Source organism: Quercus lobata, chromosome 10 (assembly GCF_001633185.2).
Source record: "Quercus lobata isolate SW786 chromosome 10, ValleyOak3.0 Primary Assembly, whole genome shotgun sequence".
Classification (NCBI taxonomy): domain Eukaryota; kingdom Viridiplantae; phylum Streptophyta; class Magnoliopsida; order Fagales; family Fagaceae; genus Quercus; species Quercus lobata.
In genome coordinates this window covers 59,804,389-59,872,758 of record NC_044913.1, presented here as the reverse complement: position 1 = coordinate 59,872,758, position 68,370 = coordinate 59,804,389, and the positions used below count along the sequence as shown (strand labels likewise).

The 68,370-nt window shown below is 38.1% G+C and overlaps 5 protein-coding genes across 9 annotated transcripts; all 5 read left to right on the top strand.

Moving 5' to 3' along the window:
• Positions 1-18,192: 18,192 nt before the first annotated feature.
• Positions 18,193-18,972, top strand: LOC115965118. Its single transcript, XM_031084311.1, has one exon. It carries the CDS (start codon positions 18,193-18,195, stop codon positions 18,970-18,972), a length of 780 nt encoding a protein of 259 aa, XP_030940171.1.
• A 10,606-nt stretch (positions 18,973-29,578) lies between these two features.
• On the top strand, positions 29,579-35,021 carry LOC115963049 (2-alkenal reductase (NADP(+)-dependent)-like). Its single transcript, XM_031081936.1, has 5 exons — positions 29,579-30,009; positions 30,991-31,168; positions 32,145-32,311; positions 33,541-33,623; positions 34,441-35,021. Exons 1-5 carry the CDS (start codon positions 29,758-29,760, stop codon positions 34,817-34,819), a joined length of 1,059 nt encoding a protein of 352 aa, XP_030937796.1. The 5' UTR covers positions 29,579-29,757; the 3' UTR covers positions 34,820-35,021.
• Positions 35,022-38,479: 3,458 nt separating this feature from the next.
• LOC115963047 (2-alkenal reductase (NADP(+)-dependent)-like) lies at positions 38,480-46,611 on the top strand. 3 transcript variants are annotated; one of them, XM_031081932.1, is made up of 6 exons: positions 38,480-38,669; positions 41,857-41,991; positions 42,910-43,087; positions 44,121-44,287; positions 45,097-45,179; positions 46,027-46,611. In XM_031081932.1, the coding sequence occupies exons 1-6, from the start codon at positions 38,547-38,549 to the stop codon at positions 46,403-46,405; spliced, it is 1,065 nt and encodes a 354-aa protein (XP_030937792.1). In that variant the 5' UTR covers positions 38,480-38,546; the 3' UTR covers positions 46,406-46,611. The 3 variants fall into 3 exon arrangements, with proteins under 3 accessions (XP_030937792.1, XP_030937789.1, XP_030937790.1); XM_031081929.1 differs by lacking the exon at positions 38,480-38,669 and having other exon boundaries at positions 41,591-41,991; XM_031081930.1 differs by lacking the exon at positions 38,480-38,669 and having other exon boundaries at positions 41,904-41,991; positions 42,869-43,087.
• A 4,439-nt stretch (positions 46,612-51,050) lies between these two features.
• LOC115963050 (2-alkenal reductase (NADP(+)-dependent)-like) lies at positions 51,051-56,051 on the top strand. Its single transcript, XM_031081937.1, has 5 exons — positions 51,051-51,389; positions 52,438-52,615; positions 53,641-53,807; positions 54,668-54,750; positions 55,532-56,051. The coding sequence occupies exons 1-5, from the start codon at positions 51,138-51,140 to the stop codon at positions 55,908-55,910; spliced, it is 1,059 nt and encodes a 352-aa protein (XP_030937797.1). The 5' UTR covers positions 51,051-51,137; the 3' UTR covers positions 55,911-56,051.
• Positions 56,052-60,028: 3,977 nt separating this feature from the next.
• LOC115963048 (2-alkenal reductase (NADP(+)-dependent)-like) lies at positions 60,029-65,429 on the top strand. 3 transcript variants are annotated; one of them, XM_031081934.1, is made up of 6 exons: positions 60,029-60,372; positions 61,807-61,984; positions 62,975-63,141; positions 64,026-64,108; positions 64,194-64,231; positions 64,821-65,429. In XM_031081934.1, the coding sequence occupies exons 1-6, from the start codon at positions 60,121-60,123 to the stop codon at positions 64,895-64,897; spliced, it is 795 nt and encodes a 264-aa protein (XP_030937794.1). In that variant the 5' UTR covers positions 60,029-60,120; the 3' UTR covers positions 64,898-65,429. The 3 variants fall into 3 exon arrangements, with proteins under 3 accessions (XP_030937794.1, XP_030937795.1, XP_030937793.1); XM_031081935.1 differs by having other exon boundaries at positions 64,194-64,256; positions 64,821-64,982; XM_031081933.1 differs by lacking the exon at positions 64,194-64,231 and having other exon boundaries at positions 60,030-60,372; positions 64,821-65,388.
• Positions 65,430-68,370: the final 2,941 nt, after the last annotated feature.

The following is a 68,370-nucleotide window of genomic DNA, read 5'->3' as shown; positions in this document are numbered from 1 at the left end:
GGATTTTGTGAAGAGGTTCTCGGAACACAGCATGGACTGCCTGAGCCCCAGTAGATCCGGACTGCTCTACATAGTCCCTTCTCGGCCTGTTACTGTTGCTAAATCGTTCCGACCTGAAGTCCCTCCTCTCCTGAGGGACGACCTTCGCCTTACCCTTCCCCATCTGCTGGTCCTCCTCGACCCTTTTGTACTTGTCAATTCGGTCCATGAGTTGGCGCACGCTGGTGACTGGCTTTCCAGTGAGGGACTTTCTTAAGCCGTGTTCGGTTGGCAAGCCCCTTTTGAACGTACTGATGGCGATGTCATCATATTTCCCTTCGACCTCGTTATACATTTCCCAGTATCTATCCGAGTAGGCCTTCAGCGTCTCTCCTTCCTGCATGGACAAGGATAGGAGGGAATCGAGGGGCCGAGGGACTCTAGTGCTGGTGATGAAACGGGAACCGAAAGCCTGTGTCAGCTGTTTAAAGGAATCTATGGAATTCGGCTGGAGGGAATCGAACCATCTCATCGCCATGGGTCCCAAGCTAGATGGGAATATCCTACACATTAACGCCTCATCCCTGGTGTGGACGGCCATCCTCTGATTAAATTGGCTCACATGCTCCACTGGGTCGGTCCGACCATTGTATATAGCAAACGTTGGTTGATGGAACCGCCGAGGAAGCGCTGCCCTCTCTATCCTACGGGTAAACGGCGACTGGGAGATGCGATCCAGGGCCTTACTCATGGCATCGTTGGCCAGGCCTTGGTAAGATGGGCTCTTGTGGCTGCGTTTACGAGGTCTCTCTTCCTCGTAGGAAAAGGTCTCGCTCGGGGGGGTTCTTGATCTTCGCCGATATTCATTATCCTCGTCACTGCTAGAGCCCGAAGAGGGTAAAGGACGTTTCTGCTGTGCTCGGCGCAGCTTTTTCTTCAAGTCATCAATCTCTTTTCGTAAAGCCTTTCGATCGTTTTTCTCATGGGATGCATGATCCTTCCCCTTTGAACGGCTTTTACTCGTATAAGAGGGGTTCACGCTTCCCTCTCGTTGGTTATCTTGGTCGTTCCCTCGTTCGACATTCAAAAAATTGTCCTGCCGTTGAGAATCTGCACGTCCGGTTTGGCGCGGGCCTGATCCTTCCATTTCTTACTGTTCACTTGTCGAGACACAAATTCTCCCCACAGACGGCGCCAATTGTAAGGGCGGATTTTGGGGCCCAGGCCCAGTGAGCAGGCGATTCTGGCCCAAAAGACCCTCAACAATGAATTTGTAGAGAGTGGGTCGAAGAACTAGGTCAAGACAGAGTGCACGTAATTGTTAGTAAGCCATGCAACCATCTAAACGTGGGAACGTTTTATTAAGCCTCCTGGGATAACAGTTCATGGAACAACAACTTGGGCTTTTCTTACAGAACTTCTCTCTTTTTCTCTCTCTCCTTTCCTTACTTTTTGCTCTCCAGTTTCCGATCCCTTGATCATGGGGGTTTTCTTCTCTTATATAGCATCCTTCGAATGATAATTGCCCTACACTTGTTGATCATTTGGGCCTTTACTTGAGTGCCTGTCCCATAGGACATCATCCTCCTTTTCTGTGAGTTGCACTGGCCAAGATAATACTGTTCTCATGTCCTCTCCACATTAATGCGGCTGGAAAAGTAGCTTCCTTGCATTTAATGCGGCAGTTGTGGTTGCCCCCCTGTGCGTCCAGCATTTTCCTTCGATTTGGGACGATTTCCCACTATGTGAAGGGTGTGCGTTGGACTCCCATTTGATGCGTCCGAGGAGACATTCCTCCTCGGACGCCTCTTAAACAGGCCCGGCCCGGCCCAACAGGGTTGGGCTGGAAGTCCTTTGGCCATGTCCTCACTTCCTGTCATGGTTGGGCCCCACATGGGTGCCAAGGCCCACTGTTGACTGATGAACTTTACCCCCACAATATACTTTATGATCTATAATCTTATATTTTATGCATAATTTTAAACTACAAAAATTAGCAATTTAAATAATTTATTGATAACATAACTATTAATCTTTAATTTTCTAGAAATTTTGCAAGTATAGAGGATAAAAGAAGAAGATGTAATCTAATGGTAGAATTCTCAAAATTCACCTCTAATAAAAAGATATTGAGTAAGGTTGCAACCTTAGATTACAACTAATTTTATAGCTAAACTTTATCATTTTAAGTATACTATTCACTTGTCAAAACATTTATTTATTGTTTTTTTTATTAGAGAAATGCTACGTCTACAATATTTTCATAACATAGGTACTAAGTTGTTATTGGTTCTAATTGAATCCATAGTTTTCAGAACTAGACCGGACCGAGAGGTAGGACCGTGAAAATCGGAAACCGAGATGAAAATCGGTTTTTTAAGCATAAAGAACCGGATTTTTTGTTAATTCTGTGAACCGCTAAAATCAGGGTTGGACCGCACGAACCGGTGAGAACCGTGAGGTCCAACCCCTTAGAAATTTAAAAAAAAAAAAACAACTTAACACAATTTTGTTCTAGTTAATTAAATTATCCATCTCTTACAAGGAATAAAAAAAATTATAATTAAAATCCTTCAAACATATTCAACTTTACTTCAAAAATTAATCATAAATTTTAATTTTTTCATGGTTATTATTTTATTTTATTAACTTTCTTATTTAATTATTAAATATATGCTTGAAAATCATTAAATTTCCCTCACATATATAGATATATTGTCAATTTTGCTAGTTTTATAAATTTAATATCTATTGTAAGGACTCAATTTGTAACGACCCAAAATGATACTGGGTTCGTACGTAAAAAAGGCCCAAACAATATCATTTGTAGAGCGTGGGTTTGAAAGGTTAGGCCTTGGTCACCGGACGGGGGTTAGTTGTCTTGTTCGTACAGAATTAGGCCGTGTTCGCTCGAGGAGTCTTTCTCCTTGAGGCGGTCTGGGAGGCTCTGGTTCTTGGCCTTTTTTCCCAGTCCCCTCCTTTGGCGCATTAACCTTCACATTATATAGCTCTTCTTGGTTGATCCTAACCCTCCACTTGTTGATCAGATAGGTGCCTACTTAAGTACCCATCCCATCAGCTGCCTCCCCTTGCTTTTTGTTAGTTGCGATGACCGAAGTCACCCTGTTCAGGCGTCTTTTCTCATTAATATGGTTAGGACGTTTGCGTGCGCATTTAAGATGGAGGGGACATATTTACCTTGAATCGGTTCCACACCATACCCTCACGTGGGTCCCATTCTACTCGCCTTTTCTTCAGGGGGCTTTTTGGGGGCAGCCTTCAACGAGATGTTGCTCTTCCCTTTGCAATCTTGGAATGCCGAGGACAGGGTCATCCTCGGCTGTGCCCCCGGCACTTCGGCCTTTCCCTATTCGTCCTCGGCAAATACCTTCCTCGACACGCACCATGGGCCCTAGTAGAGCGTGGGCCGGACCATAAGTCCTCTGGCCCCACATCTATATTTAGGCTTTAATTAATTATTAAATTAATTATGACGTCATCACAGTTCGACCTCGGTTCGACTTCAAAAACCTTGAACCTCTCCCTTTTACGGTTTAATGAACGGTCCGGGTCTGAAAACCTTAATTGAATCCACAACTTAAATTAGTTTTTTTGCCTACCCATAACAATTAATAACAACTTACCACTTAAAATTTAAATATTGCAAAAAGTTTTTTTACGTGTCATTTTTCTTTCATTATGTATAGTGCAGGTATGCCTGGCAAGGTGGTCGATACCGTATTGGTACCGGCCGATATGTACCGTATCGGTACATATACTGGTGTACGGCACCGAGATCCCAGGCCCATACAGGCCATGGGCCCAGGCCCATACCGGCCTTGGGCACAGGCCCAGCAGAAAGGCCCAGTTACCCTGCGCCCTTCTTGAAACTTCCTTAATGTACAAATAAGTTTTGGGTATTGAATTCCAAGAGGTGATCGGTTAATCGTCACCGGGCAAGTATATGAGCCGTGCCCGGGAAAATGTGATATGCACGAGGAATTGAGTTGCCGAACATAATCGGTCAAGATGGAACCAAGTTCCAAGACCATAAATGCTGCACCGCCCTCTCACCTAAACATCCACTTTAACCAAATAATATTGGACCTTCAGTAGCACTAACGATGACTGTAATCATAATCTTCTCACTAACCTTAGCTATAAATAGAAGAAAGTTGGGAGAAGAAGGAGTTCAGAAAAATTGAAAGAAAACAGCCAAGTGAGAGAGTATCAACTGAGTGTTGCTTTGAGTCTCTATGCTGAGAACGACCCATAGTAGGAAATCCTCAAGTCCACTACAAATAAATTGTGAGCCCAAGTGATTTAAGGTCCAGAAGTCTTATACTTGGTTCCTACAATTGGTGCCCACCGTGGGGCTCTCCTACGAAGCTGTGGTTCGACTGAGACTCAAACGAGGGGAATGTCTGAGGAGCGTTCAGGAGAGCGTGCACCGAGCGGCTCCGTAGGATCTTCTCGGGGATCAACGTGGAGGGAGAGAAGGCAGAAACGGCGGGAAGATAGGGAGCACCCAAGAGGGGAGGAAAGGTCCGGATTGGGAGAAGGATCGGCCCAGACACACCGGACGGTTTCAGGCGTCTCGGCGCATCGGCAGTATGATGATAGAGACCGAGAGTTGGAGTGGTTGCGCAGACTGGTAATGGATTTAGAGCTGGAAGCAAGGGGTCGGCGACATGAAAGGAATCGCAACCCCCAACAAAGGAGAAATCAGGGCGAGGGCTCCAGCCGATCTGGTACGCAACGATCCCGAGACCGATCACGCTCCCAAGAGTCATACCGGCAACCACGGGAACCACGTCATCGGCGGAACCGCTCACGGTCACACGGTTACGATGACCAAGGATCAGAATCGCCTGAGGAACGACTGCACCACAATGCCGCCATGGACGCCATGAGCCGAGCTTTGCGGATGGCGGCCCGGTCTCCATTCTCCGATGAAATTGAACGGGCCCCAATGCCGAGCAGATTCACGCGACCGCCATTCAATTCGTATGAGGGGAGGACAGACCCCGTGGAGCATGTTAGCCATTACATCCATATGATGTCTTTGCATGCACACAATGATGCATTGATGTGTAAGGTATTCCCCTCTAGTCTCGGCTCTACTGCACTGAGATGGTTCAATGGGTTACGGAAAGGTTCTATACACAGCTTTGCCGAGCTGATTCAAGAGTTCGGCAGTAGGTTCGTGACCTGCAGCCGAGTGCAACAGCCAGTTGACGCACTGCTTTCCATGAAAATGAGGGTCGGGGAAACCCTTCGGAGTTATGCCAGCCGATACTGGGAACTCTACAACGAGATTGGTGGAGGAAACGAGAAAATTGCAGCAAGCACCTTCAGGATGGGGCTCCCTGAAAATTCTGAATTACAGGAGTCGCTGACGAGAAGACCCCCCGAGGATATGAGGCAACTGATGAGACGCATAGAGGAGTACAAACGCCTGGAGGATGACCGGCTGCAGAGCAGGGTGAAAGCTCCTTTAGTGGGGAGATCTCGGCAAAGCATTTTGCCGACGAAACCGAAAAGAGACTTCAGAATGCAGGAACCAGAGGTGCAAATCGAAGGGGTTAATGTGGCGTTTAAAGAGCCCGTGCACAAAATCTTGGAACGGATCAAGAACGAGCCATTCTTCAGGTGGCCAAACAAAATGGGGGGCGACCCATCTCGGAGGAACCAAAACCTATACTGCACCTATCACAGAGATAAGGGGCACACCACCGAGCAGTGTCGGGTATTGAAAGATCATCTCGGACAGCTGGTGAAGGCAGGGTACCTGAAAGAGTTTGTAGCAGATTCCATTGACCGAGAAGTCGGGCAGGGCGCCCAACAGAAAAGGAACCCCCTTCCACCACCCCTGGGGGTAATCGAAGTCATCCATGCCGCACCAAGAAGAACAGCAGCGGCAAAAAGGGTATTGACAGGGGCTTGCGCGGGGGAAGAATCATCCAAGAAGAAAAAGAAAGTTGGACGGCTAGCCATCTCGTTCGGAGAAGACGATTTGGAAGGAACGGTCCAACCTCACGACGATGCTTTGGTGGTGACAGCCCGGATAGGCGGATTCCTGGTGAAGAGGGTGATGATTGATCAAGGGAGCGGGGCTGACGTCATGTACCCGGACCTATTTGAAGGGCTCGGGTTAAAGACCCAGGATTTGGCGAAGTATGACACGCCCTTGGTCTCGTTTGACGGGAGAGTTGTAATTCCCGAGGGGCAAATCTCTCTCCCAGTGGACATGGAAGGCAAGGGAGTCATAGTTACATTCATAGTAGTCCGATCATTCGCACCGTACACCGCAATCCTGGGGAGGCCGTGGATTCACGCCATGGAGGCTGTTCCGTCCACCCTCCACGTGAAAGTAAAATTTCCTACTGAGTATAGAGTTGCCGAGGTAAGGGGGAACCAACGAGTGGCGAGGCAGTGCCTTGTCGCCGCGGTCAGATGGGAAAAGGAACAGCTCGGTCAAGCCGAGCATGCCGAGAAAGAGACTTCATAGCAATTACAGAAACCCCAGGGGGAAACTGGGGCGGACGTTGCCGATGAGGTGTTGAAGGTAAGAATTCTTCCAGATGCTGACAGATATTTCCAGATAGGTACAAGCATGAATGACCGGGAAAGGGTAGAGATGTTGTTGTTGCTTTTACAGAACGTAGATGTTTTCGCTTGGAACCCGTATGAAGTGCTCGGTGTAGATCCCGAGTTCATTGTCCACAAACTCAACGTGGACCCATTATTCCCCCCGAAGAAGCAGAAACCGAGAAGAGCGTCAAAAGAACACGTCGATGCAGTAAACCTGGAGGTCCAGCGGCTGAAGGAGGCCGGAGTCATCAAGGAGATATTCTTCCCGAAATGGTTGGCAAACACTGTCGTAGTGAAGAAGAAGAACGGCAAATGGAGAGTTTGTGTGGACTTCACAGACTTAAACAAGGCATGTCCCAAGGACCCATTCCCAATGCCCAAGATTGATCAGCTAGTAGATGCAACATATGGGCACCCGAGGATGAGCTTCCTAGATGCCTTCCAAGGCTACCACCAGATTGCCTTGGCGCCCGAGGACCGAGAAAAGACAACATTTATTTCCCCGAATGCAAACTATCACTACGAGGTCATGCCGTTCAGATTGAAGAACGCCGAAGCCACGTATCAGCGAATGATGACGAGAATGTTCCGAGAAAAAATTGGATGCACGGTTGAAGTTTATATTGACGACATGGTGGTAAAAAGCAGAATTGAGTCACAGCACACCGAAAACCTCCGGGGAGTATTCGAGATACTACGGCGGCACAAATTACGCCTAAATGCCGAGAAGTGCACTTTCGGAGTGGGGGCTGGTCAGTTCCTGGGATATCTAATCTCTACTCGGGGAATAGAAGCTAACCCCGACCAAATAGAGGCCGTGAACCGCCTCAAACCACCAAGCAATCCTAAAGAGGTGCAAGTGCTCACTAGAATGTTGGCCGCCCTGAACCGATTTATCTCCAAGTTTGCCGATCGCTGCCGACCGTTTTATCAGCTTCTGAAAAAGTGGAAGGGATTTCGATGGGATGAGAGATGTGATGAGGCTTTTCGAGAGCTAAAGGAATACTTGGCAAAGGCACCGAGGTTGACGGCCCCGGAGCCTGGGGAGGATTTGTTTATGTACCTCGCAGTCACCGAACATGCCGTAAGTGCTGTGTTGCTAAGGGACCAGGGAGTATAAATGCTAGTGTATTACGTAAGCAAAACCTTAGTAGATGCCGAGACAAGGTACCTGCCCCTTGAGAAGTTAGTTTTAGCCCTGGTGCATGCCACGAGGAAGTTGCCACATTACTTCCAGGCACACACGGTGTTTGTCCTCACCGAGTATCCATTGCAGTCACTGTTAAAGAGATCTGACTTCACAGGACGGATTGCCAAATGAGGTACTCGGTTGGGATCGTTTGACATAAGATACCGACCTAGAAGCTCGGTGAAGGGACAGGTTCTCGCTGATTTCATCGCAGAATTCACACTCAAGGACGAAGGCAAGGTAATCTGTAATGCAGAAATTCGCCCGTGGAGGGTATTTGTGGACGGCGCATCGAATGCTATGGGGGCCGGGGCTGGTATTGTCGTAATCACCCCTGAGGGTATACGACTGGAACACTCCTTCAAATTGGGATTCAAAGCCTCAAACAATGAAGCCGAGTATGAGGCCCTACTGGCCGGGTTGAGGGCCGTATTGCATCTGGGCGCAAAGGATGTAGAGATTTACTCGGACTCTCGGCTGGTTGTTTATCAGATCACTGGGGACTTCGAGGCTCGGGACCCTCAAATGAAAGCTTATCTAAGTACGGCAAAGCAGATTATCGGTCAGTTTGGAACGGTAAAGATATCCCAGGTAGCCCGGTCACAAAACAAGCACGCTGACTCCCTTGCCACGTTAGCCTCATCGGCCACCGAGGACACGCCGCGGCTTGTCACGACAGAACTTATAAGGGAGCCAAGCATCTATGTGAAGAGTGTTCCCGACCAGGCCGGAGTAGAGGTTGCGCAGGTAGCAGTGGCTGGTCCATGTTGGATGAACCCGATCATAGACTTCCTTGCCGAAGATAAAGTTCCAGAGGATGAAGCCGAGGCCAACAAGATTCGCCGGACGGCTCCCCGGAACTGGTTGTCTTCGGACCGAAAATTGTACCGAAGGTCTTTCGCAGGCCCTTACCTCTTGTGCCTACATCCCGAAAAAGTCAAAGAGCTTCTGACCGAGCTGCACGAGGGAGTGTGTGGCGGACATGCTAGGGGATGGTCTTTAGCACACAGAGCGATGACCCAGGGGTTTTGGTGGCCACAGATGCAGAAGGATGCCGCTGAATACGTTCGGAGCTGCGAACAGTGTCAAAAGCACGCCCCAATGATCCATCAGCCTGCAGGACGTCTAAATCCTGTCAGCAGCCCGTGGCCGTTCGCACAGTGAGGGCTTGACATCCTCGGGCCATTCCCTCGAGCAACGGGGAACCGTCGTTTTGTGTTGGTGGCTGTAGATTACTTCACAAAGTGGGCTGAAGCTGAAGCCTTGGCTAATATCCGGGATACTGACGTGAAAAAGTTTGTATAGAAAAACATAGTTACAAGGTTTGGGGTGCCAAATTACTAGTAACAGACAATGGGCTACAATTCGACAGCAACGCTTTTCGGACCTTCTGCAGCGAGCTCGGCATTAGGAACAAGTATTCAACCCCGGCTTACCCACAAAGCAACGGCCAAGCTGAAGCAGTAAACAAGACTATTTTGAACGGGCTCAAGAGAAGGTTGGATGGGGCGAAAGGAAGATGGGCAGAAGAGTTACCCAGCATATTGTGGGCTTATCGCACGACCCCCAGGAGATCCACGGGGGAAACCCCGTTTTCTCTGACATACGGAGCAGAGGCAGTGATACCAACCGAGGTGAGCTTATGCAGTGCACGGGTCGCCGGGTTTGACCCCATCCAGAACGCCGATCTGATGATGGAGCATTTGGATTGGTTAGAAGAATGCAGTGAGGCCGCGACCATATGGCTCGCCGAGTATCAGCAGAAGCTGGCCCAAAGATACAACCGAAATGTAAAGGGGAGGGAATTCAGTGCCGGGGAACTAGTGTTAAGGAAGGTAGTGGGGAACATGCGAGACATGGCTGCAAGGAAGCTTGCTCAAACCTGGGAGGGGCCATATAGAGTCACAGCCATCGCGGGTGCAGGGGCCTACTACTTGGAAGACCTTGACGAGAGGCCGCTCCCCCGACCATGGAACGCCAACAACTTGAAGAAATTCTACGCATGATCATCCGTGTAAGCCAGAACTTGTATTTCATTGAAATTAAGAGCATGGTGAACTTTTTTGTATATGCTGTTTTTGACTCCGTAACCGCACACCAAGAGAATTGCAAATAAAGTTCTAAGGACAGAAACTTGACCCTCGGCTCGATCAAAATCGCCGAGCAGGTGGAAACCTTACAAATAAATCTCTAAGGACAGAAACCTGACTCTCGGCTCGATCAAAATCGCCGAGCAGGTGGAAACCTTACTAATAAATCTTTAAGGACAGAAACCTGACCCTCGGCTCGATCAAAATCGCCGAGCAGGTGAAAACCTTACAAGTAAATGCCCTAAGGACGAAAACCCGATTCTCGGTTAAACTAAAATCACCGAACAGGTTTAAATCTTATAATTAAATGCTCTAAGGACGAAAACATGATTCTCGGTTAAACTAAAATCACCAAGCATGATGAAAACCTAACCCTTTACAAATGCTAAGTCCATTAGCGCTCTCGAATTCCCCAAAGCACCGCACAACAGGTTTTGGGGGTATCATTCCATTAAGCAGCCAGAGCGCTGGCATGATTCAAGCAAAACATACAAATAGATATAAATTCGTTCAACAGATTGAAACGGAAAAAGAAAACGGTCTATCAATTAAACAAATAAAGGCAATTATTCAGTCACCACATCCCGGTGACGTAGGCAAATAAAACCAACAAATTAAAAATAAGATAATAAATAAAAGTAAAATCTGCTGGGAGGTTGGGTCGGCGGGGTCACTTCCTGCTAGACGGTCAGAGGGAAAGGCGGGTCTTCACCAAGAAGCTCCTGCACAGTCGGGATGCTGGTGGCTTCCATTTCCTCGGGCTCGGCATGAGCATCAATTTGTTCAACCAGCTCCCTCATACTGGCCATCTCCTCCTCGTCAATAGCAATCGGGGCTTCCTGGGCGGCAGGTACAGGGCTCGGATATGGAATTTGGCCGGGGTCTCTCAGATGCGAATCTTCGGGAGCTCCCATTGCTTGGAGAGCGGCAAACCACCCGGCCTCAAAACCCATATTTTGAGCCCGAGCCACCACCGGCTCTGCAGAATTTTTGGTATCAGCGAAACCTACGTCGTACCACTTTTGCTCCGCGGCCGCCAAGGCTGCCCTGAGGTTAGCTATCTCCTCGGCGTTGGCAGTGTTAAGGCTGATGGCTTCAGCTAACTTGACCTCCGTCTCATTCTGTTTTTCCAGGAGGTCCGCACACCTTTTTTCGGCCAATGCCCGGTTCTTCTCCGCGGCAGCAGCCTTTTTCTCGGCCGACTCAGCAGCTTTCAGTTTTTCCTTCGCCGTTTTAGCTGCCGACTCCCGCGCTCCCTTTTCGCGCTCGACCTCCTCAGCGAGATCCCGTGTCCGGCTGGCTACTATATGAGCCAGTTGGGCAGCCTAGCAAGCACGAAAATTAATAAAGAAGCAGAAATGAAAGTATGGAAAGAAAGCAAATAAACAAAGTAATTACCGCAATGGCGTGCCACTCTAACCGGCGCCCCACAGACTCCTCGGATCCCTCCTCAAAGGCATGCACGTCCTCGTGAAGAAGAAGACCTTCAGCCAAAGTTTGGGCAATACGGCCGCCCTCGCCCTTCTCCCACATCCGAACACAGGCGGTTGAGGGCAATGGCTTGCCGTCCAACAGGAACTTTGGCTTCCACGCTGGAGCTACCTGAGAGGAGGAGGCGACCCCCGTGCCAGCTTCGGTTGGCGGCTCACGGATAACGATTCCTCCTATTGGTCGGGGAGGAGTCTGAACAGCGGCATCTACCGGGCCCGTGGAAGGTTGATCGGTAACTTTCTGTTTCTTACGGGCCCGTCCGGCCTGCGAAAAGGGTGGAGGCTGAGGCACTGGACCTCGACCCTGAGAGGGTGGGGGCTGATTGGGTTGCCGGGCACCGGGCACGAACCGGTCTATAGTCATGACCTTCCTTGATACCATCCTTCCACGAGGTTGGATAGCTTCAGCTAGCAAGGCAGCCGCTTCTATCACTTGTTGTTGAGGCTCGGCGGCTGGATTCTCGGGATTGGGCTGCTTTTGGACTTGGTCTTCTTGATGTATGGCTTCGTGGGCTATCTCTCTGAGGCGCCGAGATACCCGTTCCGCGGACTCGTCTCGCAGAGGAGCTAGCTCGTCCGAGCAAGTGAACCGCCGACCAAATTCCCTTGCCTCCCCGGTTGTAAGTGTCGGCGGCAAAAAGTTTACGTACCGGACGTCTATATATGATAGCAGGGGGCTGTCAACTAATAGTGCCTGCTTGAAAGGCTGCCAGGTAGAATAAACCGGCTCCACTCCGAGGATCAAATGCGAGGCCCGGAGTTGTCCGTCCCAATGCACATATATCTCGGAACGGAGGATGAAGTTTAAATCCTTGGCGTGGACGGCTCTGAGATCCTGAACAAACACTTTGCCGTCTGCAAAAGAGCAAGTAATGCATTAGTCTCTAACAATAAAAATTTACTTCAATAAGAAGAAAAGAAGAAGTGGAGGAAAGCAATTATATCAAGGGGATGGAACGAACCCACTTCACGCCGTGAAAGGGGGCAAAGGACGTCCCCGACAAACTAGTTGCCGCGCATCCTAACGAACTCCCCGGCGGAGTTCCTGTTCGAATCAGGTAGGCATGATATCAGCCGTACCCGAGTATCTCTTGTCTTTAGGTAATAGTTAGCGGTTTTGTTCCCACAGAGGCTATACATTTGGTTAATGTCATGGTGGCCTAACTGTAAGTTAAAGGTGTGGTTCAACTTACTGACACAGCTAACTACCCGGTAAAAGTTGGGGGGAAGCTGGTCAGGACACAGCCCGTAGTAAGTGAGTGTGTTTATCAAGAGGGGATCCACGGGAAACCTGACCCCACCTTCTAAAATTGACATCAAAGGAAAAAAGGCTGTACCCCGCCCTCGGTGGAGTTCAATATCACTCTCATGGCAGTAAGCCACATCCACGTCATCGGGAACATTAAATTTACTCCTAAAGGTGGCCAAAGCAGCCGAGGATTCTAGAAGGTAAGAGTAACCCATCTATAACGCCTAAAACTACAAAAGGGAACTTAAAGAAATAAAGCTGAAGGAACAGGAAGGGGAAGAAAGACTTACTTTGGGTTCTAAGGACAAAAAGAACACTGGGCAAACGAGTAAGCGCACAGAAATGTGGTCGGCAGAGAGTAAGCACAAAATATCAGAGGCGAAGGAAAAATGAAATGATGTTCAGAGGGGGACTATTTATAGAGCCAAAAAGAAATGGGGGAAGAAGAAACGCTTAATCAAGCAATAAATGGGCACGATTTATGAGCGGCCCAGCGAATGCCAAACGTAACCAATTCGTGCGCCGCTTCGGTTCATGAACCGTCAGGCAATAATGGCGACTGCGCCTGGCGCCGCGAAACGGCGCATCTTTTGAGATGAATATTAATGAGAAGTCATAGTCATGAGTCCCAGGCTATAAGATTCCCGAGGTCAAAAGGCCCAGACAGCTCCTTGATTCTTCTCGGCAACCGAGTATGAATCAAGGGGGGCTATTGTACGACACCAAGATCCCAGGCCCATACAGGCCATGGGCCCAGGCCCATACCGGCCTTGGGCACAAGCCCAACAGAAAGGCCCAGTTACCCTGCGCCCTTCTTGAAACTTCCTTAATGTACAAATAAGTTTTGGGTATTGAATTCCAAGAGGTGATCGGTTAATCGTCACCGGGCAAGTATATGAGCCGTGCCCGGGAAAATGTGATATGCACGGGGAATTGAGTTGCCGAACATAATCGGTCAAGATGGAACCAAGTTCCAAGACCATAAATGATGCACCGCCCTCTCACCTAAACATCCACTTTAACCAGATAATATTGGACTTTCAGTAGCACTAACGGTGACTGTAATCATAATCTCCCCACTAACCTTAGCTATAAATAGAAGAAAGTTGGGAGAAGAAGGGGTTCAGAAAAATTGAGAGAAAACAGCCAAGTGAGAGAGTATCAACTGAGTGTTGCTTTGAGTCTCTATGCCGAGAACGACCCATAGTAGGAAATCCTCAAGCCCACTACAAATAAATTGTGAGCCCAAGTGATTTAAGGCCTAGAAGTCTTATACTTGGTTCCTACAACTGGTATCCAAATGCCAACATTTTGTATCGATTTAAATACTGGCGGTACCAGCCAAACTAGCCGATTTCGGGCATTACCAGCCGGTACAGAAAAAACTTTTTTTTTTTTTTTTGTAGTTTTTGAATTTTTTTAAGGGCAAAATGATAACTTATTTGCATTAACTTATTAATATTATTTATTTTCTTAGTATGCAATGAACAATTAAGCTTTCTATTTTTTATATTGTTTTTTTCTTTTTTAATTGATGCTAAAGTCTAAAACCTTGAATAATTTGTTCTAAATAGAGGTAATGTTTTATGTTAAACTTTTATATTTATTATAATATATATATATATATATATATTTATTTATAAATATAAAAAATAACGGTAAACCCAAAACGTTACACCGATATTGACTAGTACTGAAATATATCGTTCTACTGGTCAAACCGGTACAACTTCCGATTCCTAATTCATTTGGTCAGCTTGCTGGGAAGTTAACAAAAGTACTAGGAATTTTTCCATCAAGTCTACATAAAACTAGTGAAGCATTGCAATATAATTAATTTTTTATAGTCAATAAACTAGGAATCTTTCCTAAAAAATTCGCCATATCGCGGCCAAAAAGAGAGAGAACAAAATAACAAGAAAAGTTGGCATGTGCAGATTGGAGACTTTTGTTTAAGTCATATCTAACACAAAACTGGTTGTTATGCATTATTATTATTATTATTATTAATAATTTGAACATTGTTTTGCTATTGATCGTTTGTACGCTTGCAAAATGCCATTATAAGTAAGATCAATTTTTTAAATATATGTAGACACCCAATTTTACAACTTGCATTTAACCATCCGGTAGATCTTTAGATTTGTGATACAAAACAGATCTTGATGCTCTAACGATCATAATGGTATGTCATGGGTTTTGATCGGGCCACCTGATCAAAAGTTATTATACAAACAACTTTCAATGATCATGGCTCGCCTGTACAATGGGTCTAATCACATCATATTCTAAACACTTAATTTTGATTGGTTTTCACAAGAATTAATTTGAATTTAATTAAGTGTGATTTTTGATTGGATTTCATTTTTTTAAAAAGAAATAATAAAAAATGTTTTTCTTTATGGCATCTTATCTGCTCTGTTTTTTTTTAAAAAAAATTTCTGGAGATATGGTCCATGAAAAATTCAAAAAAAGAGAAAAATGCTCAAAAAACGTCATTATCTTCAGCAGTAACTTGAATCGCATTTTTGGTCAGAAAAACGTTGAAATTTGGATTTCTCTATTTCTATAAAAGTTGTATAGAATTAAATTTCCTTTCAAAAAACATCAATCCCGAATCAATTGGAATTTTGAGCAGCAAGTTATGGCCAAAATACGAAACAGGTGCAGAAGATAACACAAATTCAGCATTATCTTCAATTTTCTCTCAAAATTTCAAATGAGTTCAACATCAAATCTGTTCAAGCCTATCTAATAGACTTATCCTTTCCCTTTGCTTCAGAAGAAAGATTTTTGAAAAATAAATTGGGTAAAGAAACAGATACAGCCTATGAAAAAATTCAAAAATGCTCAAAAGACGTTACTATTTTCAGCAGCAATTTGAAACACATTTTTGGCATGGATAACGTTGAAATTTGGCTTTCTCTATTTCTGAAAAAGTTGTATATAATTGAATTTCCTTTCAAAAAACACCCATCTTGAATCAATTGGAATTTTGAACGGAAAATTAGAGCCAAAATGTGAAGCAGGTGCAGCATCATTTCAAAATTTCAATGGGGATCAACACCAAATCCGTCCCCAGCTCATTTAAACAGGTTATCTCCTCCCTTAGCTTCAGAAGAAAGCTAATAGCTTAGCTTTAAAGCTAAGCCATCCCTTCCCCTATAAATAGAGAAGACCTCTTCTATTTTCTGGACCCCGGAATTCCCTCTAGAGAGCTAGTGAGAAAGCAGAAAAGAAAAGCTGTTGAGCAACCATTGTTCTTACTTTGGTTGTAGTTTAGTACTTCCTTGCTTTCTCCTTAGCGCTTTAAGTGATCACTTCCCCCTTTTAATTTATGCTGGTAAGTAGTTAATTTTTTTTTTACTCTTTATACATGCTAGAATAAATGCTTACAAATCATTATTCACTTCTTTTATGCTATGCTTGGATGAACATGCCTATATGTTTTATTGGTTTTCTCTTACATGCTTAGATGAACACTTCTAGGCTAATACACAATTTTCTTTTGAATGTTTAGATGAGCACTTCTAGGCTAAAACACAACTTTCTCTTTAATACTTAGATGAACATGTCTAGGTAGTTGTTTTACTTTTTTAAATGCTTGAACAAACATGTTAAAGTATTTTGATTTTGTCTAGATAAACATGTCTAGGGTTTTTCCTTTACTTCTCTTCATAATTGCTTGGATGATCAAATATGCTTAAAGGTTTTATTTTTTATTTGTTTCTCTTTGCAATTATGTTGATGACAAATAACATGACAATTTTGTTTTTCCTTCACATGCTTAGATGAACATGTCTAGGCTAGGAATTCTTTATTTATATTGATCTCTTGGATGAACATGCCATTACCTTCATTTTTTTACATTAAAATTGTTATCTAACAAGTTTTTTTGTTTTTTTTTTGTTTTTTTGTTTCTCTTTATGTCAAATTCCCCTAACACATATTTATTTACAATTCCTGCAAATTACATGTTTATATGACATATTCTTTGTATTTGTTTGACATGACATGACATTGGCCACCTTAACCTAGGAGACCGGTTTTACCGGGCGAGATGGGTGCTTAATCCCTTCCCATCTCGTAAATTAGCCTCCGAACCAAGATCAAGGGTTCTAGACAATGTTTTTGTATATACAATTTTACCTTTTTTAGAATGTAACTAGGAAATAAAGCAATGTAATTTACTTTTCTTAGATTGTACCTAGGACAAAAAGCATTGTAAATTTTTGTTACAAAATTCGATGTAAATTGTCATATACATTAATACAACAAAAGTATTTTTCATTAAAGGTTTTCTTGTTTTTCCTTTTTAAATTAAATAAGTGCCGACTCCATGTAAAACCCTCGATCTAGGGGAGAGTACATTTTTACAATATACTATTTTGGACCTGATTCGATTTTTTTATTTAAACCAAATATTTTGGTATTAACTTATTTTGGCATATTGTTTTGGAATTATTGCAAAAATTATAATATATATTTTTAATATTATTGTTGTATAATATAATATGCTAAAAATTTAATAAAAAGCAGAAATAAAATCATATAATGCATGAGTAAAGTGTAAAGTTGACAAGAAAGTTAACAAGAGAAACATATTATTAATTAAAAGTAAGCTCATATTAATGGGTACTCTTAGAGTAATTATTAATAAATCATAATAGAAAATTTTAACACCACTTTTGTGGGGGGTATGGCCCAAAAATAATGTATTGGGCCTTGAGTCTTATCCGAGGACACTAACAAGTCTGAGGAGAGAAACATGACTTAGGTGATCTACTTTACAAGCCTCATCATTGGGAGACAAAGGGAAGAAGGTCCGAGGAGGAACTTCTCCTCGGACACGGTAAACCCAGACCAAGTGTATAGTCAAGTGGTTGAAGTACGTCCCTTAAACATGTGAAAGGGAAGAAAGCTCAAAATATCTAAAGAAAGGCTGCAACCACCACATTAAATGCATTACAGCTGCTTTTTTGGCCGCATTAATGTGAAGAAGACCCTTGAACAGTGTTGCCTTGGCTGCTGCAACTCACAAAAGACTGAAAGGGGTGTCTGATGGGATGGGTGCTCAAGTGGAGGTCCAGATGATCAACAAGTGTAAGGCCCAGATGATCAGAAAGAGCCTATATAATGCAAAGAAGCCCCCATGAAGTAGGGAAGGAAAATGAAAGATGATAGTACGGTAGCATCCAAAAGAACTCTAAGGTAGTGATCTGTAATCATAAATAAAATCCCAAGTCTCCTTGGACAGAGGTCTTTTGACTATTATTTTTGGACCAGGGTCCCATGCGGTTCGAGCTTGGGCTCCAAACTTTGTCCTTACAATTGGCGCCGTTTGTGGGGGAATAACTTAGGTGTTAGTGAGTGTAACGGTTAAACATGATAGGGTCGGGTCCACACCAAGAAAACCCACGACAAACCGATCCCCAGCGGACAGAACCCATTGGACCTCAGCGGCAAAGTAATCCTCCTGACCTTGAGCAAAATCAGGGCAATGAAAGGAATCGAGAGGGGAGTGTACATACTACCCAGACGAACCAAAGCCATTCCTAAATAGGTAGTCGTATATCCCAAAGACAAAACAATCGTCGGGCCATGCAGCGAGAGATCGATGACTTGAAAAGGAAATTGCGCCATGCACAGCAAAGGTGGTCCCTTACCAGTTTCGATGTATCCTCTAATGAGGAGGAGGATGTCAGTTACAGGCAGAGATCAAGAACTCCCCCAAGCGAAACCTTCTCTTATGAGACAGAGCAGTGTCATGGACGGAGACATAAGAGCCCATCTGGTAAGGGCTTGGGTAATGATGCCATGAATAAAGCTTTAGATCAGATCTCTAAGTCACCCTTCATACACAAGATAGAAGGGGCTAGACTACCCCGAGGTTTCCACCAACCTCCGTTCACCATTTATAATGGCCGAACGAATCCTGTGGAGCATGTGAGCCAGTTTAACCAAAGAATGGTCACCCATTCTCGAAACGAGGCTTTGATGTGCAAAGTTTTTCCGTCCAGTCTAGGACCCTTGGCGATGAGGTGGTTCAAAAGCTTGAAAACGAACTCCATAGATTCCTACAAGCAGCTCACCCAAGCCTTTGGCTCTTGTTTCATTACGAACAGCAGGGTTCCTCGGCCTCTGAGTTCATTATTGTCATTGTCCATGCACGAAGGGGAAACTTTAAAAGCGTACTCGAACAGAAATTGGGAAATGTACAACGAGATGGATGGTAACTACGATGACGTCGCCATCAGTACGATTAAAAGCGGTCTCCCCACCAAACATTGTTTAAGGAAATCCCTAACTGGTAAACCTATTACCAGCGTTCGTCAACTTATGGACCGGATTGAAAAATGCAAAAGGGTGGAAGAGGACTAACTACAAGGGAAAGGAAAGGAAAAGATCATCCCTTACAAGAGGAATGATTTTAGGTCGGAACGATACAGCAATAACCATCCGAGAAGAGATTTTGCGGGGCAATCTGGGTCAACCAACATGCAAGCGGTTAACGCTGTATTCAGAGAACTGGTACAACAGGTTTTAGAGAAGGTCAAGAATGAGTCGTTCTTCAAATGGCCGAACAAAATGGCCGGAGACTCCTCAAAGCGCAATCAGAGTCTGTATTGTCAGTACCAACAAGACCACGGACATACCACCGAAGACTGCAGGAACCTATGGAACCACCTGGATCAGTTGGTCTGAGAAGGAAAATTGCGGCACCTGTTACATCCTTCTAGCGGTCATCCGGGTTAGGCAAACCAAAAATCCCGTAGAGACATATCTCAAAGACCTCCCGTGGGTACAATAAATGTCATCCTTGCCGCTCCGGGAAGAACTGGCTCTTTTCCCTCCAGGGTAATGTCTGTGGATCGGCTCTCCACCGAGGACAATGATCGGGAATCCAAGAGGCCTAGGAAGGGAGGCTCACCTGTGTTGGGATTCTCAGATGAGGATAAGATCGGAACCATCCAACCCCATGATAATGCTTTGGTAATTACACTTAGGATTAGGGGGTTTGATGTGAAGAGAGTATTGGTAGACCAGGGCAGTGTTGTGGAAGTAATGTACCCTGATCTGTATAAGGGGCTGAACCTAAAGCCCAAGGACCTAATAGCATATGACTCTCATTTGGTAAGTTTCGAAGGGAAGACTGTTACACAAAGGGGACAAATCAGACTGCCCATACAGACTGGTTCAGACGTGGTGGAGGTGGATTTTATCGTGGTCGACGCCTACTCACCGTACACGACCATAGTGTTGGCTCCACGCCCTGGGAGCCGTTTCTTCTACACTTCACCAGAAGGTAAAATACCCATCAGAGGGCCGAGTAGAGCAGATTATAGGAAATCAAGCCATGGCTAGACAATGCATGGTGGCTGCCATCTCACGCCAATCCAACGCAGAACCCTCGGCTCTTGCAAGAAAAGACTTATAGCAATCAGCCACCTCGACAGTACTCGTCGATGAGCTAGCCGAGGAGATAAAATGCGAGAGTTTAGAAAGGGTTACTGTTGACAACGACCCAGAAAGATTCTTTCAAGTCGGCTCGGAACTACCCCTCCGAGAAAAGAGGAATTGATTGGGTTTCTGAGAGAAAATATTGACGTATTCGCATGGGACGCCTACGATGCCCCAGGCGTTGATCCGAATCTCATTTGCCACTACCTAAACGTATTCCTAAAAAGCAACCACCCCGACGCCTGTCAAAAGAGCATGCCGACGTTGTCAAGGACGAAGTGACAAAATTTAAGAGAGCAGGGGCTATCAAAGAAGTCTTTTACCCTGAGTGGTTGGCAAATACAGTGGTGGTAAAAAAGAAGACTGGAAGTGGCGAGTCTACGTAGATTTCACAGACCTGAACAAGGCGTGCCCAAAAGACCCGTTCCCAATGCCTCAAATAGACCGGTTGGTAGACGTAACTGTAGGCCACCACCGAATGAGCTTCTTGGATGTCTTTTAGGGTTATCATCAAATACTACTGGCCCCGGGAGATCAAGAGAAAATGACATTCATGACCCCTGTCGGAAACTACCACTACAAAGTAATGCCTTTCGGTTTAAAGAATGCAGGATCTACCTACCAAAGGATGATGACCAGAATGTTTGAACCACAACTAGGCAAGAGTATTGAAGTCTACATAGACGATATGGTAGTAAAGAGTAAAGTGGTATCCGAGCATGTGAGAGATCTCGAGGTCATCTTTGGCATCTTAAGAAAACACAAACTACGTCTCAATGCCTCTAAGTGCTCATTTGGTGTCGGGTCCAGCAAATTTTTAGGCTATATCACAGGGGAATAGAGGTGAGCTCAAATCAAATCAAAGCAATTCATAACTTGCAAGCTCCTCGGAACCCAAAAGAAGTCCAGAAACTCACTGGAATGATCGCGGCATTAAATCGATTTATTTCTCGATTTGCAGACCGATGCCATCCTTTCTACCTCCTGATGAACAAGTGGAAAGCATTTGAGTGGTCCGAGGATTGTGCCTTAGCCTTCCAGCAACTTAAAGAGTACTTGTCGCGGCCGCCCATCATGTCTAGCCTTGAGGCTGACAAAGTTTTGTTCGCCTACATAGCAGTGGCCCCTCACGCTGTGAGCTTGGTGTTAATACGGGTTGGCAACGGCATACAACGGCCAGTTTACTATGTGAGTAAATCATTACATGAGGCCGAGGTGCATTACTTATCATTGGAGAAGGCAATTCTTGCAGTATTGCATGCTACATGGAAACTCCCCCACTACTTCTAGGCACACACGGTCGTTGTCCTAACTCAACTTCCCCTCAGGTCGATACTCCGGAGCGCTGATTACACAGGAAGAATTGCCATGTGGAGCATGCTTCTAGGGCCTTTCGATATTAAATACATGCCTCGGACCTCCGTCAAAGGCCAAGTTCTCGCTAATTTAATAGCCGAATTTACTGAACCCCGAGTAGAAGCTGTAGCAGAGGAGGAAAACATGGATGGAAAATCGGTTGGCACAATCACTACACAAGGAGTCTCACGGTGGAAAGTCTACGTTAATGGCGTAGCAAACCAAAGGGGATCCGGGGTAGGGCTGGTTCTAATATCCCCCGAGAGGATTACCATCAAAAAGTCATTGAGAGTAGAGTTCTCGGCTACAAACAACGAAGCCGAGTATGAGGCTTTATTGCAAGGAATGGCCATGGTGCAAAAAATGGGGGGAAGGCCTTAAAAGTGTTCTCGAATTCCAGACTGGTTGTAGCCCAGGTGAAAGGCGAGTTGGAAGCTAGGGATATAAGAATACAGGAATACCTTGGACAAGTTAAGCGCTTACAGTCGGACTTTGAATTTTTCAACCTGACGCACGTCTCTAGAAGCGGGAACACACATGTGGATTCATTAGCCACTCTTGCCACGTCCTCGGAGCAAGGTCTACCCTGAATCATCCTCGTCGAGGATTTGTGCAAGGCAGATGCAATCAAAAAGGACATGGTTTGAGTCCACCAAGTTAGAGTGAGTCCCAGCTGGATGGATCCCCTAGTGAGCTTTCTCAAGGACGATGTATTGCTCAAAGAGAAATTGAAAGCTGAGAAAATACGAAGAAAAGCTCCTCGATTCTGGCTATTAGGGGATCACAAGCTGTACAAGCGCTTCTATTTAGGGCCATATCTATTATGCGTACACCCAGAAGCATCAGAGATGTTACTTGAGGAATTGCATGAGGGAATTTGTGGTAGCCACACAGGAGGAAGGCCACTGGCACACAGGGCCCTCACTCAAGGGTATTGGTGGCCGGGCATGCAGAAAGAGGCCCAAGAATATGTCAAGAAGTGTGACCAATGCCAAAGGTTTGCCCCAAATATCTACCAACCAAGAGGGGTCCTTAATCCCTTCTCCAGTCCTTGGCCGTTCGCTTAATGAGGTCTGGATACTGTGGGTCCTTTCTCGAAAGCAGCAGGAAATAAGCGATACTTAATGGTCGGCACAGATTACTTCACCAAATGGGTCGAAACTGAGCCTCTAGCCAACATTAGGGACGTGGATGCAAAGAAATTCATCTGGAAAAATCATTACATGCTTCGGAATTCCTCATACCCTCATCTCGGATAACGGCCTTCAATTTGATAGTAAGACATTCAGGAAATACTGCTGCGACCTGGGAATTACGAACCGATATTTCACTCCGGCCTATCCTCAAGGAAACGGGCAAGCCGAGGCTGTAAATAAGGTCATAGTTAATGGGATAAAGAAGAGATTGGATGATGCAAAGGGAAGATGGGTGGAAGAACTACCACACGTCCTATGGACCTATCGAACTACACCACTACGGTTAAAGGGAGAAACTCCTTTTTCTATGACTTATGGGGCTGAGGCTGTACTCCCCTTGAAAACTAGCTTTCCAACGTTGAAAATCGGCACCTTTACCCCAAGTAACAACGACGAATTGCTAGAAAGAAGTTTATACTTTATCGAGAAAAGAAGAGAAAAGGCAATGATCCAACTAGCCTATTATCACCAGAAGTTCAAGCAGGGGTATGATGCCAATGTAAAACTGAGGCCACTAGGGCCAAGAGACCTAGTGCTGAGAAAAATTTTGGGTAGCGCCAAGAACCCATCTTGGGGAAAGCAGGGATCCAACTGGGAAGGCCCATACTGCATCACTTCAGCGGCAGGAATAGGTGCATATTATCTGGAAGACTTAGATGAGAAAGCTGTATCCCGCCCTTGGAATGTAAATAACCTAAGAAGGTATTATTATTAATAAAAGCGGTTTTGCCTACACTATATTTCATGATAACTGCACGTCTTCCGGCTCACTTCTATCCAAGTTTTAAACAAAACCTAAGTCCTGTATGGCTCCTCGGACCACAGGCTTAGGGGAAATTAACAACTTTTGGCTTCTATCCAAGTTTTAAACAGAACCTAAATCCTACATGGCTCTTCGGATCACAGGCTTAGGGGAAAATAACAACTTATGGCTTCTATACAAGTTTTAAACAGAACCTAAGTCTTGCATGGCTCCTCAGACCACAGGCTTAGGGAAAATTAACAACTTATGGCTTCTATCTAAGTTTTAAACAGAACCTAAGTCCTGCATGGCTCCTCGGACCATAGGCTTAGGGGAAATTAACAACTTATGGCTTCTATACAAGTTTTAAACAGAACCTAAGTCTTGTATGGCTCTTCGAACCACAGGCTTAGGGGAAATTACCAACTTATAGCTTCTATTCAAGTTTTAAACAAAACCTAAGTCCTGCATGGCTTTTCGGACCACAGGCTTAGGGGAAATTAACAACTTATGGCTTCTATCCAAGTTTTAAACAGAACTTAAGTCCTGCATGGCTCCTCGGACCACAAGCTTAGGGGAAATTAACAACTTATGGCTTCTATACAAGTTTTAAACAGAATCTAAGTCCTGCATGGCTCCTCGGACCATAGGCTTAGGGGAAATTAACAACTTATGGCTTCTATCCAAGTTTTAAATAGAACCTAAGTCCTGCATGGCTCCTCAGACCACAGGCTTAGGAGAAATTAACAACTTTTGGCTTCTATCCAAGTTTTAAACAGAACCTAAGTCCTGCATGGCTCTTCGGATCACAGGCTTAGGGGAAATTAACAACTTATGGCTTCTATACAAGTTTTAAACAGAACCTAAGTCTTGCATGGCTCCTCAAATCACAGGCTTAGGGAAAATTAACAACTTATGGCTTCTATCTAAATTTTAAACAGAACCTAAGTCCTGCATGGCTCCTCGGACCATAGGCTTAGGGGAAATTAACAACTTATGGCTTCTATACAAGTTTTAAACAGAACCTAAGCCTTGTATGGCTCTTCGGACCACAGGCTTAGGGGAAATTACCAACTTATAGCTTCTATTCAAGTTTTAAACAAAACCTAAGTCCTGCATGGCTTCTCGGACCACAGGCTTAGGGGAAATTAACAACTTATGGCTTCTATCCAAGTTTTAAACAGAACTTAAGTCCTGCATGGCTCCTCGGACCACAAGCTTAGGGGAAATTAACAACTTATGGCTTCTATACAAGTTTTAAACAGAATCTAAGTCCTGCATGACTCCTCGGACCATAGGTTTAGGGGAAATTAACAACTTATGGCTTCTATCCAAGTTTTAAACAGAACCTAAGTCCTGCATGGCTCCTCAGGGAAATTAACAACTTATGGCTTCTATCCAAGTTTTAAACAGAACCTAAGTCCTGCATGGCTCCTCAGACCACAGGCTTAGGGGAAATTAACAACTTATGGCTTCTATACAAGTTTTAAATAGAATCTAAGTCCTGCATGGCTCCTCGGACCACAGGCTTAGGGGAAATTAACAACTTATGGCTTCTATCCAAGTTTTAAACAAAACCTAAGTCCTGCATGGCTCCTCGGACCACATGCTTAGGGGAAATTAACAACTTATGGCTTCTATCCAAGTTTTAAACAAAACCTAAATCCTGCATGGCTCTTCGGACCACAAGCTTAGGGGAAATTAACAATTTATGACTTCTATCCAAGTTTTAAACAGAACCTAAGTCCTGCATGGCTACTCAGACCACAGGCTTAGGAAAAATTAACAACTTATGGCTTCTATCCAAGTTTTAAATAGAACCTAAGTCTTGCACGGCAGCCTTTACTGCCTAAAGTTCATTACACTGTCCTACTCTTATCACTCGATTATATTGGCAAAACGTTGTTGTAAACTTCAACTAAAGGAGCAATCACATTTACTCGGAACAATACAATAAAATCTCATCAACATCAAATAGAAGAGTAAAGAACAAGAGAAAGAGCTTTTATATTAATAAACGGAGATAATACAATACTGTTGGATGAAAAGTCTTTGAAAACAAAAATATAATACAACTTCTCTTCAAAATGATAAAAAAAAAAGAGAAGGAGAAAAACCCTAAGTGCTAAGCCTCAGTAGGGGGATCTTCTTTTTGCTCTGGCTGAGGAGGAGCAACATCCTTGGCTTTTGGGTCAACCCCATGACCCTCGACCTCAGTGATTGTCTCCTTAGAAGGATCCTTAGACTTGGAGAAGGGCTTCTTCCCCTTGCCCTTACCTTTGCCCTTCTCCGCCTCAGCATCCTCACTTTGGACGGCGACCTGGCCAAAGCCCTTAGTAACTTCGGCTATGGGGATGGCATTGGGAATAGCTGCAGGTTGCTCAGAAGCTTCAGGGGCATCGGCAGGGACCTCCCGAATCTCTAGAGGGTAGAAGACGTTTTCGGGCAGCCTCCAGGCAGAATCTGCAGGGACACCTGCAGCATTGAGAGCCTGACTCCATGTAATGCTGCAGTAGTCCCTACATACTTCTGACAATTCCTCGGTGAGCCTTGCTTCCGTCTCCTCCACTCCAAGCTGGTAAGCAGCCCTTTTCTCAGCCTCGGCTGCTTCCTTGGCTAGCTGGACCTCTTCCTTAGCTTTCTGCAACGTGGTTTTGAGATCCAGAACGGCTTGCTTTTCAGTGGCAAGTTTGGTCTCAGTCACGTACAGTAGCTGGCGTTGGTCTTCAGCTTGTTTCTTAGCGTTTTTCAGGCCAGTTTCAGTGCTCCTACGACCTTTCTCCGCCTCTTTGAACTTCTCAACCAGTTCATGCTGCTCCTGCTTGAGGGCCCCTAGGGTCTTCTCTACCTCGGCACGAGAGATGGCTTCAGTGTCAGCCATCTTGCGGGCGTCGTGACACCACTCCTCGGCCACAAAGACCTGCTGAGTAATCTGCCCAAAAATCACAAAATGACATGAGTTAGAATATAGTATGGCTCAATGATTATGCCTGTAAAAGGATAAGTTGCCTTACCATTGCAAGATCCCTCTTCAAAGACAGGAAGAGTTCATTCTGTGAAAAGCGCTTGTAAGCTTCCATGTCCCTAGGAAGGAGCATGGGCTGCTCTAGGGCTTTAGCGATGTACCCTGCTCGGCCCCTATTGTACTCTCGAACTGAGGCATTATAGGGAATTGCTGCTCCATCCACCTCAAGTTAAGGGCTCCAAGTACACGGCGGGATGCGCATTTCAACCCTTTCCAGCTCGTCTCAGCTCCCCACAGATGGAGCCCTTTTGTCCCGAGGCTCTTGGGTCACTTTTTGTTGTTTTGCACCCTGGCGAGGACCCACCTCTCCTTCCTTAAGGACTCGACAGGCCATTTCTTCTTCAAGTCAGGATTGACTTTTAGGCCGAGGTCGGCGAGGACCTGTGGAGGAGCAGGAGGAAGATTGGAGGGAGTTTGGGACTTTGTGGGCGCCTTCGAGGTTTGCCCCTTACCACGAGCAGCCATGAGCTCCTGCAAACTCTTATTGCCTTTATTTGAGGCCATGTCGTCCACCTCTTCGTCGGAGGAATCGTCTGGGCAGGAAATAACAAGGGGAGGAACGCCAATTGCCAAGTTTCTATCAGGCTCACCCTCGGCGTCCGAAAGTTCAATTAGGGGAGCCTTTAGGTTATCCTTCTCAAAATAGAACTCGTCTATCTCTTCCTCTAGTGAAAGACGAGATGACTCGGTCTTCTCTTCAACAAATGTTGCAGCTCCGGGATCGTAGATGTACAGCTAGTTGAGGATTCTGAAGAATGGGCAGGGTAACCGGTGGAAGATCCCTTCGAGCCAAGAACCTTGACTTTGACACGTCAATCTGAGATAACCTTGTACTACCCGCTTTTATTGATTGTCCGACGTCCAAAAAAGCACGGGATAAGGGCTCATAACCTAAGATTAAATGGGCGGCACGCAGTTGTCCGTCCTCGTGAACAAAGATCTCTGACTTCAAGAGATAGTTGAGGGCTTGAACGTTTGTATGGTTTAGCCGAGGAGCAACGTGGGCTTTATCTGCAAAACAACTGAGAAAGGAATTGTAGTCAGATTGTTAAAAGGACATTTTCTTAAAAAAAAAAAAAAGAAAAAAGAAAGTTCAAATTTCCAAGTGAAAGGAATAAAACTAAAGGGTTAAATCCCCTTCCCAAGGGATTGATCCTAGAGGTACCGCACCTGGATCTCCTAACCGAGTTAGACAATGAAGACCGTCGCTCCATTCCCCCGAGGCAATCAGGTAGTCATCCTTCATACCCTTATTGGACTTAGGAAGACAGGAGATTAGCCTAACGACCTCGGACCGAGATTTAAGGTAGTACCCCACTTTGGGAAGATGGTGGCACTCGTACATGTGAACCACGTTGTGCCATGTGAGACCTAAGCCCATCTGCTCGTTCAGGGCATCTATGCTGCCCAAGACCCTAAATAGGTTTGGGGCGCACTGATAAGGTGTTAACCTATGGTTAAGCAGGTAATCCTGGGTGATCCTACGCATGGGAAGCGTCATTCCTCCCTCTATAAAAGCAATCATGGGAATGACGACTTCACCCACTTCTCTATCAGTCAGTACTCGGTCCTTAGGACAATAAGTCAAAACCACCCCAGGCGGAATGTGGTACCTAGCTCTAAAAGCTTCCATGGCGGCGGGTGTATCTACTAAACGCTGGAATTTACCCATCTAGATAAACTGAAGGGCTGAGGAGGAATGCTGAGATGAAAATGGGGAAACGTAAAAGAATAAGAACTTATGGGTATCCGTACAATAATCTCTAACCTCTCAAGAAAAAACTTCTTACAGGAATGTCTACAGGAACTCAAAGGTCTAGTGTGTTTTAGGAAGACTGGGCACTGAAGTTCTCTGAAGTTCTTGGATGTTCATAAAAAAAGAAAGGCAAAAGAGTTTCTTCAAGGCTTTATATAGCAGGAAATGAGGGGAAAGGTTGCTCCTGCTCAAAATTCTAGGAGGATTGCCAGCCGTTGAATCTACGCTTTGTCGTTGGATGGGGGAACACAAAACCGCCTGGAGCAATTAATAACGCCTCGTAATCTACAACGCGTCAGAAGCAACCACTCCCACACGTGTGAACTAAAAAATAATTGATCTTATCTCTCAAAAAAATCAAAACCCTGCTTTTCTCCTCGGATGGAGAGAAAAACCGGAGTTTTGAGGGGTTATTGTGGGGGTTATGGCCCAAAAATAATGTATTGGGCCTTCGGCCTTGTCCGAGGACACTAACAAGTCCGAGGAGAGAAACATAATTTAGGTGATCTACTTTACAAGCCTTATCATTGGGAGACAAAGGGAAGAAGGTCCGAGGAGGAATTTCTCCTCGAACACGGAAAACCCAGACTAAGTGTATAGTCAAGTGGTTGAAGTACGTCCCCTGAACACGTGAAAGGGAAGAAAGCTCAAAATATCTAAAGAAAGTCTGCCACCACCACATTAAATGCATTACAACTGCTTTTTTGGCCGCATTAATATGGAAAAGACCCCTGAACAATGTTGCCTTGGCTGCCGCAACTCACAAAGGACTGAAAGTGGTGTCTGATGGGATGGGTGCTCAAGTGGAGGTCCAGATGATCAACAAGTGTACGGCCCAGATGATCAGAAAGAGCCTATATAATGCAGAGAAGCCCTCATGAAGTAGGGAAGGAAAAAGAAAGGTGATAATACGATAGCATCCAAAAGAACTCTAAGGTAATGATCTGTAATCATAAATAAAATCCCAAGTCTCCTCGGACAGAGGTCTTTTGACTATAATAGCTTTATTCTTGTCTGTTTGTTCCTCACCTCCATGCAAGCCATTGCTATACTCATCTAATCCTAGTTCTTTGACCCATACTCTACAAAATTCATTGTATTGGGCTTTTTGGACCAGGATCTCGTGCGGTTCGGGCTTGGGCTCCAAACTTTATCCTTACAACTTTCATGAAAAATATAAAAAACTATCAATAACATTTATTGTTTTAACATTTCTCTTAAAAGTAATATGATTAAAATTTCATATACAAGCAAAGTAAAAAAAAAAAAAATTAGGACAAAAAAAATACTAGTAATAATTTTGACATTTACATGCGAACCAAAATCATTGTACCAGAATGATACGGAAGAGAATAAAAATAACTTTTTATTTTTTATTTTTTATACAAGATAAAAACTATACTTTTAACTTAAGTGAACATGTCTATAAAACTACCTTATAGAAACCTGATGTCCAACTCTTATCCAACACTCCACAAAACTTGGAGGACCATGGGATGACTTTTGAGCAAATAGCGTTTTGTTCTGCACTTTGTTACTATAAATACTCACTGTAAGTAATACCTCTCATACGTTCATTGCTCTTAACAGTTCCACAGAGAGAGAGAGAGAGAAGCTAAGTTTTGTGGCAATGGCGAGTGGTGGTGGTGTTGAGGAAGTGAGCAACAAGCAAGTGATCTTGAAGGACTATGTGTCTGGTTTTCCTAAAGAATCAGACATGTGCTTGAACACTTCTGGTACCATAAAGCTGAAGGTTCCAGAAGGTTCCAATGCTGTTCTTGTGAAGAATCTGTACTTGTCTTGCGATCCCTACATGCGTGGTCGTATGAAACAGCCCATTCCTGGGAATGAGACTTACATCGAACCCTTCAAACCTGGTTCGGTAAGTTGTCCCACATTTTTTTTTTTTATTCGCTGAAATTTGTGAGTTAATGGGTATTTGTATTTTTTAGTATTGCATTTTTAAAAAAAAAAAACTTTTTGGAGTTATATGCATGATTCGATGGTTGGAAAGGAATTGTTAGTATTATTCTCTCTCTGTTTGTTCTTGGGTGAAAATGGTTTGTTTGTGTTGGAATTCTTGGTGTTATTTTCTGCTTGTTTTGCGTGGAATTGAAAATGGAATTTTGGGTTTTGTATAAACTATTAGATGAGTGAGAATTGAGATTCTTCTTTCTGTTTGTATGTGAAAAAATCAAAACCAATTAGAAATTTGTGAGTAAATATAAAAGTTTACTTATTTATATTATAATAAAAAAGAGCTAATGGGGTAATTGTGTTTTTAATTGCTGCATGGGGTGGAGTTCACTTCAGTCGAGATGCAATTTTTCTTGTTTATATTATTTTATTGTTTCCCCTTGTTCATGAAAGTTGCAATTTATTGGGCTAATTTTGTGCTAAAAAGTCTGAATCCCATGATTTGTTGGTCAAATTCATATATAATATAAAAATACTCATATGTTATGAATTTCTGTGTTCTTAAATTGTTTATATTTATATATTAAAAAAAAAAAAGATTGTAATCATTAGTTACAAGTGGTTGTCAAATTCTAAAATTTGCTCTCTATGAAAAGGCCAAGACACCAATTGGTTTGGTGTGGGCGGGATTTGAGCTTAAGTTCCTTATTGGATGACAGGATATGTATCAATTGAGTTGATTAGAACCAACATCAGGGTTGAAGTTTTGTCTATAAATAGTTGATTATAAAAGTTTGAGATTCAAGACTTTATAACTTACCAATAAAAATAAAAGACTAGAAGCTTAATTTTAAACAACACCATGATTAATTGTTTTTTTTTCCCCTGATTGATGCTGTGTCAAAGGGGTGCTTGAATTGATGACCTCGATGTTGAAACTATGCAGCCCATTGTTGGATATGGAGTAGCTAAAGTATTGGATTCTGGGCATCCAGACTTCAAGAAAGGTGACTTGATTTGGGGAATGACTGGATGGGAAGAATATAGTCTCATTACAGAAACACAGACTCTGTTTAAAATTCATCACACTGATGTTCCTCTCTCCTACTATACTGGACTTCTTGGTAGGCTCGCCCCAACCCCTTCTTATTTATTTATTTTCTTATTATGCTTTCGGGTTCCCACTTCAAATTTGTTTTATATGGATGTTTGGTTTCAATAAAACAGATGAAATAGTTGAAAATCATCTTCTTTTTATGTACTTGAGTGACGCCATATACAAGACTAAGGAAACCCATTAAGATTATTAAGCAATTTTTCAGTGTTATATGTTCTCATTTGGTATGGTTTACTTTTCAGCTTTTTGAAAAAGTGCTGTTAAAAAAAAATTGTATCTAAACTGAGGTTTAAAAAGGTGTATTTTAAAGTACAGTTTCAAACCTCCACGCCATGTATGGTGATATTTGACCTACAGGAATAGCTGTGATTTTCTGAATTTGAATTCCATTGAAATATATAGGGGCTGTAGCCCATGGGAAATAGTATATGAGTAGCATAAAATTTTCAAATAGTAATGTTATAATCATGATCATGGATGTTAATTTTGTAGTCACTATGATCTCAAATCATTAAATAATTGCTAATTTTGTAATGTTGTAATCATGATCTAGGATGCTAATTTATTAATGTTGTAATCATCATCATGGATGTTAATTTTGTAGTCTCATGCACCTCAATATATTGAAAGAGCCTGCTCCAGTAGCTGTCACAGCTCTTTGTTAAGTTGACTTCTCTCTCTCTAGTGAAGTAGAATATGAATTTATTCAGGCCTCTTTCTTTTCAAAATTTTATAGTGTTAGTTGTGTGTCCAAAAAGAGAACTTATTTACCATTGAAGCATTTGGTGATTCTGCCATCATTGACTTACCAGGCTGGAGGGTTTTTTTTTGGGGGGGAGTGGGGGGAGATTGTGGCTATCACATAGTAATTAAAACCATTATAGGGCACATATAGAAATTGAGCAAGTAATTTTGCTAGTCATTTTATTGTGCTATGTTTTCCTTTGTAATCAATGCTCATCTAACATATTTATTATATGTAGGTATGCCCGGTATGACTGCTTATGCTGGTTTTTATGAGATTTGCTCTCCTAAGAAAGGAGAACATGTCTTCATTTCAGCAGCTTCTGGGGCAGTTGGTCAACTTGTAGGACAGTTCGCCAAGCTATTGGGCTGCTATGTTGTTGGAAGTGCTGGAAGCAAAGAAAAGGTGAGTCTACTTATCATGAGGGTTCAATGTGTCAATTACTTAGAATAGTACCTACTTTTGTCTTTACACTTTAGTTAATTGTCTCATTCAACTCATCTGTAATCAGCCAAAAGTTGTTCTATGGGTGATATCTTGCATCTGGAAGATAAAGAGCACTCATGATGCAGGAGACGCAAGAAGATTATTATTTAGTATTATTTATGTTTGCAAGTCAATTATATTTTTATGTCTTAAATCCTATTAGGTTATTGGACTATTAGTATTTTAATTTGAAAGCAAGGTTATTTTTGTAATAAGGCAATTAGGGTTTCCTAGCCAATTAGAACTAGTGTTTAGCAATTTTTTATATGCAACTTATTGTACTCCTTGAGGAGGTAGTTGATATTTTGATGAATGAAGAAATAGCCGTTTAGTCTCTCTTTGGTCTGGTGCTGACTCCAGGTCTACCCTAGGTGCTGACTTCTAGTGGTTTCCCCACTTAATGTTGATTCCAAGCAAGGCCTAGGTGCTGACTCCTAGGTCATATCCCTTTATTTTATTGTTGTTTTAATTTTGTTCTGGTTGTCCTGCGTCAACTCACTCTCTCAATGTCTAGAGCATATGATTTTTCTATTTCTCACACTAAGAGACACAACAATGGTGCCTACTCATTTCCAACACTCATTCCAAGATTACAAAAGCATAGAGCTGTGATGGTGTTGTGTGGAGTTTGGGAGAGGTGATTTGTGTGCAACCTTACTAGGTAACCAAACTTCCTTGTTTTGGAGAGACTAATTTATGGACCTGAACCCACTATCTGTTGCTTTGGATGGAAGGCGTCTGCCATCACACTAAAAAGCCCAACCTTTGGTGTCATGCATTCTTGTTATTGAATTTTTTATTTTTTAAAAAAGTTTTTAATAGTCATCATTATCAAAAATAATTCTTTTTGTGTGTCTTATGCATACAAACATATTCCGTCACATGTCCGAACACATATTTAATTAATGCGAATGTCACTTATGTTTAAGTTTATGGGACTGGCTCTGTTTGGTTCAAGGATTTTGACTTTTGTCAAAAGTGACTTTGTGCTTGTTTCCACTGGACCACTGGTCATGGTCAATTGTCATACGCAGACAATTTTTTATTCTTATTTAGGGGTTGGTTTACTTGACCTGCGTGCAACCTCATTAACCAGCATTTTTTTTGTCTGCTTTTGTTGCTTTCCTCTATCATTTCTGCAATATAAGGTTGATTTGCTGAAGAACAAGTTTGGTTTCAACGAGGCCTTCAACTACAAAGAAGAGCCTGACTTACATGCAGCTTTAAAAAGGTTAGTAGTAATTTATGCTGTAATGAATATATGCAACTATCGCATGAGACTTGACTAAAAAATCTATGGTTTCTAGTTTCTACTGAAGTAAGCTGTTATTAACCATTATCTCAATATTGAAGACATCCCTTATATATGATATTCAAATTCAAGAAACATGGTTTACCTGAGGGATTTGTTTGACTTTCATTGTCATACAAGGCAGCCCATTTACAACAGGGTACTTTTCAAATCTGTAAGATGGGTTTGATTACACTTATTGTTGGTACACGAATAACAACTTTGTGCTTATTCTACTTTAAAGAAAGTAAAAAAAAAAGAAAAAAAGAGAGGAAGACAATGAGCTATTACTTAATTGGCACTTCGTTCTCCCTTAATAATGAGATTGGTAGTGAGGTTGTGAGTTCTAAATCCACTAAGTGTGTGTGCAACTTACTAATAAAAAAAGGAAAAAATAAAACAGAAAAAAAAAAAAAAATGCTTCAAACATAATGAGAGGAGTGTAAAGGAAACAACATTTTTGACAACGGTTGACATGACTTGTTGCGATTTGAGCTACATCACTTTAATCTAAGTCCAATTCTTACCCAACTTTTCTCTCAATTGCTAATATGGCCTGATGTGATTGGAGCAACATCACTTTTACATGGATGATGGGTTCATCATTAAAATCACTTTTATCATACACCAATCAGCATTTGCGAAAAATGTTTTTTTTTTAAGTTTTAATCTATGTGCTTGGGGAACCAAGAGCGACTAATCTTTAATTGGCATTCATGGTGCTCAAATCAAGAGGGTTGAGGTGTTTTTCTTGCAGGTACTTTCCAGAAGGCATTGATATTTATTTTGAGAATGTTGGGGGAAAGATGCTTGATGCAGTGATACTCAACATGAGGGCCCATGGCCGCATTGCTGTATGTGGGATGATTTCGCAGTACAACCTTGAGCACCCTGAAGGTGTGCACAATTTAATGACTGTGGTTTGGAAACGGGTCCGAATAGAAGGATTCATGGTTTATGAATACTACCACCTCTATCAAAAGTTCCTGGAGTTGGTTCTGCCTTGCATCAAAGAAGGGAAGATTACGTATGTGGAAGATGTAGCTGAAGGTCTGGAGAGTGCCCCAGCAGCACTGATAGGGCTCTTCACTGGCCGCAATGTTGGAAAGCAGGTAGTGGTAGTTGCTCGTGAATGAATGACCTTGTATGCAACTTCATAGTCCAAAAACTCTAGGTCTAGTAGGATTATTTACTGCAGATGTTACTTCTATTGGGTTTTGTTGGTAACAACAATTTTATTTCCTTAATGAAGTGTTATGTTGGAGTCAAAGAAATTCATAATCTTTTTACACAAACTCATTTAGTTGGAAACACTAAATTTATTATCTCACCTTGACATATCTCCTTGATATCTTGAGTAACACTTTATGCAAATGGAGTAAAGTTTCCATCGGATCCCAATTCCAATATGAACCCCATCTGTGTATCAGTGTATACCATGAAGTTTTGTAATCACTAATAAAAAATAGCTTATTTAACGTTTTCACCATGTGGATAGGTCTTGTTTAACTGCTTATGGCGTTTATTTATGAGGTATGCTCTCCTAAGAAAGGGGAGCATGTCTTCATTTAAGCAGCTTCTGGGGCAGTTGGTCAGCTTGTTCAACAGTTTGCATAACTAGTAAAAAAATTTCTTTAAGTGTACAAACAACTAGTGCAGCACGGCTATCCTTCTTTTTTTTTTTTCCTCAATATGCTAGGAATCTTTCCTATAAATTTCGCCCATATCAGAAGTTGAAAAGTTGGCATGTTTCACAAAAGTGGACTGGACACTTATGTTAAGTCATTTCTAACACACAACTATTTGGTTTTTTCTATACATGGTTATTAATTTGAACATTGTTTTGCTATTGTTGGTTTATATGCATGCAAACCGACATTATAACAACTATATGCATAGAGGGTAATTACTAGTTTAATTGAACTACCAATATCAATCTGTACACATTTGCAAAAAGTCTACAATTTTGTACATGTTTGCTTAAAAGTGTACAACTTTGTACTCAGTTTGTTTAGTCTTTAATGTAAATTTTATATTGTTGTTAGTACAACCATAATGTAAACTAATAATTTTCCACATATAAAATAGATGTCCAAATCCCACTGTTTCTCTCTCTCTCTCTCTCTCTCGATTGGTCTCTCCCTCTAGGCTCTCTTGCTCTCAATCTCCTTCTACCTCTCTATCCGAATCTCCTTCTCCCTCTCAATCTCTCAGATTTCAAGCTAGGATAAGGATTTTGTGGTGGGTTCTTTTTTTGATTTTACAAGGGGAAGGGGACGAGGATGATGCTGTATAGGCATTTGTTTTTATTTTAATTTCTGGGCTTTTTTTATTTTAATTAACGTTTTTTATAAATTAAGAAATAAATAATAAAAAATATATTAAATATTAAATTAAGGGCTAAACAGCGTAGTTTGGGGGATTTAATGGCAATACTAGATAACAAGTTAATGGAGGATTGAATTGAGGAGTTTTGAAACTTAGAGAACTGAAATGAAAAAAATATAAAATTAAAGGACTGAAATAAAAAGTAGTGAAACTTAGAGCGTAGATTTGAAATTTGAAAAAAAAAAAAAAAAAAAACACCAAGTCACAATTAAAAAAAAACATAAGTAAAATTGGTAAGCATTTTTGTCGTGTTTACCATCAAACAATAAATATGTTTTTTTTTTTTTTTTTTTTTTTTTTTTTGGGGCAGAATGCTAATTTCTTACTATATCTATATATGTTCAATTTCAAAACACTAGCATTATAACATTTCCTAATTATATGATAATGAAAATGTCAATAAAATTAAAGTTTGTGTCATAATCATAATAAAATTTTAGCAATACATTCTTCCCATTTAAATCAATTAATTTATTCAAATTTCCTATTTTTTATCAGGAAAATTTAGTGTAGTTTTTAAGTATGCATAATTAGAATTATAAACTAAATGAGTCTGAATTTGACAAGAATATGGTGTAAAACCCTTCTTTATTACCCCCTCTAATGTCAGTATGCCACATCAGCATTTTACAAATTAAGAAATAGGTAATGCCACATACAATCAATCCTTTTTTGCCCACCTAATCACAAATCTAACCAGCCACCAACCTTCGCTCATCACCAATATTAACCGCCAGCAACCCTAACATGCCCCTTCTTTGGACTGAACTTCAAGGGCAACATTTACATGTATATTATCATTCACTTTGACAGAAAAATCAATGTCCCGACTTGCAACAACAGCAATAGATTCTTGGAACTTGATTTGTTCTTCGAGTTCCATCAAATTAAGAGATTGTAACTCCTTTTCCGTCATGTTCTCAAGTTCCTCTTGCAATCTTGAAAGGTCTTTTTTCATGGCCTTTTTAGATTCAACTAAGACTTTGAGCTTTTCTGAAATAGCCTTGACATTTTCTGAAACATTGTTCGCCATTTGTTGTATTTCTTTCAAAAGTTTTCTTCAGTCACAATCGCTCGTTTTAAGATTGACAGTTCTAATACCACTTGTTAGAAACCCGATGCTCCTAATGGGGATGGGTATGAATTGTAGGGGAATTGACTTAATTCGATGTAGTCACCCTCCATAGAGAAAGAAAGAGACTAGCTCTAATGCACTAAGCAATTGGTTTATTATTCAATGATCCAATGTTGAATTACAATCGTGTATTTATAGGAGACTAACTCTAATCTTATCATGACCTTATTCTATTGGTTCTATTATTCCCCATATGTATTAATAATTCCAACATGTGTAAAATGTCATTAACATGCTTGGAATGGTAACTAACTAATTAAATCCTAATATAACAATTATTATCCATATGCTTATAGCATACCTAACAAACTTTCACAACAAATTTTAAGTGGTAAGTTGTTATTGATTGTTATGAGTGAACAAAAAAGTAATTTAAGTTGTGAATTTAAATTAGAAGTAATAATAATTTACCATCTCTGATTTGTTGTAATCGTAATACTTCTCTAAAACTAGTGAAGCATTGCAATCTAATTAATTATTTTTAGTCAATAAACTAGGTTGCTTTCCAATAAAAAGACAAGAAAAGTTGGCATGTTCCACAAGAGTGGATTGGAGACTTTTGTTTAAGTCAATTCTAACACAACTATTTGGTTGTTTTGCATTAATTTCTTTTTTTCTTTTAAATCTTTTATATATGGGTATTAATTCAAATTGTTTTGCTGTTGATAGTTTGTATGCATGCAAACTGCGCCATTATAAGTAAAATCAAAATTTTAAATATACCATTTTCGACCCGATTCAATTCATTTATTAAGAGAAAATACATCACGGTACGGGTGTATGTTTCTCCCCTCTCACAGTTGGTGGAACTCACTAGTTATGGGTCCCACCAAGTTGTGAGAGAGAGGAAGCATACATCCGTAACAGGGTATACTTCCTCATTTATTAGAATCAAATATTTTAATATTGATTTATTTTGATATATTATTTTGGAATTATTGCTAAAAATATTATAATATATATTTTTAATGTCAACGTTACATAATATAATATGTCATATGACATATACGAGTAAAAAAAAAAAAATCATGTCATGCATGAATAAACTGTGAATTAAACAAGAGAAAGAACAAAACTGCGAAGTAAACAAGAGAAACGTATTATTAATGAAAAATAATACTATTAAAATGTCATATACGTCCCATAAAAATTAAAAAATAATTTAGGACAAAAAAATATAATTTGAGTTTTCACATTTAAATACGGACCAAATTAAAATCATCGTACCAGAATGAAACGGAAGAGAATAAAGTCATAACTCTCACACGATCGTTGCTCTTAACAGTATAGAGAGAGAGAGAGAGAGAGAGAGAGAGAGAGAGGGGCTAAGTTTTGTAGCCATGGCGAGTGGTGGTGGTGTTGAGGAAGTGAGCAACAAGCAAGTGATCTTGAAGGACTATGTGTCTGGTTTTCCTAAGGAATCAGACATGTACTTGAACACTTCTGGTACCATAAAGCTGAAGGTTCCAGAAGGTTCCAATGCTATTCTTGTGAAAAATCTGTACTTGTCTTGCGATCCCTACATGCGTCCTCGTATGTGACAGCCCATTCCTGAGAATGAGACTTACGTCGAACCCTTCAAACCTGGTTCGGTCAGTGGGTCCCACCTCTTTTTCTTTTTTCGGGGGAGTTTCATTATTCATTGAGTGTTTGTAATGAAATCGGAAATGGAATATTGGGTTTCGGAGATAATGCTTAGATGGTTGATAATTGAGATTTTTCTTTTTTAAATATATATATATATATATATATTTTTTGGTTCTTTGAAATTTGGGCTATAGGTAAGATCGGGTCCTCTCTCACTGCTCTCTCTTTTCTTTCCTTTTCACCATTCTCCCCCTCTCTTCTCTCTAACCTGATTTGCAATCCTTTTTTTTTTTTAATCTGGGTTTGCGGACTGCATGTAGGTGTTGGTGGTGATGGATCCAGGCGGTAGTGGTTGCTGATCGGTGGTTTTGACGCTTGTTCTTCTTTGGGGTTGCTATTTTTACTTATTTATTTATTTTATTTTTTTTTGTTGGTGGTTGCTAGGGTGTATGTGGTGGTGGGGTGATGGGTGGGTTTTGATTTTGGGTAGGTGGATTGGGAGTGGTGGCTGGCTAGGCTTGGATGAAATCAGTGGCTGGGTTGGGAGTGGTAGACGGAGTGGTGGCCGGATCATTTTTGGGTTTGCCACCGTGGGCCGACGTTTTGCTCGTCGTAGATTTGCCATCATGAATTTAGGTTTTTCTCATCGTGGATTTGGGCTTGCTCACCTTGGTTATTTTATTTTATTTTATTTTAATTTTTTTTTTTTTGGTGGTGGGTTTTGCTCAGTCGTGATCTTCTACAAACCCCATGGTGGTGGGTGGATTTTGATGTTGGATAGGCAAAACGTGGGTTTTGGTGGTTGTTGATGTTTATGGTGAATGGTGATGGTGAGTCATTTTTTGTGGGGTGGGGTGGGGGGAATGGTTTGTACATGAGAGAGCTGAACATGTGTGTAAAGAGGCTGAAGATGCAGGCTTAAAACATTTTACTTGATTGGCTTATAAATCGAGTTTTAGAGACTTGATTTCTAGGTAGACGCCACATGGAAAAAATGTCAAATCAAACATGATTAGAACACTAAAACTAAGTTTTTGAGACTCGATTTATAAGTCCTAAATCGAGTCTTTTAAACTCAAAATGTTAGTAAAAAATATAGTTTTGTAAGAGTGCCTACTAATTATATTGTTTGGCAAACATGGTTAATTCCCAATTTCCACCCTTTCCTGCATGTCTACATATAAAACTAGTGAAGCATTGCAATATAATTAATTTTTTATAGTCAATTAACTAGGAATCTTTCCTAAAAAATTCGCCCATATCGAGGCCAAAAATAAAAAGAACAAAATAACAAGAAAATATGGCACGTTCCACAAGAGCGGCTGTGGATTGGAGACTTTTGTTTAGGTCATTTTTAACACACAACTAGTTGTTATGCATTAATTTCTTTTAGATTTTTTATATTATATATTGTTATTAATTTGAACATTGTTTGCTATTGATAGTTTGTATGCATGCAAAACGCCATTATCAGAAAAAATCAATTTGTTTAAATATACTATTTTGGACCTGATTCGATTTGTTTATGTAAACCAAATATTTTGATATTAACTTATTTTGGCATATTGTTTTGGAATTACTGCTAAAATTATAATATATATAGATATAGATATATATATATATATATATTTTTTTTTTAATATCATTATTACATGATATAATATGTTGAAAAATAAATAAAAAAATCTTAACGAATAAAAAAGAAATCATGTCATGCATGAGTAAACCGGAAAGTGAACATATTATTAATTAAAAGTAAGGTCATATTAATGGATGCCTTAAGACAATTATTAATAAATCAATTATTAATAAACCATAACTGGAAAGTTTTAATACTATTTTTATGAAAAATATAAAAAATAATCAATAACATTTATTATTTTATCATTCTTCTAATAAAATGTTTCTAAAAATAGTTCTTAAATTAATAGCTTATGACATTAATTAACATTTTCCTTAAAAGTAATACTATTAAAATTTCATATACAAGCAAAGTTAAAAAAAAAAAAAAAAAAAACAATTTAGGACAAAAAAAAATGACATTTACATATGGACTGTAATCATCGTACCAGAATGGAACTGAAGAGAATAAAAATGACTTTTGAGTCAAAAAACGTTTTGTTCCAAACTTTGGGTGAGTTTTGTTCAATTTTATTTTGATATTGTGTTTTTTGAAAAAGTGGGGGATTAAAAAACTAAAAAAGTACGGTATGAAACTGAGTTTTTTGTAAAAGTTGAGTGTTTGGTAAAAACTGTTAAAAAATGTTTTTTGAAAAAGCTGAGTATTTGACTAACACTTATAAAAGTGGCAGTTTGAGAGATAAATTACCAAAAAAGACAATGTCTATATAAAGAGAATTTTTTGTTTTAATTACCTCACTTAATGCAAGTTATGGACACAATATTTTCACAAAAATTTCACAATAAAGTTTATATGACAAGTTGTTAATGGTAAGGAAAAAAAATATCACTAGTAACCGTAGGTCTAGATGAGAATTAATAACAATTTAGTATGTAAACTTTATTATGAAATTGTTATAAAAATATTCTGTCAATAATACTATTTTTTTAAAGAAAAATACTATTAATTTAAAAAGTTTAGAGATATAATAAAATGCTATAATATTTTCACAATATTAATTTAAAATTAACCTTTATAAAATAAAATTTTATTAACACTTAATCTTTTAAATGAGTTGTTCTAACGTGTACCCCATTTTTTCTCTACCACGTACTCGTTCACTTTGTCCTCATCTTCTTATCTTTTACTTACCTCCACACACACACACACACACACACACACACACACAAGTCTGAGCTCTCTCTCTCTCTCTCGCTCCCTCTCTCTACTCCATTTGTTACTATAAATATTAACTTACACGTTCATTGCTCAAAACAGTTCCACAGTGAGAGAGAGCGGGAGAGAAGCTAAGGTTTGTGGCAATGGCGAGTGGTGGTGGTGGTGTTGAGGAAGTGAGCAACAAGCAAGTGATCTTGAAGGACTATGTGTCTGGTTTTCCTAAAGAATCAGACATGTACTTGAACGCTTCCGGTAGAATAAAGCTGAAGGTTCCTGAAGGTTCCAATGCTGTTCTTGTGAAAAATCTGTACTTGTCTTGCGATCCCTACATGCGTCCTCGTATGAAACAGCCCATTCCTGGGAATGAGACTTACATCGAACCCTTCAAACCTGGTTCGGTAAGTTGTCCCACTTTTTTTTTATTCTCTGAAATTTGTGAGTTAATGGGTTTATGCATGATTCGATGGTTGCAAAGGAATTGTTAGTATTATTCTCTCTTTGTTTGTTCTTGGGTGAAAATGGTTGGTTTGTGTTGGAATTCTTGGTGTTATTTTCTGCTTGTTTTGCGTGGGATTGAAAATGGAATTTTGGGTTTTATATAAACTATTAGATGAGTGAGAATTGAGATTCTTCTTTCTGTTTGTATGTGGAAAAAAGCAAAACCAATTAGAAATTTGTGAGTAAATGGGGGTATATACTGTTTGTTGTTTCAATAAAAGTTTACTTATTTATATTATAATAAAAAAAAGAAAAAAAAGCTAATGGGGTAATTGTGTTTTTAATTGCTGCATGGGTGGAGTTCACTTCAGTCGAGATGCAATTTTTCTTGTTTATATTATATTATTATTTCCCCTTGTTCATGAAAGTTGCAATTTATTGGGCTAATTTTGTGCTGAAAAGTCTGAATCCCATGATTTGTTGGTCAAATTCATTTATAATATTAAAATACTCATATGTTATGAATTTCTGTGTTCTTAAATTGTTTATATTAAAAAAAAAAAAAAAAAAGATTGTAATCATTAGTTACAAGTGGTTATCAAATTCTAAAATTTGCTCTCTATGAAAAGGCCAAGACACCTATTGGTTTGGTGTAGGCGGGATTTAAGCTTAAGTTCCTTATTGGATGACAGGATATGTATCAATTGAGCTGACTTCAACTAAAAGTTTGAGATTCAAGACTTTATAACTTACCAATAAAAAAAAAAAACTAGAAGCTTCATTTTAAACAACACCATGATTAATTGTTTTTTTTTCCCTGATTGATGTTGTGCCAAGGGGGTGCTTAAATTGATGACCTCGATGTTGAAACTATGCAGCCCATTGTTGGAAATGGAGTAGCTAAAGTTTTGGATTCTGGGCATCCAGACTTCAAGAAAGGTGACTTGATTTGGGGAAAGACTGGATGGGAAGAATATAGTCTCATTACAGCAGTACAGACTCTGTTTAAAATTCATCACACTGATGTTCCTCTCTCCTACTATACTGGAATTCTTGGTAGGCTCACCCCAACCCCTTCTTATTTATTTATTTTCTTACTATGCTTTTGGGTTCCCACTTCAAATTTGTTTTAAATGGATGTTTGGCTGCAATAAAGACAGACGAAATAGATGAAAATTATCATCCTCTTTTTATGTACTTGAGTGATGTCATATACAAGACTAAGGAAACCCATTAAGATTATTAAGCAATTTTTCAGTATTATATGTTCTCATTTGGTATGGTTTACTTTTCAGATTTTTCAAAATGTGCTGTTAAAAAAAAATTGTATCTAAAGTGAGGTTTTAAAAAGTATATTTTAAAGTGCAGTTTCATACCTCCGCACCATGTATGGTGATATTTGACCTACAGGAATAGTTGTGATTTTCTGAATTTGAATTCCATTGAAATATGTAGGGGCTGTAACCCATGGGAAATAGTATACGAGTAGCATAAAATTTTCAAATAGTAATGTTGTAATCATGATCGTGGATGTTAATTTTGTAGTTACTATGATCTCAAAACCATTAAATAATTGCTAATTTTGTAATGTTGTAATCATGATCTAGGATGCTAATTTATTAATGTTGTAATCATGATCATGGACGTTAATTTTGTAGTCTCATGCACCTCAATATATTGAAAGAGCCTGCTCCAGTAGCTGTCACAACTCTTTGTTAAGTTGACTTCTCTCTCTCTGGTGAAGTAGAATATGAATTTATTAAGGCCTCTTTCTTTTCAAAATTTTATAGTGTTAGTTGTGTGTCCAAAAGAGAACTTATTTACCATTGAAGCATTTGGTGATTCTGGCATCATTGACTTACCAGGCTGGGGTTTTTTTTTTTTTTTTTGGGGGGTGGGGGGGGTGGGGGGGTGGGTGGGTGGGGGGGGGGGAGGGAGGGAGGGAGTGGGGGAGATTGTGGCTATCACATAGTACTTAAAACCATTATAGGGCACATATAGCAATTGAGCAAGTAATTTTGCTAGTCATTTTATTGTGCTATGTTTTCCTTTGTAATCAATGCTCATCTAACATATTTATTATATGTAGGTATGCCCGGTATGACTGCTTATGCTGGTTTTTATGAGATTTGCTCTCCTAAGAAAGGAGAGCGTGTCTTCATTTCAGCAGCTTCTGGGGCAGTCGGTCAACTTGTAGGACAGTTCGCCAAGCTATTGGGCTGCTATGTCGTTGGAAGTGCTGGAAGCAAAGAAAAGGTGAGTCTACTTATTATGAGGGTTCAATGTGTCAATTACTTTGAATAGTACCTACTTTTGTCTTTACACTTTAGTTAATTGTCTCATTCAACTCATCTGTAATCAGTCCAAAGTTGTTCTATGGGTGATATCCTGCATCTGGAACTCCTAGATAAAGAGCACTCATTCTCTCAATGGCTAGAGCATATGATTTTTCTATTTCTAACACTAGGAGACACAACAGTGGTGCCTACTCATTTCCAACACTCATTCCAAGATTACAAAAGCATAGAGCTGTGATGGTGTTGTGTGGAGTTTGGGAGAGATGATTCATGTGCAACCTTACTAGGTAACCAAACTTCCTTGTTTTGGAGAGACTGATTTATGGACCTGAACCTACTATCTGTTGCTTTGGATGGAAGGCGTCTGCCATCACACTAAAGCCCGACCTTTGGTGTTATGCATTCTTGTTATTGAATTTTTTTTAAAAGGTTTTTAATAGTCATCATTATCAAAAATAATTCTTTTTATGTGTCTTATGCATACAAACATATTCCGTCACATGTCCGAACACATATTTAATTAATGCAAATGTCACTTATGTTTAAGTTTATGGGATTGGCTCTGTTTGGTTCTAGGTTTTTGACATTTGTCAAAAGTGACTTTGTATTCGTTTCCACTGGAACACTGGTCATGCTCGATTGTCATACTAAGACAATTTTTTACTCTTATTTAGGGGTTCGTTTATTTGACCTGTGTGCAACCTCATTAACCAGCATTTTTTTTCTGTCTGCTTTTGTTGCTTTCCTCTATCATTTCTGCAATATAAGGTTGATTTGCTGAAGAACAAGTTTGGTTTCAACGAGGCCTTCAACTACAAAGAAGAGCCTGACTTACATGCAGCTTTAAAAAGGTTAATAGTAATTTATGCTGTAATGAATATATGTAACTATCACATGAGACTTGACTAAGAATCTATGGTTTCTAGTTTCTACTGAAGTAAGCTGTTATTAACCGTTATCTCAGTATTGAAGACATTCCCTTATATATGATATTCAAATTCAAGAAACATGGTTTACCTGAGGGATTTGTTTGACTTTCATTGTCATACAAGGCAGCCCATTTACAACAGGGTACTTTTCAATTCTGTAAGATGGGTTTGATCACACTTATTGTTGGTACACGAATAACAACTTTGTGCTTATTCCACTTTATAGAAAGTTAAAAAAAATAAATAAAAAAAAATAATAATAATAATGACAATGAGCTATTACTCAATTGGCACTTCGTTCTCCCTTGATAATGAGATTGATAGTTAGGTTGTGAGTTCTAAACCTACTATGTGTGCAACTTACTAATAAAAAAAGGAAAAAAAAAAAAGAGAAAAAAAAAAGCTTCAAACATAATGAGAGGAGTGTAATTGTAAGGAAACAACATTTTTGACAACGGTTGACATGACTTGTTGCGATTTGAGTAACATCACTTTAATCTGAGTCCAATGCTTACTCAACTTTTCTCTCAATTGCTAATATGGCCTACTGTGATTGGAGCAACATCACTTTTACATGGGTGATGGGTTCACCATTAAAATCACTTTTATCATACACCAATCAAAATAAATCATATCAGCATTTGCGAAAAATGTTTGTTTTCCTTATTGTTTAAGTTTTAATCTATGTGCTTGGGGAACCAAGAGCAACTGATCTTTAATTGGCATTCATGGTGCTCAAATCTAGAGGGTTGAGGTGTTTTTCTTACAGGTACTTTCCAGAAGGCATTGATATTTATTTTGAGAATGTTGGGGGAAAGATGCTTGATGCAGTGCTACTCAACATGAGGGCCCATGGCCGCATTGCTGTATGTGGGATGATTTCGCAGTACAACCTTGAGCACCCCGAAGGTGTGCACAATTTAATGACTGTGGTTTGGAAACGGGTCCGGATAGAAGGATTCCTGGTTTCTGAATACCACCACCTCTTTCCAAAGTTCCTGGAGTTCGTTCTGCCTTACATCAAAGAAGGGAAGATTACGTATGTGGAAGATGTAGCTGAAGGTCTGGAGAGTGCCCCAGCAGCACTGATAGGGCTCTTCACTGGCCGCAATGTTGGAAAGCAGGTAGTGGTAGTTGCTCGTGAATGAATGACCTTGCATGCAACTTCATAGTCCAAAAAAATCTAGGTCTAGTAGGATTATTTACTGCAGATGTTACTTCTATTGGGTTTTGTTGGTAACAACAATTTTATTTCCTTAATGAAGTGTTATATTGTTGGAGTCAAAGAAATTCATAATCTTTTTACACACTCATTTAGTTGGAAATACTAAATTTATTATCTCACCTTGACATATCTCCTTGGTATCTGGAGTAACACTTTCTGCAAATGGAGTAAAGTTTCCTTCGGATCCCAATTCCAATATGAACCCCATGTGTGCATCAGTGTATACCATGAAGTTTTGTAATCACTAATAAAAAATAGCTTATCTAACGTTTTCACTATGTACATAGGTCTGGTTTAACTGCTTATGGCGTTTATTTATGAGGTATGCTCTCCTAAGAAAGGAGAGCATGTCTTCATTTAAGCAGCTTCTGGGGCAGTTGGTCAGCTTGCTCAACAGGTTGCATAACTAGTAAAAATAATTTCTTTAAGTGTACAAACAACTAGTGCAGCACGGCTATCCTTTTTTTTTTCCCTCAATATGCTAGGAATCTTCCCTATAAATTTCGCCCATATCAGAAGTTGAAAAGTTGGCATGTTTCACAAAAGTGGACTGGACACTTATGTTAAGTCATTTCTAACACACAACTATTTGGTTTTTTCTATACATGGTTATTAATTTGAACATTGTTTTGCTATTGTTGGTTTATATGCATGCAAACCGACATTATAACAACTATATGCATAAAGGGTAATTACTAGTTTAATTGAACTACCAATATCAATCTGTACACATTTGCAAAAAGTCTACAATTTTGTACATGTTTGCTTAAAAGTGTACAACTTTGTACTCAGTTTGTTTAGTCTTTAATGTAAATTTTATATTGTTGTTAGTACAACCACAATTTTAAACTAATAATTTTCCACATATAAAATAGATGTCCAATCCCACTGCTTCTCTCTCTCTCTCTCTCTCTCTATTGGTCTCTCCCTCTAGGCTCTCTTGCTCTCAATCTCCTTCTACCTCTCTATCCGAATCTCCTTCTCCCTCTCAATCTCTCAGATTTCAAGCTAGGATAAGGATTTTGCGGTGGGTTCTTTTTTTGATTTTACAAGGGAAGGGGACGAGGATGATGCTGTATAGGCATTTGTTTTTATTTTAATTTCCGGACTTTTTATTTTAATTAACGTTTTTTATAAATTAAGAAATAAATAATAAAAAAATATATTAAATATTAAATTAAGGGCTAAACAGCGTAGTTTGGGGGATTTAACGGCAATACTAGATAACAAGTTAATGGAGGATTGAATTGAGGAGTTTTGAAACTTAGAGAACTGAAATGAAAAAAATATAAAATTAAATGACTGAAATGAAAAGCAGTGAAACTTAGAGCGTAGATTTTGAAATTTGACCAAAGAAAAAAAAAAAAAAAACAAAAGTAAAATTGGTAAGCATTTTTGTCGTGTTACCATCAAACAATAAATATGTTTTTTTTTTTTTTTTTTTTTGGAACAGAATGTTAATTTCTTACTATATCTATATATGTACAATTTCAAAACACTAGCATTATAAACATTTCCTAATTATACGATAATGAAAATGTCAATAAAATTAAAGTTTGTGTCATAATCATAATAAAATTTTAGCAATACATTCTTCCCATTTAAATCAATTAATTTATTCAAATTTCCTATTTTTTATCCGGAAAATTTAGTGTAGTTTTTTTTTTTTTAAACAAAAAATTTAGTGTAGTTTTTAAGTATGCATAATTAGAATTATAAACTAAATGAGTTTGAATTTGACAAGAATATGGTGTAAAACCCTTCTTTATTACCCCTTCTAACGTCAGCATGCCACATCAGTATTTTACAAATTAAAAAATAGGTAGTGCCACATACAATCAATCCTCTTTTGCCCACCTAATCACAAATCTACTCCTCTCTCAAATCTAACCAGCCACCAACCTTCGCTCATCACTCATCACCAATATTAATCGCCAGTGACCCTAACATGCCCCTTCTTTGGACTGAACTTCAAGGGCAACATTTACATGTATATCATCATTCACTTTGACAAAAAAAATCAATGTCCCGACTTGCAACAACAGCAATAGATTCTTGGAACTTGATTTGTTCTTCGAGTTCCATCGAATTAAGAGATTGTAACTCCTCTTCCGTCATGTTCTCAAGATCCTCTTGCAATCTTGAAAGGTCTTTTTTCATGGCCTTTTTAGATTCAACTAAGACCTTGAGCTTTTCTGAAATAGCCTTGACATTTTCTAAAACATTGTTCACCATTTGTTGCATTTTTTTCAAAAGTTTTCTTCAGTCACAATTGCTTGTTTTAAGATTGACTACTCTAATACCACTTGTTAGAAACCCGGTGCTCCTAATGGGGACGGGTATGAATTGTAGGAAAATTGACTTAATTCGATGTAGTCACCCTCCATAGAGAAAGAAAGAGACTAGCTCTAATGCACTAAGCAATTGGTTTATTATTCAATGATCCAATGTTGAATTACAATAATGTATTTATAGGAGACTAACTCTAATCTCATCATGACCTGATTCTATTGGTTCTATTATTCCCCATGTGTATTAATAATTCTAACATTTGTAAAATGTCATTAACATGCTTGGAATGGTAACTAACTAACTAAATCCAAATATAACAATTATTATCCATATGCTTGTAGCATACCTAACAAACTTTCACAACAAATTTTAAGTAACAGGTTGTTATTGATTGTTATGAGTGATCAAAAAAAGTAATTTAAGTTGTGAATTTAAATTAGAACTAATAATAATTTACCATCTCTGATTTGTTGTAAAAGTAATTGTAGGGGTAAGGGCCCAAGATCGTATATTAGGTTTTGGGCTTTATTCGATGGGATAAATAGGTCCGAGGAGAAACTATTAATTATGAGATATTCTTAGACTAAGTTCTATGAGTGGAGAGCAAATGAATGGCTGTTCGAGGAGTACAGACTCCTCGGACTTAATGAATATGGTTCAAAATATATAATCCAGTAATTAAAGTGGCCTACCGAGAAGGTTCAATGATAGAGATGTGCTTCATGGGCATGTGAGAAGAGAACCTAAAAATATCTAAGAGAAGGCTGACATCGCCGCATTAAATGCACAACAGCTACTTTACTGGCTGCATTTATGTGAAGAAGACCTCTGAACAGTACTACCTTGGCTGTATCACAACTCACAGAGAGTTAGGAAAGGTGGCTGATGGGACAAGTACTCAAGTAAAGGTTCAGATAATCAACAAGTCGAGAGTGAAGATGACACAAAAGAAGATATATAGGGTGGAAGACTCTTCATGAAAAGGGGATCGAAAAATAGAGAGAGAACACTGTAGCAATCTAAACTGTCTTAGTATCCAACTGTGATCAATATACAATAATTGTGGCCTCCTCGGACTAAAAGTCCATTGATATCAACATCTCTTATTTGTGCTTGATTGTCATCTAGTCCAATACTAGCCGTTGTTCAATTCACTAGGACCTAGTTCTTTGACCCATTCTCTACAAATTCATTGTATTGGGCTTATTGGATCAAAACTCCATACATTTTGGGCTTGGGCCCCAAATTGTGATCCTACAGTAATACTTCTCTAAAACTAGTGAAGCATTGCAATCTAATTAATTATTTTTAGTCAATAAACTAGGTGTCTTTCCAATAAAAAGACAAGAAAAGTTGGCATGTTCCACAAGAGTGGATTGGAGACTTTTGTTTAAGTCAATTCTAACACAACTATTTGGTTGTTTTGCATTAATTTCTTTTTTTCTTTTAAATTTTTTTATTTATGGGTATTAATTCAAATTGCTTTGCTGTTGATAGTTTGTATGCATGCAAACCGCGCCATTATAAGTAAAATCAAAATTTTAAATATACAATTTTGGACCTGATTCACAAGAGTGGATTGGAGACTTTTGTTTAAGTGAATTCTAACACAACTATTTGGTTGTTTTGCATTAATTTCTTTTTTTCTTTTAAATTTTTTATTTATGGGTATTAATTCAAATTGTTTTGCTGTTGATAGTTTGTATGCAGGCAAACCGCGCCATTATAAGTAAAATCAAAATTTTAAATATACCATTTTGGACCCGATTCAATTCATTTATTAAGAGAAAATACACTCCGGTACGGATGTATGTTTCTCCCCTCTCACAATTGGTGGGACTCACTAGCTATGGGTCCCACCAAGTTGTGAGAGAGAGGAAGCATACACCCGTAACAAGTTATACTTCCTCGTTTATTAGAACCAAATATTTTAATATCGACTTATTTTGATATATTATTTTGGAATTATTGCTAAAAATAATATAATATATATTTTTAATGTCATCGTTACATAATATAATATGTCATATGACATATACGAGTAAAAAAAAAAAAAAAAATCATGTCATGCATGAATAAACTGTGAAGTAAACAAGAGAAAGAACAAAACTGCGAAGTAAACAAGAGAAACGTATTATTAATGAAAAATAATACTATTAAAATGTCATATACGTCCCATAAAAATTAAAAAATTAAAAAATAATTTAGGACAAAAAAATATAATTTGAGTTTTCACATTTAAATACGGACCAAAATCATCGTAACAGAATGAAACGGAAGAGAATAAAGTCATAACTCTCACACGATCGTTGCTCTTAACAGTATAGAGAGAGAGAGAGAGAGAGGGCCTTAGGTTTGTGGCCATGGCGAGTGGTGGTGGTGTTGAGGAAGTGAGCAACAAGCAAGTGATCTTGAAGGACTATGTGTCTGGTTTTCCTAAAGAATCAGACATGTACTTGAACACTTCTGGTACCATAAAGCTGAAGGTTCCAGAAGGTTCCAATGCTATTCTTGTGAAAAATCTGTACTTGTCTTGCGATCCCTACATGCGTCCTCGTATGAGACAGCCCATTCCTGGGAATGAGACTTACGTCGAACCCTTCAAACCTGGTTCGGTCAGTGGGTCCCACCTCTTCGAGATTTTTCTTTTAAAAAAAAAGTGTGTATATATATATATATATATATATATATTTTTTTTTTTTGGTTCTTTGAAATTTGTGAGTTAATGGGTATCTGTATTTTTTAATGTTGCATAGTTTTTTGTTCCTTTTTGGAGTTATGTGCACGATTCGATGGTTGCAAAGGAATTGTTAGTATTATTCTCTGTTTGTTCTTGGGTGAAAATGGTGTGTTTGTCTTGGAATTCTTGTTGTTATCTTCTGCTTGTTCTTGGGTTTTGGTGATATAACGATTAGGTGAGTGAGAATTGAGATTCTTCTTTCTGTTTGTATGTGAAAAAAGCAAAACCAATTTGAAATTTGTGAGTAAATGTGGTAAATTCTGTTTGTTGTTTCAATAAAAGTTTACTTATTTATATATATATATATATATATATATATATATAAAGAAATGGGGGTAATTTCTACATGGGGTGGAGTTCACTTCATTCCAGATGCAATTTTTCTTCTTTATATTATTTTATTGTTTCCCCTTGTTCATGAAAGTTGCAATTTTATTGGCTAATTTTATGCTGAAATGTCTGAATCCCATGATTTGTTGGTCAAATTCATATATTATATTAAAATACTCGTATGTTTTGAATTTCTATGTTCTTAAATTGTTTATATTAAAAAACAAATTGTAATCATTAGTTACAAATGGTTGTCAAATTCTAAAATTTGTTCTCTATGAAAAGGCCAAGACACCAATTGGTTTGGTGTGGGCGGGATTTGAGCTTAAGTTCCTTATTGGATAACAAGATATGTATGAATTGAGTTGACTAGAACCAACATTAGGGTTGAAGTATAATTTTCTATAAAAATAGTTGATTATAAAAGTTTGAGATTCAAGGCTCTTTGGCTGTGTTTATAACTTGCCAATAAAAATAAAAGACTAGAAGCTTAATTTTAAACAACACCATGATTAATTGTTTTTTTTCCCCTGATTAATGTGTTGTGTCAAGGGGGTGCTTGAATTGATGACCTTGATGTTGAAACTATGCAGCCCATTGCTGGTTATGGAGTTGCTAAAGTTTTGGATTCTGGGCATCCAAACTTCAAGAAAGGTGACTTGGTTTGGGGGCTGACTGGATGGGAAGAATATAGTCTCATTACCACAACAGAGAGACTGTTTAAAATTCATCACACTGATGTGCCTCTCTCCTACTATACTGGACTTCTGGGTAAGCTCATCCCAACCCCTTCTTATTTATTTATTTAATTAATTTTATCATGCTTTGGCTGCATCAAAACAGATAAAATAGTTGAAAATTATCATCCTCTTTTTGTGTACTTGAGTGATGCCATATGCAAGACTAAGGAAACACATTAAGAATATTAAGCAGTTTTTCAGTGTTATATATTCTCATTTGGCATGGTTTATTTTTCAGCTTTTTGAAAATGTGCTATTAGAAAAAATTGTACTAAAGTGAGGTTTAAAAAAGTGTATTTTGAAGGGCAGTTTCAAACCTCTGTGCCATGTATGGTGATATTTGACCTACAGGAATAGCTGTGATTTTCTGAATTTGAATTCCGTCCCCCAACTAAAGAAGAGATCTTGGCGGAATTGCCACATAAGAAATTGAGCACAATTTTGCAATTCCATTGAAATATGTAGGGGCTGTAACCCATGGGAAATAGTATATGAGTAGCGTAAAATTTTCAAATAGTAATGTTGGAATCATGATCATGGATGTTAATTTTGTAGTCACTATGATCTCAAAAGCATTAAATAATTGCTAGTTTTGTAATGTTGTAATCATGATCTAGGATGTTAATTTAGTAATGTTGTAATCTCATGCACCTCTATATATTGAAAGAGCCTGCTCCAGTGGCTGTCACAGTTCTTAGTTAAGTTGACTTCTCTCTCTCTAGTGAAGTAGAATATGAATTTATCCAGCCCTATGCGCCTCTTTCTTTTTAAAATTTAATAGTATTAGTTGTGTGTCCAAAAGAGAACTTATTTACCATTGAAGCATTTGGTGAGTCTGGCATCATTGACTTACCAGGCTGGAGGTTTTTATTTTTATTTTTTTTCCCCGGGGGGGGGGTGGGGGGCACTGAGTGGGGGAGATTGTGGCTATCACATAGTAATTAAAACCATTATTAGGGCACATATAGCAATTGAGCAAGTACTTTTGCTAGTCATTTTATTGTGCTATGTTTTCCTTTGTACTCAATGCTCATCTAACATATTTACTATATGTAGGTATGCCCGGTATGACTGCTTATGCTGGTTTTTATGAGATTTGCTCTCCTAAGAAAGGAGAGCAAGTCTTCATTTCAGCAGCTTCTGGGGCAGTTGGTCAACTTGTAGGACAGTTCGCCAAGCTATTGGGCTGCTATGTTGTTGGAAGTGCTGGAAGCAAAGAAAAGGTGAGTCTGCTTATCATGAGGGTTCAATGTGTCAATTACTTAGAATAGTACCTGCATTTGTCTTTACACTTTAGTTAATTTTCTCATTCAACTCATCTGTAATCAGTCAAAAGTTGTTCTATGGGTGATATTCTGCATCTGGAACTCCTAGATAAAGAGCGCTCATTCTCTTATGGCTAGAGCATATGATTTTTCTATTTCTCACACAAGTAGACACAACAATGTGCCTACTCATTTCCAACACTCATCCCAAGATTACATAAGCATAGAACTGTGCTGGTGTTGTGTGGAGTTTGGGAGAGGTGATTCATGTGCAACCTTACTAGGTAACCAAACTCCCTTGCTTTGGTGAGACTGATTTATAGACCTTAACCCACTGTCTGTTGCTTTGGATGGAAGGCGTCTGCCATCACACCAAAGCCTGACCTTTGGTGTCATGCATTCTTGTTATTGAGTTTTTTTTTTTAAATTTTTAAATTTTTAAATTTTTTTTTAATTTTATTTATTTATTTATTTTTTAAAGGTTTTTAATAGTCATCATTATCAAAAAAAGTTCTCCTTATGTGTCTTATGCATACAAACATATTCCGTCGCATGTCTGAACACATATTTAATTAATGTAACTGTCACTTAAACAAAGTTTATGGGAGTGGCTCTGTTTGGTTCAAGGTTTTTGACTTTTGTCAAAAGTGACTTTTTATTTGTTTCCACTGGACCACTGGTCATGGTCGATTGTCATACTCAGACAATTTTTTACTCTTATTTAGGGGTTGGTTTACTTGACCTGTGTGCAACCTCATTAACCAGCATTTTTTTTACTCTGCTTTTATTGCTTTCCTCTATCATTTCTGCGATATAAGGTTGATTTGCTGAAGAACAAGTTTGGTTTCAACGAGGCCTTCAACTACAAAGAAGAGCCTGACTTACATGCAGCTTTGAAAAGGTTAGTAGTAATTTATGCAGTAATCAATATCTGTAACTATCACATGAGACTTGACTAAGAATCTATGGTTTCTAGTTTCTACTGAAGAAAGCTGTTAATAACCATTATCTCAATATTGAAGACATTCCCTCATATATGATACTTTAATTCAAGAAACGTGGTTTACCTAAGGGATTAGTTTGACTTTCATTGTCATACAAGGCGGCCCATTTACAACGGGGTACTTTTCAAATCTGTAAGATGGGTTTGATTACACTTATTGTTGGTACACGAATTAACAACTTTGTGCTCATTCTACTTTATAAGAAGTAAAAGAATATGACAATGAGCTATTACTCAATTGGCACTTCGTTCTCCCTTAATAATGAGATTGATAGTGAGGTTGTGAGTTCTAAACCTACTAAGTGTGTGAGCAACTTACTAATAAAAAAAGGAAAAAATAAAAGAGAAAAAAAAAATGCTGCAAACATAATGAGAGGAGTGTAATTTTAAGGAAACAATATTTTTGACAATGCTTGACATGACTTGTTGTGATTTGAGTAACACCACTTTAATGTTTAATCTGAGTCCAATTCTTACCCAACTTTTCTCTCAATCGCTAATATGGCCCACTGTGATTTATCGTACACCAATCACAACAAATCATATAAGCATTTGTGAAAAAAAAAAATTTCCTTATTGTTTACGTTTTAATCTGTGTGCTTGGGGAACCAAGGGTGACTGATCTTTTATTGGCATTCATGGTGCTCAAATCTAGAGGGTTGAGGTGTTTTTCTTGCAGGTACTTTCCAGAAGGCATTGATATTTATTTTGAGAATGTTGGAGGAAAGATGCTTGATGCAGTTCTCCTCAACATGAGGGCCCATGGCCGCATTGCTGTATGTGGGATGATTTCGCAATACAACCTTGAGCACCCGGAAGGTGTGCACAATTTAATGACTGTGATTGGGAAACGGGTCCGGATAGAAGGATTCATGGTTTATGAATACTACCCCCTCTACCCAAAGTTCCTGGAGCTGGTTCTGCCTCACATCAAAGAAGGGAAGATAATTTATGTGGAAGATGTAGCTGAAGGTCTGGAGAGTGCCCCCGCAGCACTGATAGGGCTCTTCACTGGCCGCAATGTTGGAAAACAGGTTGTGGTAGTTGCTCGTGAATGAATGACCTCGTATACAACTTCATAGTCCAAAACCTCTAGGTCTAGGAGGATTATCTACTGCAAATGTAACTTCTATTGGGTTTTGTTGGTAACAACAATTTTATTTCCTTAATGAAGTGTTATGTTGTTGGAGTCAAAGAAATTCATAATTTGCACTTGTCTTGAATCTTTTTACACAAACGCATTTGAGTTGGAAATACTAATTATTATCTCACCTTGATATATGGACTAACACTTTATGCAAATGGATTAAAGTTTCCTTCGGATCCCAATTCCAATATGACCTCCATGTGTACGGTATACCATGAAGTTTTGTAATCACTAATCAAAATTAGCTTATTTAAAGTTTTCATACGTAGGCCTGGTTTAACTGCTTATGGCGTTTTTTTTATGAGATATGCTCTCCTAAGAAAGGAGAGCATGTCTTCAATTAAGCAGCTTCTGGGGCAGTTGGTCAGCCTGTTCAACAGTTTGCAAAACTAGTAAAAATCTTTTCTGTAAGTGTATTAAAAAAACTAGTGCAGCATGGCAATCTTTCTAAAATTTTTTTCCTCAATATGCTAGGAATCTTTCCTATAAATTTCGCCCATGTCAGGAGTAGAAAAGTTGGCAAGTTTCACACGAGTGGACAGGACACTTTTGTTAAGTCATTTCTAACACAACTATTTAGGTTTTTGCTATATATGGTTATTAATTTGAACATTGTTTTGCCATTGTTAGTTTGTATGGATGCAAACCGACATTATAACAAGTATATACATAAAGGGTAATTACTATTTTAAATTGAACTACCAATATAAATCTGTACACATTTGCTACAATTGTGTACATGTTTGCCTAAGATGCTCGCAAGTCTACTTTAACTTAATAGAATATCAATAGCCATGCATTTTATTACATGTGTACAATCTATTTGATAAAACTGATGGATAAAATTTTTATTTATTTTAGAAATCCTATTATTTGGTGTGTTCTTAGGAAGGAGAAAGATGAGGAGGGTGGTGTTGGTGTTGGTGATGGTTAAGTAATCACACCAAAAAACTACATCAAATTAATTAGCGATTCAGGTTAGAGCTAGAAACAAAGGAAACAATTTTTCAAGTCACATGACATTAATTAAGATGTGTGTATTGTTGTTTAAAATGAAAAAATATTAGTGTATATTTTGGAAAATAATTCTGTAACAATTGATTGACTTGATTTTTTTTAACATTTATTCAGTGGCCAAATTACAAATTGTTAGATTGTTTTGGAACTCAAAAGTTAAAAAAGTTTGTATATGCCTTAAGGTATGAGAGTTATTTCAAAATTATTCAAAATTAGTGTAACTGAATTAAATGTGCTTAATTAGTAAACTTTGTTGGACGTTTAGGTCAACAAGAAAGTGTTACGTTTGGAACTTTTTTTTTTTAAACTTACGTTTGGAACTTTTTAATACTTGAAATATAATGGATTTTTCAATAATGGTTGAGATTTGAAAATTTTTCTTTCCAATTTAAAATAACTTTATATTGTAAGAGGTTTATTTACTTTAAACTAAATATCTAATACAATAGGTAATTTGAAATAAATGAAAGAAAAAAATGACTAACCTTTCATTGGTAATTTTAAAAGGTAGTAGAAGCCTAGAAAGTAAAACAAAAGTGAAAAATTGCACTAAGCAATAAATTTGACATGTGCCTAATTTATAAAATTGTAAATTATGTGACCTAGATGTGAATAGTCACAAAAATCTCACTAAAATAATTGCTGACATGTTAAATTTCATTATAGTGCCAGGCTTTTCAAAAGGAATAGTAAATATAAGTACTCATTAATTTGGCCTATTTTAAGAAGGATCAATATTCTATAATTATTTGAATTAGGCCTATTTTAAGAGGTTCAATATTCTATTATTACATCAATATAAATAATGTTGTCTTTTTTTTTTCTTTTTTCTTTTTTCTTTTTTTACTTTTTTTAATTATAAAACTTTTATTTTTGAAGATTTTATGCAAACTTTATAGGCTATAACCAGTAAGTGATTGATATTATTATTATTTTTATATGATTATATGGTTCATTATCAAATGCTCAAATATGAATAGTAAATAGCAAATATATATATATAGAGGTGGAATAATGAAATAAATTTTTTTACACCCTATTTGTTTCAGTGATAATGTTTTCTAGAAAATGGGTCATTTGCTAAAAAGTATTTTCTACAAAATTATGACATTTTTCTATATTTGGTAGCAACCTTAAATGAGTTAAAAAAAAAAATCTTCTAAGTTCTTTTATTTAGTTTGTGGTGAGATAGAGTTGTTTTCCAATAAAAAAAAAATTGGTAGGAAACAATCTCTAAAAATAAGTCAATACTTTTTCTATTGACTAAAAATAGTTTTCCTTTGACTCATTTTTTAGATACTACAAAATATTGAAAAACATGGAAAACTATTTTTACACAAGATTTTCTATTGAAACAAATGAAGCTAGAAAAAAAATGAAAAGATATATATATATATATATATATATTTTTTTTTTCTTTTTAGAAGAAGAAAAATTGAAAGGATTTTTTTTTTTTTGAGAAACAAAAATTAAAAGAATTTAGTAGTAAATGAATAATCTTTTTTTAATAAAATCTCTTTATAATCCTTTTAGTTTTAAGAAGAGATGACGTGTCATCATAGTATGTTTGGAAAAATGGACATTTGTCAATGTTATGTTGTAGACAAATTGCTACTTGTCATGTGGCACTATTTGTCCACATCATTCTAAATAGATAGAAGACTGCATCACTTGTTAATGTTGTGTGCATCAACCAATTGTGAGATCCAACTTTTATAATATAATATATTCTAAGTAGATAGATAGATAGATAGATAGATGGGTTGTCAAGTATGATATGTAATGGTGATTTGTAATACTTTCTAATCTCTATGTCACCATGTGTATTTTCTAAACAAATTATATGACTCATTAAAAGAGTCATGTGACTAAAACTATATTCGAATAGTTCGTTTAATGGTTACATAGTTAGTTTGGAGTCAAAACTCAAAAAACATACAGTTTCTTTAATAGATACTTCATGACTTAGATCAAGATAACTCCAAATTATTCAGGAAACAAACATCTTTCCACAAATGCTATGTTTGTTTTGAGTAAAATATTTTCAAGTATTTAGTATAACATATAAAATTTTTGTAGTAAACCACCAAAACCAATAACTCGACAATGAAGCCACTAGTGTCGAAGGTCCAGTGACTAGACTATTGGAACTGGCAGTTAGAGTGGTAGCTCTAGTGATTAGACCATCGAGTGATATCTTCGGTGGCTGAATTTCCAACACCGGTTGACAAAATGACATCTTCGGTTACTGGAACTTTGGTACTAGTTGCAGTGTAGCATCTTCATCCATCGAACAGCTGATACTAGTCTCGAGGCATCATCTTCGACTATCGAACTTATGGCCGCAATTGTTGGTAAGACGTTTCCTACCACTGAACCGCCAACACTAATTGCCTGAGAGGATTCACTAGCCTGGACCGTTGGCGCTAGTCCCTAGTTTGATGTCTTCAACCACTAAACTGGTGACCATGTGACCAAATGGGGGATGAGAATTCCCAATATGTTTTTGGAAAAAAAAATTTTACCAAAATTTCAAAAGTAAAACATTTTACAATTTTTTATAAAAAATTTTATAGTTAACAGAAAATATTTTACAAATTTGATTATATTTTATCTAAAAATATATTTTAATTCAAAACAAATTGATTAAAAGTTGTAAAATTGTTCCTTTTCTAACCACTTTTTTTTTTTTTTAATAGAAAGGATATGTCTATAATATTTTTATAATAAATTTTAAGTGGCAGGTTGTTACTAGTTGTTATTGTTGGGACAAAAAAGTAATTTTAATGTTAGTCTCAAATTTGAACCAATAACAACTAACTACCTGTAATTTGTTGTATAAATATTGTAAAAATATTGTAGACGTAGCATTTTTTTTTGTTTTTGTTTTGGAGAATCATTCAGCGAACCCGTCGTACTGTACTCCCCCACGTCAAATTATCCAACTGTGTGGCGCACGTTTAACGTTTATCACATTTTCCACACTCAGTTTACTATTATAAATATTTCAGGAATCAGTATTGTAACTCATAACTCGCTCAGAAAGTCATTGCTCTAACTGTATCCACACACAGAGAGACACTTCCTCAAGGTTTGTTTTGGCAATGGCGAGTGGTGGTGGTGTTGAGGAAGTGACCAATAAGCAAGTGCTCTTTAAGGAGTATGTGTCAGGTTTGCCTAAAGAATCAAACATGCACGTGAGCACTTCTGGGACCATAAAATTGAAGGTTCCTGAAGGCTCTAATGCTATTCTGGTTAAAAATCTGTACTTGTCTTGCGATCCTTACATGCGTCCTCGTATGGATCAGCCCACTCCTGGGAGTCAGTCCTACGTCGATTCATTCAAACCTGGTTCGGTCAGTGGGTCCCACACTCTTTTCACGTTTTTAATGATGTTTTTTTTTGGGGAGTTGTATGATTCAGTGTTTAATGAAATTAGCAAATTGGAAATGGAATTTTTGGGTTTTTGATATAATGCTTAGATGAGAATCACACACAAAAAAATGATTTTTTTTTTTTTTTTTTGTTGGGTCTTTGAAATTTGTGAGTTAATGGGGTAATTTTTTTTTCTATGTTGCTTGGGTTGGAGTTCATCCAAGTTGCAAGTTATTGTTCTTTTTTGAAGTTATATGCATGATTACAATGGTATTGTTAGAATTATTCTCTATTTATGTTTTGGGTGAAATTGGAAATGGAATTTTGGGTTTTGGAGATGATGCATAGATGGTTGAGATTCTTTTTCCAAAGAAAAAGGGAACTTTTTTTGTTCTTTGAAATTTGTGAGTTAATTGGGTAATTGCTTTTTAATTGTTGCATGGGGTGGATTTCATTCGAGTTGCAATTTTTAGTTTTGTACATTTTTGGAGTTATATGCATGATTTGATGCTTGGAACGGAATTTTTAGTATATTCTCTGTTTGTTTTGGGTGAAAATGGAGTGTTTTTGTTGGAATTCTTGGTGTAATTTTCTGCTTGTTTTGTGTGAAACTGGGAATGGAATTTTGGGTTTCAGAGATAATGATTAGGTGGGTGAGAGAATTGAGATTCTTCTTCCTGTTTGTATGTGAAAAAAGAAAACCCAATTTGAAATTTGTGAGTTAAAGGGGTAATATTGTTTTTAATTGTTTCATGGGGTGGAATTCACTTCAGTCGAGATGCAATTTTTCTTGTACATACTACTATTTTATTATATCCTTGTTCATGAAAGTTGCAATTTATTGGGCTATTTTCTGTGCTGAAGTGTCTGCATCCCCTGATTTGTAGGTCAAGCACATGTAAATATTAAAATAGTCATATGTTTTGAATTTCTATGTTCTCAAATTGTTTACCTGTATTTGATTATTAGTTATACCTTGACCATGGGAACCCAATAAAAATTTTTTTGTAATCATTAGTTACAAGTGGTTGTCAAATTTTAAAATTAGCTCCTTATGAAAAGGCTAAGACACCAATTGGTTTGGTATAGGCAGGGTTTAAACCCAAGTTATTTATTTGATGACAAGAGATTTACCAATTGACCTAATTAGAATCCACATCAGGATTGAAGTTAAATTGTCAATAATTTGTTGATTATAAAAGTTAGAGATCTTTTGGTCAACTAGAAGCTTATATTGGGATAGAGGATGAGGTATTGGTTCATGTCTCTTTGGCTGTATTTATAATTTACCAATAAAAAAAAAGAAGATGTGAAGCTTAATTTTAAACAACGCTATGATTGATTGGTTTTTTACCTGATTGATGTTGTATCAAGGGGGTTCTTAAATTGATGACCTTGATGTTGAAACTATGCAGCCCATTGTTGGATATGGAGTAGCTAAAGTTTTGGATTCTGGGCATCCAGACTTCAAGAAAGGCGACTTGATTTGGGCAATGACTGGATGGGAAGAATATAGTCTCATTACAAAAACACAGGGTCTGTTTAAAATTCATCACACTGATGTGCCTCTCTCCTACTATACTGGACTTTTGGGTAAGCTCACCCCCACCCCTTGTTATTTATTTATTTATTTTATTATGCTTTTGGGTTTCCACTTCAAAATTTGTTTTATATAGATGTTTGGCTGTGCCAAAACCGGAGAAATAGTTGAAAATTATCATCCTCTTTTTTATTTACTTGAGTGATGCCACATATTCTTCAGTGTTAAATGTTCCTGTTGGTACTGGCTTATTTTTCAGCTTTTTGAAAATGCATGGTTAGAAAAAGTAGCATCTAGAGTGAGGTTTAAAAAATTTTATTAAAAAAAGTGCAGTTCTGAACCCATGTATTGTGATACTTGCCTACATGAATAGCTGGGATTTTCTGAATTAATGTTTCCATTAATACATGTAGTGGCCCTAATTCAAGAAAACTGGTATAAGCGTAGTATAGTGGAATCTAAGTACTAATTAAATATATCGCGAGTACTTATATATATATATATATGTGTGTGTGTGTGTGTGTGTGTGTGTGTGTGTGGATGTCAATTTTGTAGTGACAGTAATCTCAAAATCAGTAAATCATTGCTATAGAAAACTGTTGATATGAGCTAATTGTCTTTTAAATGATTGATCTATGTAAAATAATCTCATGCACCTCAGTATTTTGAAATAGCCTGCCCCCAGTGGCTGTCATGGTTCTTAGTTAAGTTGACTTCTCTGTCTTTTTTCTCTTGAGTTATGTAGAATATGAATTGATCCAATCCTATGTCGTTCTTTCTTTTCAAAATTTGATGAAGTGACAGTTGTCTATCCTAAAGAGAACTTATTAACTTTGATGAATATTTCAGCGAGCCTGGCATCAATGACTTACCAGGCTGAAGATTTTTTTTATCCGTATTTTTTGAAGATTGTGTCCATCTCATATTAAGGAAAAACATTATAGACTGGATATAGCAACTGAGAAAGTAATTTTGCTTGTCATTTTATTGTGCTATGTTTTCCTTGGTGCTTAAAGCTCATTGAACATTTTCATTATATGTAGGTATGGCCGGTACGACTGCTTATATTGGTTTTTATGAGATTTGCTCTCCTAAGAAAGGAGAGCATGTCTTCATTTCAGCAGCTTCAGGGGCAGTAGGTCAACTTGTAGGACAATTTGCCAAGCTATCTGGCTGCCATGTCGTTGGAAGTGCTGGAAGCAAAGAAAAGGTGAGTCATCTTATCATGAGGGTACAGTGTGTCAATAACTTAGCATAGTAGCTGCATCTTTCTTTATAGTATGGTTAATTGTCTCATTCATCTCATCTGTAAACAGTCAAAAGTAGTTCTATGGGTGATATTCTGCATCTGGAACTCCTTGATAAAGAGCACTCATTCTCTTAATCACCAGAGAAAATGATTTTTGAATCACACAAGTGGACACAACACTGGTGCCAATACATTTCCAACACATACCGATAATACATAGGCATACCTATGTTGGTGTCATGCTTTCTTAAAAAAACCAAAGGTCGTATTTAAGGCAAAAAGCTCCCACTTTTGTGAAGTTTGAGAGAGGTGATTTGTATACAACCTTAGTAGGCAACCAAACTCCTTTTTTTGTGTGCGTGGAGAGGCTGATTCACTGTCCTGAATCCACAATATGTTGATTTAGATGGAAGGCACTTGTCCTCACATGAAGGCCTGATCTTTGGCGTCATGCATTCTTGTTATTAATTAATTACTTTTAAAAAGGTTCTTCATAGACATCATTGTCAAAAAAATTTCTCTTAATGATTCTTATGCATGCAAACATATTCCGCCACATTTCTGAACACATTTTTTATATAATTAATTCGAATATCAGTTTCGTTTTAAGTACATGGGAGTGGCCCTGTTCAGTACCCAAGGTTTGTGTCCAAATTGACTTTGTAAGTTTGTATCTGTTTCCACCGGTCGTGGTAGATTATTGATCCTATGACTGCTGATTGTCATACTTAGAAATTTTAGATCTTATTTAGGGGTTGGATTACTTGACCAGTGTGCAACCTCATTAACCAGCTGTATTTTCTGTTTGCTTTTGTTGCTTCCCTCTATCCTTTCTGCAATATAAGGTCGATTTGCTGAAGAACAAGTTTGGTTTCGATGATGCTTTCAACTACAAAGAAGAACCTGACTTAGCTGCAGCTTTAAAAAGGTTAGTAGTAATTACTGCAGTAATCATTATATTTAACTATCATGGTTTGTTTTCGTGATTAGTTTGAATTTTCATGTCATACAAGGCAGCCCATTTACCGGAAACAGGGGATTACTCAAATCTGTAAGCTGGGTTCAATTACACTTTGGTACATGAATTAATAAACATTGTGCTTATTTTATTTTATAGAAAAGAAAAAAAATAAGAACAATGAACTATGGTTCAATTGGCACCTCCTTGTCCCATAATAATGAGATTGAGAGTGAGGTTGTGTGTTCAAAAAATGCACTTATTGCATGCTTAAATTAATAGAAAAAAAGGAAAAAAATTAATAGAGGGAAAAAAAAAAATGCAAACATAAATAGAGGAGTGTATTGCTAAGGACACAACAATTTTCACAATTGCTGATATGACTTGTTGCAATTAGAACAACATCACTATTATCTAAGTCCGAGATTGATACCACTTCTTCTCTATTGCTAAACATAGAATGTTGTGATTAGAGCAACATCTCTTTTACATAATACCACCACTAACGCCACTTTTATCATCCACTGAATAAAACAGATCATGTCAACAGTTGTGAAAGATGTTTTGTCTCTATACTTATTTTTTAAGTTCTACTCTATGTGCTTGAAAAACCAAGAGTGACTGATCTTTCATTTGTATTTCTGGTGCTTAAATCTAGAGAGTTGCTGTGTTTTTCTTGCAGATACTTTCCAGAAGGTATTGATATTTATTTTGACAATGTTGGGGGAAAGATGCTTGATGCTGTGCTACTCAACATGAGGGCCCATGGCCGCATTGCTGAATGTGGAATGATCTCACAGTACAACCTTGAGAAGCCTGAAGGTGTGCACAATTTAATGAGTGTGGTTTGGAAACAGATCCGGATTGAAGGATTCCTTGTTTTTGAATACTACCACCTCTATCCAAAGTTTCTGGAGTTTGTTCTGCCTCACATCAAAGAGGGGAAGATTACTTATGTGGAAGACATAGCTGAAGGCCTCGAGAGTGCCCCAGCAGCACTGATAGGACTCTTCACTGGCCGCAATGTTGGAAAACAGGTAGTGGTAGTTGCTCGTGAATGAATGACTTTGTAGACAACTTCAGGGTCCAAAAACTCTTAGGTCCAGGAGGATTATATACTGCAAATGTATTTTCTTTTGGGTATTGATTTTTGTTGGTAACAATAAAGTTTTATATCCTTAATAAAGTGTTTTGTTGTTGAAGTCGAGTAAATTCTTACCTAGAACCTGTCTTGAATCTTTTTACTCAAATTCATTTGAGTTGGAAGTACTAATTTGTTATATCACCTTCACTTAACATCTCCCTTTCTATTTGACATCTAGACTCTTGCAAATAGAGTAAAGTTTTCTTAAGATTTCAATTCTAAAATATAAGCCTCTATGTGTATGCCTATACCATGAAGTTACAATGATTGTACATGTAATACAGCATACTCATCTAGAGGTGTGCAATGGGATATAAGTTATATCTTAATCTTTATGCTACAATTTTTTTTCTTTTGTTATGAAATGTGTGAGTCATATTATTTGATAAGGAGTGGCAGCGAGCGTTGCACTAGTTTGAATCTTTCATTTTCTGTCTCGCTGTGGTTTGTTTTTTTTTTTTTTTTTTTTTTTTTTTTTTTTTTTTTTTTTTTTTGTGGTTTGTTTTGGTGTTTTGGGGGGGGGGGGGGGGGGGGGGGGGGGGGGGGGGGGGTTGTGTGTGGGTGTCAAAACTCAGTTTAAAAGAAAAAGACGTCCATGTTACATTTTCGTGGCACATGAGGTACATGATGGGCCCAGCTTGCATTTGTTTTATTGTGTTTTGTTTTTTCTTTTTTTTCAGGAATGGGTAAGAAAACCTACTGTCTATGTTTTACCAAAATTCATTTTAGTCCTATAATTATGTTTTCTTTTATTTCAGTATTTTGACTTTCAAGTTTATTTAATTAAGCATTTTTCATTATCTTTTGTCAAATGTTATGGTTTTTTTTTTTTTTTTTTAATTTTCTTCAAAAATTTTAATTAAAAAAATTTCAATTAACGATTGAAAAATATTTTCCAAAATTTTTTTTCAAAAAAAATAAACAAATGTTGATAAAAAGACATTCTTTGAATAAATTTTAAACTTAGAAGACTGAAATAAACAAAAATATAGTTAGGACCTATTTGGTTTTCAAAAGTGGTGTATTTACTTTTCATTTATTTATTTATTTTATATTCAAATCCTGAATTTGAATATAAAAAAAACACACTTATTTTCACAATTGGTAATGCTTTGTAAGTTCAGACAAAATAAAACCATCTTCGTGGGATCATTGGGATTTAAGAATCTCTAGAGTAAAGATGAGACAAAAAGACCAAAAAATAAAGGGTCATACGTGGGTGGGTCAGTTGGTGTTAGGTAAGGGTATAAAAATAAACGTTTTATTTAATAACAAAATATAATTAAGTATAAAAGACCTTTTTGTTTTTTAGAATCAAGTATAAAAGTCTTGATATAAAAGACCCTTTTTTTTTTTTTTTTTTTTTTTTAAGTATAAAAGACCTGATATAAAAAATTAAAAAAAAATTATGAAAGAAACTACAATCTCTTATATCATTTATATATAATAAAAGTTTGATTTAGACGTGGTGGTTACGGTTTTTTTTTTTTTTTTTTTTTTTTTTTTTTAAGTATAAAAGACCTGATATAAAAAATTAAAAAAAAATTATGAAAGAAACTACAATCTCTTATATCATATTATATATCATAAAAGTTTGACTTAAACGCGGTGGTTACGGCAAGTAACTTCATCAAATTGTAAATTTTTAAAATTTTTAGATTTTAAGAAAAAAAATATAATTTTTCTTCTCCTATAATTTCTAAATGGATAAAAATCTTAAAGAACTAATTAAAAGTTGCTTCACATGATACAAATCTTAATTTGATAAAAAGTTGTTTCTGTATAATTTCTTTTAAGGATTATGTATTCAAATCAAAATAAAATTATATTAACCTTAGACAGATCATAATGCAATGATATGGGGTACTGCAGTGGGGTGGCAATTTGTGTTCGCGGGTCGTGTTCATGTCGTGTTGAGCCATGAGTATTCAACTATATAGGTTGACTCGAATCTGACCTGTTTAGTAAACGTATCAGGAATCCTCAACCCGAACACAACCTATTTATTAAACAAGTCAACTTGACCTGACACATTCAATTCGTTTAATTAACAAGCCATGTAAATGTTAATATAAATGACCCATTTAATAATCTATTTGATTAATAGGTCATACGTAACATTTATAATTTTTATCAATTCCTATATATCTAAAATTAAAATACAATGATAACTATAAATAGTATAAAAAACATATAAAAACAAACCATTAATGAAGCAATAATATCAAAATAAATAATAACTTTATAGGCTAAATGGGTCAGACAGGTTCACATGTTAAATATGAACACGATCCGTTTATTAAATTGGTTAGCCATGTTAACCCGAATATGATCCGAACCCGTTTAGTCTCAACTCATGACCTGTTTATAAATGAGTTAATCGTGTCGGGTTTGTAATTCGTGTCAGATTTTGCCACCACTGGTACTACTTAGTGCTTATATGCTCAGATGTAACAAATTCCTATTGACACCCTATTTTGCAACCTACATTTAACCTCACATGGAGGATAAAAGAGTAATTTCATCTTGAAAATATGAATCTTTATTTTAATCACTAGATCATTAATCTCATTTCGCCAAACTGATCTTGATGTTTTAACAATCAAATCGACTGGTCATAAGCTCTAATTGGATCATCAAATTGAAAGTTATCATCAAATCAAGTTCTAATGGTCGAGATGCACTGTCACAAATTGAGTCCGACTATATGTGATTATGAACAATTGATTTCAATTGGCTATAAGTATAATAAATTTGAGAACGATGATGTATCATAATTTGATTGGTTAGGACTACATTTTATGGTAGAGTTGAACACTCCTAATTAACTAGATAGTTAAACATTAATTATTCAATGAGTAATTTGTGCAATTATCTTTTAATTAGGGCAAATTTAGAACCAATTAAGTCTGAAATTGGAGTGATTAGAGCCATTTAATGTTAATTGGGAGCTAAGTTAGGACCTATTAATATTAATTGTGCTAAAATTATTTTCTAATAAATGACCTCTGCTTATCATTTCATTGATATCTCTCAGAATATTTTAAATCTGTGAATGAGGTTAATTTTTCCATAAACTAGACATCTG

Coding starts and splice junctions, on each gene's coding strand:
- LOC115963047 (XM_031081932.1), top strand. CDS start 38,547: ATGGCGAGTGGTGGTGGTGTTGAGGAAGTGAGCAACAAGCAAGTGATC. Junction 38,670..41,856: donor CTGGTACCATAAAGCTGAAG/GTTCCAGAAGGT, acceptor GGTAGAATAAAG/CTGAAGGTTCCTGAAGGTTC. Junction 43,088..44,120: donor CTACTATACTGGAATTCTTG/GTAGGCTCACCC, acceptor TATTATATGTAG/GTATGCCCGGTATGACTGCT.
- LOC115963049 (XM_031081936.1), top strand. CDS start 29,758: ATGGCGAGTGGTGGTGGTGTTGAGGAAGTGAGCAACAAGCAAGTGATC. Junction 30,010..30,990: donor AACCCTTCAAACCTGGTTCG/GTAAGTTGTCCC, acceptor GAAACTATGCAG/CCCATTGTTGGATATGGAGT. Junction 33,624..34,440: donor TTACATGCAGCTTTAAAAAG/GTTAGTAGTAAT, acceptor TTTTTCTTGCAG/GTACTTTCCAGAAGGCATTG.
- LOC115963050 (XM_031081937.1), top strand. CDS start 51,138: ATGGCGAGTGGTGGTGGTGTTGAGGAAGTGAGCAACAAGCAAGTGATC. Junction 52,616..53,640: donor CTACTATACTGGACTTCTGG/GTAAGCTCATCC, acceptor TACTATATGTAG/GTATGCCCGGTATGACTGCT. Junction 54,751..55,531: donor TTACATGCAGCTTTGAAAAG/GTTAGTAGTAAT, acceptor TTTTTCTTGCAG/GTACTTTCCAGAAGGCATTG.
- LOC115963048 (XM_031081933.1), top strand. CDS start 60,121: ATGGCGAGTGGTGGTGGTGTTGAGGAAGTGACCAATAAGCAAGTGCTC. Junction 60,373..61,806: donor ATTCATTCAAACCTGGTTCG/GTCAGTGGGTCC, acceptor GAAACTATGCAG/CCCATTGTTGGATATGGAGT. Junction 64,109..64,820: donor TTAGCTGCAGCTTTAAAAAG/GTTAGTAGTAAT, acceptor TTTTTCTTGCAG/ATACTTTCCAGAAGGTATTG.
- LOC115965118 (XM_031084311.1), top strand. CDS start 18,193: ATGCAGCGAGAGATCGATGACTTGAAAAGGAAATTGCGCCATGCACAG.